The following is a 62,927-nucleotide window of genomic DNA, read 5'->3' as shown; positions in this document are numbered from 1 at the left end:
GCATTTTTATCATAACCGATTACATGGACACTATGATCTAGCTTATCAAATTTTAATTAAATGCTTTTTTATCATAACTGATTATAACCAATTGCCAAACGGACCGTCCAAGTTCATACTCCCTCTATCTTTTATTTTTGTCCATTTGACTTTTCACGGTTTTCAAGACGCGTCTTTAAACGTATTTATCTCCAATTTTATATGCGTAAAAATTATAAAAATTTGATATTAATAAACTATACAATGAGACGATTATAACAAGATTCTACATAAATAAATTATCACTTATAAATTAACGACAATTCATGATCAAAGTTTTAAAATTAAGGGACGGAGGGATTACATGAAGGGATGAACCTTTCGTATGGTTGGTGTAATTACGAGCGAGCAGCCAAAGGAGAATAGTCAACCTTTCTTAACCCAACATAAACGCAATTATTTATTTATTTATTTTAATTTCAATCCTAAACAATTAATTAAAGGGGAAAAAAAAACAAAAAAGAAGCTATCTTTTCATTGTCAACCTGTGAACATCAATCCAGTTAATAACTGACGCGTGTAGAACAAATTTACGGCTCTCATTCCCAATTTTTCTTTTTTTAGGAAACAAACACGTCCCTTTCATTTCTCCCCTTCTTTTTATTTTTTTAATTTAGATTTTTTCGTAAAAGAAAATAAATTTAATAAGTTTGAGGGTCCCACACATTACTAACCCCTGTTTCCCACTAGTTCCAATTAAATGGCAGTTTCGTAATATTCGAGAAACCAGAAGGGTGAAATTGTAAATTTCAGCAAGATTATTAATGGAAACCGTTTGATTGGTACCCACGTCAGATGGGCCTATGCCGGTTCGGTCTTATCCCCACACGCTATGTTCCCTACGCGCTTCTATTCATCGTCTGAATTATTATTTTAAAATTTGTTGATTAATTTTAATCAACCCATAATACCTTGCTTACTCCTTAAAAGCTCCAATGCCACTATGACTAATGCTATATATCGATATCTTCCAAATTAGGTCAAGATTTTGAGGAGTATCGAGAATGGTGCTTTTGCTATAACTTACACATTGAGTTATGTTTACACCTTGTGAAGTTAGTGTGTATTTGAAATATTTAATGAATTGTATTATGTGTCAGTGCATGAGAGGTACATATGAGCAATGTATGCGGATTGAGAATTACTAAGAGTTGTTGTGATGAAACTATAAAGTAATTGAATGAGTTAAGGAGTTTAAGGTTGATCTATGGTCAAACAAGGTTGTACTTTCATTGTTGAACCTTTAATTGTACTTTTGTGAGATCTACTGCATCAAAGAAGATGAAAATTCAATAAACCTTGTGTGCTTGAGGAGCTGCCCCTCTTGTTGTATGATGATTACATACTATCTCTATTTCATATTATTTGCAACAAATGTGTATTATTTGTGAAACGTAAAATATTACTTTGTTGCAAATAGTATGAAACGAAGGTAGTATTATAGTGTTATTTGAGCTTGTAAGTCAACCAAACTCTCATACTCCTTGATAGCCAAAACTGTAAGGTAAAGGGGCTAGCTGTTGGTAAAAAATTGATTGTCCAAAATAGAATAAGATAGACGTGAGAATATTAATTTAAAAGAAACCCTCAAATTAAAAAGAATACAATTTTCTTTTGAAAAATAGAGTTATTTTTAATCGCGTAATCACACATGATCTCTAAACCACATGAGTATATTCTTAAAATGATTTCAATCTAACAGAGGTTGTAGTTGTAGGCTGTAGCCCCCTCAATATATATATGCAGCTCAGCAAGTGTGTTATGGGCTAAGCATAATAGCGTTGCCCGAGTATTATTGATGTCAATGATGTGTGCACGGTGAGTAATGTACAAATAACCTAGTACTCCCTCCGTTTTTTTTTTTTAATAGGCTAGAGTTGATTGCACGGACTTTTAGCTGGTTTAATAAAATATGATGTTAGTGGGGTAGATAAAGTTATTATTTTATTAAAAAGTAAAGTGGTGTGAGAGGATGTGAGGACCATTGGAGGAGTGAGAAATGATAAAGTAAAAAAGAGTGGGGACATTAGTGGGTAAAGATATATTATTAAATTGCAAGAGATTCCCAAAAGTGGAACTCTAGCTTATTGAAAAAAAAAAACGGACGAAAATAATAACTCTAGTTTATAAAAAAAAATAAAGGGAGTATTATTAAGGTATTGATTATATTATTCGTTAACCATAATAAAGTTGTTACGAGACTATGAATATCAATTTTATGTGTTCCCATGTTTGATCATAAAAACTTATGGTATTGGAAATATAGAATAACAAGCCTTCTGGCCCGTGCAATGCACGGGTTATTTATATATACAATATAAACTTTTATTTTATAATATGTTTTTATTGGAAAATGAATACTTTATAAAGGAGAAGGGGTGAAAATTGAATGTAATTATAGAAGGTATTAAGTTGAGGGAAAATGAACCAAACAATATTCATATACGTATTTAATTAAAACGAGTTTATTTATTTATTTATTTATTTTAATGTGAGAAAGGAGATTGTTGGAACAATGTGTTTTGGTGTGTGAATTTTGTGGAAAACAAAAAGTCCCACATTGGAGGGAAAGGGAGGTTTGTCCTCCTTTATAATATAGAGTATGGAGAATTTGGGTGTGGCCCTTGGGCTACCCACATTTTGTGGAGAGAGAGGACTTACCTACCAAGCCCACCTATCACACACACACGCGCGCCGAACCGAATCGGGTTGGGTCGGGTCGAGTTTATTAACTAAACGGTTTTGACTAATTATCTCCGTAACGTTTTTTTTTTTCCGGATTTTGTGTTAATTGAAATTTGACTGTTTTAATTTATTCCGTTTTCTGGCTTAATGGGGCGTTAATTTTGCTTACCGTTTTGAAAAATTCAGTTTTTGGCCGTTGTGCTGGCTTAATGGTGCGTTAATGACTGGACCGTTATGCTGCAATTTTTGCCTATAAAAGGCCTCTTTGTTCTCGGTTTTCATACACAACAAAAATCACAAATTTTCTAATCTCTCTTCCTCTAAAAATTCGAGCAGTTTCATTGCATTTTTTGGTGTTTTCGTTGCCCGGTGGTTCTGTGCAAATCCACCGGTACTTCCTTATTTTGAGAGGCTGTTTTATCCTGGGGGACATCCGGTTGCGTACGAGCTGCTTGCACACCTTTGAGGCAGTACCGTGAATGTTCTAAAGAAAGCGACATAGTCCGCGACTCAGTCTCATTCCCGGTAACATTGTTCTTACTATTTTGTTTCTGCGGTTCAGTTTATAACAGAGATTAAAAAAAAAAAGGTAAATGAGGTGACATGTGACATTGGTGAAAAATAAAATTTACATGTGGCATCATGGGGATGATGGTTTGTGTTTTTAAATACTAAGTATAAATAGAAGTATAAATATAGATAGATATAAATTATATTATTCCTTCCATTTCGTATTAATTTCAATGGCAGGGTATACAAAAGGATAACAATCAAAGTGAAGAATTGTAATTCAAAATAAAAATTATGATTATGTAAAATTATACTTATAATCAAAATTGGAAAAAAAAAAAGTGAAAGTAACAATTGTAAACATCGTTGAATTTATTTTGAAAGTTACACTAACCTACTAAATTGCAATTTAAGAGATTTACTGTAACTTGATGGATGATCAACCTATCGATACGAGTAGTACCATGATAATTAAGTACACCATGAAATATACATACATCAATACACTATATTACTAAAGTAAAAGACATTGTCTTTCATAAAATTTCCCTTAACTCTCGCTTTTCGATAAGACTTAATGACATCATTTTCTTATGTATATGAGTATATGAATCAGAGTAATATATAACTTGTGAGTTGAAAAATGACATGATTTCCAAACCACACCCCCCCCCCCCATAAAATTTGTAATTACTATCTCGATCAAATTAAACCTCATGTTCAAATGCCCTTAATATTATTCCTAAGTTGTCATTAATTATTTCATATAACAAGTGCATACGGTAATTTAACACATTTAGTATATGTTCATATATATATATATATTGATGGGTCATATATTTATTATATGGATCTTATAATACTCTAATTAGAGCACAAATTTCAATGTTTTGATTGAATTAATTTTTAGTAAGTTCAATTTAAATCATCTTAATTCATTATTCCACTTCAGTCTAGTTCGCTCAAAAGTAACAATGTCACATATATCCGCTGCCTTTTATTTTAAGCATTACTTTTAAAATTGCGGACTAAAGACAATTTTTGGAGTAGAGAGAGACAAGAGAAAAAATAAAAAGGGCTCATGTGGTATGAGAAATAGAGAGATTTTATTGATTAAAGAGGAAAGTGATGTATCCAAATTGAAACATGCATATATAGAAAGTGATGTATTTAATAAAAGACGAAGGAAGTAAAAGTCAGCTCCCTTTCTATTCATATGGTCAAAATAATAAACCATATTTTATGTTTTATACTTCCTCTATTTTTTAGTTGCATCATTTTTATTTTCACGGACTCAGTAATGTTTGGAGTAGAGAGAGGTAGAGAGAAAAAAAACTTAATGAGGCCCGTGTGGTAGAAGAGAAATAAAGAAAATTTATTAGTTAAAAAGGAAATTGATACAACTAATTTAAAACCACTTTTTTTTTTTTTTTTTTTTTTTTTTTTTTTTTAAGAAAAGTGATCCAGTTAAAAAAAATGGAGAAAATATTCTTTGAAAAAATCTTAATAGGTTTATTTTATTTTAAGAGGAGTATGAATTATATATTTATTTAAAAAAAAACTTAACATAAAAAAAAAAAAAAAACTGATACCTTTAATTGATTTGCAAATCAAGAAGACAAGCACACAAATCCTAATTTAATCCAAACCTTTGTTCCCTTCCTTATAAAATACTCCAAAACGATGTGATTGATGACACACCCTCACCAATTAAAAATTCAATCCAACCCCAACTCCCTCACCCTCCCAAAACACTGAACGGCACGCGCCTAAGAAAAGCGCGTAACCAAACCTAATCCAAGTTGCCTTTGAGCTATTGCCTCGCAAATTCCCCTTTACGCCACCATCACCCTTCCTCTTTACCCTTCTATATATTCTCTCTCCTCCTTACTTCTTCCCCTCACATTTAAACCCTATCATTTCTCTCTCCTCTTTCGTGTACAGTTATCTTCTTCTGTAATTCCGCTGTTAAAATTCATCAAACCCAACAAACAAATTTCTAGATCCATCAGATTTTCCAATTTTTCCAATTTCTTGAGAAGATTTTTACCAGTATTTTCCGATGGAAGTAGCAACCCTTCAGCCGTATGATTGCCTGAAAAGACACCATAACCACCGCCGTCAACTCATTTCTCCGGCGGTTAAACCTAACTCTAACCCTAACCCTAGATCTAACCGTAGAAGACGCAACTCGCCTCCTCCTTCAGGTAAAGCCCAACAGGCCCGGCCCAGAAGCCCGCCCATTTTAGGTCAAATCCGGATCTTGAAACGGGGTGAAGAAATCAGCCTTCCCCTTCCTCAACCAGCAAAGAAATCTGAACCGGAGTCCCGGTCCTTTTCCGGTCCGGTTCTTGATGGGTTCTACGCCGGTTCAGCTTTTGTGACGTCACCTCCACCGAGTGAACTTCCATTGCCGGCGTTCTTTACGAGGAGAAACTGCGGTGAAGCTCACAACCAAGAGATCGCGTGTGAGTTAAGGAGAGTTTTGAAGCTTCAATGTTGAAAGAAGAAAAAATGGAGTAAAGGGTAAATCTGGTATTTCTTATGGCACAGAAGGTATAAGGGCGTGTTTGGTTTAAGGAAAGAAAAACGTAAAGGTTGGAAGTTTAGGGAAGAAGTTAATAATAATCTAAGTTTTAATTAATTAAATGGGTAAAGGTTTAGAAGAGAGGTTAAGCTTTTTTGCAGAAATAATCCGAGAAATTCCTCGTATTTTTTCCAGTAGGAAAATCGGATTTATTTGGGTGCAAAGGTTTAGCTTGTTTTTTTAGTACTCCGTAGTAAATAATGTTTTAGGGTCACTAGTTTTTTTTTTTTTTTTTTTTTTTTTTTATTATGTAATTTGGGTGTTTAATCTTTAGCATAATCTTTTACATATAGTTTTGTGGGATATGATTATATGTATAGGTTTTGGGGTCCAAGAATCATACAGAGTATGTGGGTAGTTCAATTTGTTCCAAGTTATCGTCTTTAATTTTTATGGGTTGTAATATTTAGCTATAATCAAGGTATATTTGTACCTCATGTAAGTCTGTTTTATTTTCAATCAAGAAAAGAGTACTTTTGCTATGTTATCTACTCGGACTAATCTGGATTCAAGTTGGGTCTTTTAAAAGACTCAAATTTTTTAGTTTCTATTAATTTCCTTATATAAAGATTGAGCAGAAAGATTAAGGTGGGTGGTTGTAGTTGTTTGTTGGGTTAATTATTTTTCATATAAGTTGTGGCTTAAATTTGACTTGATAACAGTTCATCTGATATTGATTTTGATTTTCTTTTAATTTTTGTTTTTGTTCTTTGCTTTATTTCCTTTTAACTTTTCAATATCAATTGTTTCTAACCTTTAACTCAAAAAAAATCTTGCTAAAGATTAAAACTTGTAGTCATTGTTTTTATGATTATTTATGAAGCGTGTTAAATTGGTTCTAATTTTAAGTTTGAACTTTGTACCACTACGAGTAATTTTGTAAGTTTTAAAATTGGCTCTTTAATTATATTTAAGGGACTAGTTTGTTACTTTGGTGGTATGGACAATATTGAATTTATTTCTTCCTACATTCATCTTTTCGTTAGAATAATCTCACGTTTGAGTACGTCTTCTTCATGCCATTTCTTTAGGTCGAATTTTGGAATTATCATAAAAATCAAAATTGATCCCATCCATTTAGGAACTAAGCTTCAATTGGAGTATTTATTCATTTTTTCCATTTTTAATTAAAAATATAGCATCAATTGATTTTCGATTATGATTTACTTCATATTTGACTAAAATTAAAAATGAGAGGGAGTAAAAATCTAATCTTTAAAGCAGAGGTGTAATAAATTGGATGGATAAGGATGTAGGTTATCAAACTCATAGAAATTTCACAATTGTCAAAAACAAGATGATATTTCCTTTGGAGGAAGGGCAAGGTAAGCCAAATTAATAGCCGTTGCATAAGCTTGTGACTATTTCCTTGTACCGTATCTAGGGGTGGTTATTGGGCGGGTCGGTGCGGGTCATTAGCGGGGCGGGTCGGTTGCGGGTCATGATGAATATTTAGCGAGTCAGGGTCGGGTCAGGGTCAATGCGGGTCAGGGTCGGGTCAGGGTCGAGGTAAAAGTAAAACGGGCCATTAACGGGCCATTAACTTCTACTAATCTTTAAATAGCATACTAATCTTTAAATGGTATACTAATCTTTAAATAGTATACTTGTGCTCAGACAAAGATATATGCAGGATCAAAGTCTCATAAAAATCTTTCACATCAAAATAAAACCAGAAGTAGAGCCTGTGTAGAGAAAACCAGCACGCCAAAATAAGTTCACCAAGAGTACTAACCCTGTTACATCAATTGTAATATACTAGTTTCTAGATTTACGAAATACTACTAGAATGGTCTAGTTCATTGCCAACATTTTAGCAAATGTTCTCAGATACCACAAAAGAATGAAGCAGCAGTAGGAATGAAACAAGCTCTTTGGCTCTGAGTGCTTCATGAACTCAGAACAGCCTCCAGCAACAGCAGCAGCTACAAAGCACCTCCCAGCCACACCAACACAAGCAACTACAGAACCAAAAAGCCAGCAGCACACAGAAACAAGACCTGCAGCCCCCAGCAGAAAAAAAAAAAAAAAAAAAAACAGAAGTCAGACATAAGTTGCACCCAGCAAGGACAGAAACAGCCACTACCAAGCAAATCTTTACTACTTTAATGTAATGTGACTAAAAAACAGAACTATTAGTAGAGAAATGAACAAGAGAATATTACCCAGAAGAAAATCCAATTTGAATTGATTTTCGATCACATCATATAACCTAAACCGGATCTTCAATCAGATATTAAAATTGAATAACAGATTAAGAGAGAGAAAATGATGTTACCTGAGACTCTGAGTGCGCGGCTTCAATGGAGAACTCTGAGTGCGCTTCAATGGAGAACTCTGAGTGCGCTTTAATGGAGAACTATGAAGTTGCGCTTCAATGGAGAACTCTGAAGTTGCGCTTCAATGGAGAACTCTGAGTGCTTTAATGGAAAACTCTGAAGTTGCGCTTCAATGGAGAACTCTGAGTGGCTTCAATGGAGGAGAGAGAAAATGGAGGAGAGAGAAAATGGAAGAGAGGTAGTAGCTGACTGCTGACCCTTACAATTATTATTGGGCTCTTTAGTTTAATTATTAAATTATTGGGCTATAAAATAAAACCCTATAAAAACCCTATAAAATAAGACCCTATAAAAGCCCTGTTCATTAAAAAATTAAAGGGTCAAAACCCTTTAGTATTAGGCCCGACCCTTTTGCCATTGGATAGCCCTACCCAATAACCAGGCCTAACCGTATCTAACAAGATGGGAGAAGAGTTGAGCAGCTGGTCAGAATTTAATGTTCAATCTTGTGGATGGAAAGGAAACTATTAAGGACCTAGATCTTTCATGATGCTCATTGCACAATTGGATATATTGTACGCACACAATACACGGATACAACCGGTTTTACTAATTGGTACGAAATATATAAATTGTTATGGAGTAGCAATATTGTAAGTTTTATGTTAGATGAATTAAACTTCTCTTGAATTTTATTTTTTGGAACATATTTTTATCATTTGAACACCACCACCCATGAACATCAATGAAGCTTACATAAATACACAATGTTCAATTTTTATCATGAAAATTGCCTAAAAACGGACTCTCTTGCACTGTTATTAAGAAGGCGAGAAGGTAACCATCTATAGATTGACTTGTTGCATATGGATTGAAGATCAATGGAGCTTACACATTGTATACTACTCGTCGACACAAGCCAATATTAGTTCAAGAACGTGTGCCCATTTGGCCTAGCGGCTTATTGGCAAAGCATATAGGTCTAAGCAGACCTAAAAATTGTCTACGGAAGTTAACGGGAGCTCTCAATGCCATGAAATGATGGTTTTGCTCATAAAACAGAAAGTGTTATGGTGGTCAATAATGATGCAAACAAAGTTTGACTAATACTACAAGTCTACAATTCATAATATACAGTGGGCTATAGACTTAATTAAGGGCTTTTATGAAAGTTATATCAAGCCCAACCACTCCTTTGAGGTACTCCATTAAGATGTTGCCATAAACTTTTTTGACAAATGCTGTAGTATTATTAAACGCTGTAGGCCATGAACTTTGATCTATCAGTAATTAGTAATTGTATTAATATTAAGACACCTTATCACCGAGTAGAATAAGGCACCTTGGAAGTGGAAGAAAGAGTTAAAGGAGTGCCCCGATTAGAGATTATAAAATACGACACTTACCACTAAGTACTACGGAGTACTCGGTAGTATAGTTTTAACTATAAACACTTATTTCTTAGGTAGATAGATGTGAGAATGTTACTCATAATCTATCCAATATGCTGTTGGTAACCTTGGTATATTGGACGAATGACGGAGTCAAACAGACAAATTGTTAGTTTTATTTATTTATTTCTAATATTCACATCCAATAAATGTTTTTCACATACTGAAATGAATAATACTCGTACAAGTATGAGTTATATACGTGTCAAATTTCCCTATGTTTTGATAGACAAGTTATCAATATAATGCACCTACAACGTTTTCTCAAAAAAAAATATACGTGTCAAATTTAATGGGCTATTGGGCCAATTTCAAGGCCTTTTATGAAACAATTCAACCCCAAGTACAAGTACAAACTTTATTCAACGCAGTCCAATAAGGAGTGTGGGCCATTACTAAAAAAATACCTAAAAGGAAAAACTAAGGTCCAAAAAACTAAGGTTATAAAAGACGGTCCACAGCAGCCACCACTTTGGAAGTATGTCATTGTCTTCTGGATTCTGTGAATTGAAGACGTAAAACATACCCCAAAAAAAGAAACAAAGCATTTTTTTCAAATTGAATGATATTTCTGTGGGTGCTACTCCACTAATTTTTGCCTTTTTTCTGTACGTGTTGATACTTATAACCCTTGAACCACTTTTTATCACTTCTTCTATGTTCTGTTGGATCTAAAAATATAAGTAAAATAAATTCCATTTTTGAAGCTAGTTTTATACTCCGATATTTGGTAAAAAAACTTTTGTAACTTTAATTCCTGTTGTTTTAATTTATTTATATTCTTAAGGTTGCTTTAAGTGATACTTGTACTAAATAATTTAGGGATGTAATACGTATTTGTTTTTGTTTGTTTGTCTACTTTACTACTAATAAGTAGTAAAACGCTAGTTGACCACAAATAAACTATGTCTTCTTGGATTTGTCTCAATATTAGATTTACAATATAATTTCTAATCATATGCAACAAAAATATTGTTATATATTCAGAGATATTAGCTATATATGCATTGAGAAAAAAAAAAAAAAAAAAAAAAGTCAAATACAATATAAAGGAACGAGTGTAAAAACACAATAACATAAGAATTAAGTCAAACACTTTTTGCCTTTCAAGACCTCTCCCAATTTTATTTCGATTTATTATATAGTCCTTGGCCGGGACTATGTTTATTTTTGCTTGTAATTAAAAGTATTTGATTACAGATTTTCTAAAAAAAAAAAGGTATTTGATTAGAGCTAGCTAGTAAATTGTTTTTAGGCCATTAAAATATGTATAAGCTTGACTCGTGTGGTATGAGTCAAACCCCCTTCCCCTTAAAAAAAAGAAGAAAATGAAAAGAAATTACAACTATACAATTACTTGTTATTACCATATTAGCCATTTGTTGGTCAATGAATAATTTTGGAGATAGGCATATTCTCCCTCCGTCTCTAAAAGAATGATCTTTTTAGGCATTTCTCATTGGTATTAAGAAACTTGAGTGAGAAATACAAGTGTATGGCGAAGCTAATAAAAGTACATTGAAAAGGTAAATTTACATGGGATTTGTAAAAAAGTAGAGCGAAAATAATAAAAGTACATGAAAAAATCAAAATTATTGCAAATTGGAGGATATTTTAATGCAAATGAATTGAACATTTTGGAACTAAAATTTGACCAAAAGGATCGTTTTTTTAGGGACGGAGAGAGTACATTCATACATTGGAAATGCTTCATTATAGAGATCTAAGAGTTATGGATAATATAAACTCAAGTTACTAAAAGTGTTTGGAAATACATGCAAATCCTTCAATTCATTAATGGAGTTTCATTAATTATGTACCTCAATACAATTATCTGACCAAGCCATAATAAACTCCTTACCACAATAAGTATATATGGCATCAAACCTCATCACTCAAAATCAAGTTCTATAATTTCCTACCAAAATGGAAGCATATATATAAATTGAGCACATAAAGAATATATGGCAGAAGATGGCGGAACTGAGGGAGGGAGCAAGAGAAAGGTGGACTAATCGGGAAAGAGAACACTTAGAATTGAATTTTCGTTCCCTTTATTTATACTTCCTCCGTTTCATAATGTTAGTCCCATATATTATTTTAGATGTTTCAAAAAAATCTACCCATATTGAATATATTCTGTTTCGAGTGTTTTTGGTCCCTCGGGAGAGTTACAAGACGAAGTATGAACGTCTGACTTCCGTGCCTACAAAACCACGAAACTCCGGTTGGGTGGAGTTCCGCCTCTAACGATCAAGTTAGTATGATTTACGGATGGGTAATGATTAGGGGATTTTTATCCACCAATCACCGTCTGACAAGTGGACCAATCAGGTTCCGCCACGTGTCCTTCACGAAGGCCAATAGGAGCCTGCCACGTGTCAATCACAGATACGTCCTCTACGGATCAATTGAGACACGCCACGTGTCCACCCATGCCAAATGGGAAAACCGGCCAACAAGGCCCAATCCTGTCTAGAGGCCCGGTCAGCCCTAGGTTTACCCTAAACCTAGAGAGTGGCACGCTTCTCAAGGCTATAAATACTTAATTAATCCTCATTAATTAGGCAGTGAAGAAAAGATCAAGAAATCAAGAGAAGAACAGAAACATTACGGAACACTAATAACCGGCTAATCTCGCTAACGACGCAGATTACCAACCTTAAACACTCTCACCTAGAGAGATCTTATTACTTTAATTTCCGTATTAATTACTCCTTAATCAGGTACTAACTTGACCGTCGGAGGCGGAGCTCTCAGGAGTCTCCGTTATTTTGCAGGTACAGGCGTCCGGTTCCAGTCTCGGAATTGTAACTCTCCCGCAGGACATCAGAAAACCCCGAAACATTTGGCGCCGTCTGTGGGGAGAGTACTTCAGAGATGGCATCCAAGTCTGTACCGACTCCTGAAGAGAGGCGTCCCCTAGACGACCCTCAAGTTCAGTCGGACCATGATACCGAAAGTGAATTTGAAGTGGAAACTCATACAGCTCCAGACGGGACCCTAAGGGCCCGACGTACCCGTCATACCGAAAGGAGGGAACGGGAGCATCTTCAAACAGGAAGCGAGCCAGCAGGCGCACCGCCTGCTCGGCAACAGCCGACTGATGGGTCTGCTCCCATCACAAGGAACGAACTCATGACCTTCATGAGGGACTTCAAGGGAGAGATTCAAGAGTTGATCAACAAAAAGCCGCCTGCTTCAGTCAAAGAGCAGTCGGCCAAAAAACCTTCCACTTCACTGAAGAGGAAGCCAGTTCAAGGGCGAGAGGCGACTCCTCATCCTAAATCCAAGAAGCGGGAGCCACCTGCTCTTGATTTCACAAAACTCCGTTATCCTACGGGAAATAGGAAACCGGTTCGTCATATTCAGGCGGACAGGTCAAAGCAAACGTTCACAGATGCTCGGCTACTGCTAGAGCAGAAGAAGAGTGACCGACTGTCAGAGTCGGCTTCTACTTCAAATTTTCAAGACAGTTTGCGAAATGCCTCGATGAGGCATACTCAGTCGTACCATGAGAGTCAGTCAGGCGGCACCTCCCGTCAGTCCGGCTTTCATAGTGCCCAGGCGGTACCAAACTTACCATTTGTGCCGCAACAACAGTACTTTATGCAGCCACCTCCATTTGGTGGACCTGCAGCAAAAAACGTCCAACCTATGGACTGGCAGCTACGGCTGCTTAGACTTGGTGAACAGCCGTCGGCCTTCTCCAAGGAAATTACTGAAGCCGCTCAGCCGGCCAAAGTAAAAAATGTACTAGTAGGCGCCTATGATGGCACTACTAACCCAGAAGACCATCTGATGGCATTCACCAACCTGATGTACCTTCAAGGGTTGGATGATCCCACTTGGTGCAAGTGTTTCCCAGCGACTCTCAAGGGAATTGCACAGCAATGGTTCGGCAACCTGCCGACTGGTTGTGTAAACAGCTTCAGGACGCTTGCTTACTTATTTGCCTCCAACTTCGCCATGAACATCCCTGCGAAGAAAACGACCCTTGATTTGGGAACAATTCAGCAGGGCGAGAAGGAGGGGCTTCGTTCTTACATCAGGCGGTTCAACCTGATGAGAATACAGATTCAAGGGTTACCGGATGAGGTAGCTTATACTGACTTTTTTAGAGGTCTCAAAGATGGGTCTACCTTCAAATTTGATTTAGTTCGAAAAAGGGTGGCGACTCTTCAAGAGGCCTTGATTGAAGCAGAAGCCTATATACAGGCGACTGATCTGTGTACGATAAAACAGTCGGACGGGAAAAGGTTCGACAAAAGAGAAGGACGACAGAAACAGTCGTCTAACAAAGATGAGAAAAGAAAAGAGGTCTGGGTGGCTGATTCCTCTAAACAGCCGGCCCAGAAAAAGAAAAAAGAATTCAAACCATACTCCCCAAAGTATGTGTTTAACAAGGATAACCAGTTTATCCTAAAAGAAATAAAGGGACGGTTCTCAATTGAGAAGCCGGTCCCCATGAAGGGTTCTGCAAACAACCGGAACCAAGACAAAATCTGTGCTTATCATGATGACGTTGGTCATCACACCAATGACTGCATCAGTCTCATGCGATACCTAGACCGCTTGGCTGAGCAAGGTGATCTTGACACTTATGTCAAGAAATCTACGGGGAACACTTCCTCAAAAAAGCAGTCGGCCAAAAAGAATCAACAGGCCGACAGTTCCGATACAGATGATGCAGTCGTCTACACCATTGCAGGCGGCTTCTCAGGAGGCGGCCCCACTATTAGGGGCAACAAAGATAATATAAGGCGGTTAGATGTAAATTCCATTCACCAAGAACGGCCGTCCAAATATACATTTCCTGAGATTGTCATCACTGAAGAGGATCTAGGAGGGGTAAGGGGACCGCATGACGACCCTCTCGTTATTGAATGTAAAGTGGCCAACCAGAGAGTTGGCCGAATCCTCATAGATACCGGGAGCTCCTCAGATCTCATCAGCAGCAAATGTCTGTCAAAACTGAAATATCAGACGGACTGCATACATCCGGCCTCCCACCCTTTAATAGGGTTTGGAGGAGGAGTCGTCCACCCACTGGGACGAGTAGATTTACCCATTCGCCTGGGCGAAAAAGGGGAAGGACGACACATGGTAGTCCGGTTCCTAGTAGTAGAGGAACTCTCGGCCTACAACATGATTCTGGGTCGACCAACCCTGAATAATTCCAAGGCTGTTATAATCCCGTCTCTTATGCTGCTTAAGTTTGAGAGGGATAATGGAACAGTCGGCTCCCTAAGGGGAGATCAGAGGATGGCCCGAGAGTGCTATCTCTCGGATGTCAAGCCCACTGGGTCAAGTGGAGAAAAAACAGACCTTGACAATGTCAAGGAGAGTGCGCCTGTTCAAGAAACAGGCGACAAAAAGAGAAAGGCGTCCCAGACAGAGTCCGCAAGAAAAGCAAGAAAATAGCAATCATTGGCAGAGGAGCGGCCGGATGAGTTCCGCCCTCAGCCGGCTGGTGAGCATGCGGACCTGATCTTAGACGACTCACGTCCTGACCGAACAGTCAAAGTTGGGACGACTGCTCTGAGAAACCTTGGTGACGACTTTCACAATCTATTGAAAGAATACAAGGACATCTTTGCATTTGAAGTCCATGAAATGCCAGGCATTAGTCCTGATCTGGCAGTACATAAACTCGTTGTGGATCCGAAAAAGAAGCCGGTACGGCAAAAGAAGCGGAACCATGGCGAAGAAAGAAGTCAGGCGGCAGCCGCCGAAGTTAAAAAATTACTTGATGCAGGGTTCATTCGGCAATGTTACTTCCCAGACTGGGTTGCAAATGTGGTTCTTGTTAAAAAGCCGAATGGTACCTGGCGAATGTGTGTAGACTACACAGACTTAAACAAGGCGTGCCCCAAAGACAGTTACCCTCTGCCTAAAATTGATAATCTGGTCGACTCAACAGCCGGCCATGCCTTGATGAGTTTTATGGACGCCTATTCTGGTTTCCATCAAATTCCCTTATGGAAGAAAGATCAGGAGAAGACGGCCTTCGTCACTGATCAGGGGTTATACTGTTATACGGTCATGCCGTTTGGTCTTAAGAATGCCCCGGCTACCTTCCAACGAATGATAAACACTGTGTTTTTTGATCAGATTGGGAGAAACGTCGAGGCATATATTGATGATATGATTGTCAAGACTAAACTTCAGAAAGATCATCTGACGGACCTCCGAGAAACTTTCGCCACACTCAGGCGGCACCATGTCATGCTCAATCCCAAGAAATGTGTATTTGGAGTTGAGTCTGGGAAATTTCTCGGATTCCTTATCAATCAGAGAGGAATAGAGGCGAACCCTGAGAAGGTGCAGGCGGTCATTGACATGCAGTCGCCTCGTACCATCCGAGAGGTTCAAAAGTTAACAGGTTGTCTGGCGGCCTTGGGGAGATTCCTAAGCCGATCAGGCGACAAATGCCTATACTTTTTCCAGGCAATTAAGAAAAAGGCAAGGTTTGAATGGGGGCCGGATGCTGAGGCCGCCTTCCAGAAATTAAAAGTTCACTTGCATTCCTTGCCGAGGCTGGTCAGCCCTTTGCCCAAAGAGGATCTCTACATGTACCTGGCCGTCTCTGATCATGCGTTAAGCGCTGTGCTCCTTGTTGAAAGGGACGGCTGTCAGCTCCCGGTCTACTTTGTCAGTCACGTACTGAAAAATGCCGAGTTGAGGTATCCCCTAGTGGAGAAATTTGGTCTTGCACTCTTCATGGCTGTTAAAAAATTGAAGCCCTACTTTTTGGCACATGCAGTCGTCGTGTATACTGACCAACCAATCAAGCGGCCCCTTACCATCATGGAGTCGTCAGGACGAATGATCAAATGGGCCATAGAAATACAGAGCCTCGAAGTTACTTTCGAGCCTAGAAAAGCAGTGAAGGGGCAAGCCTTTGCTGACTTTATTGTAGAGATGACTCGTCCTCCTGACTCTCAAGTTCCAGACCAAGTCTGGAAGGTATATGTGGACGGAAGCTCTACTTCAAATGGTTATGGAGCAGGCGTCGTATGTCAATCTCCAGAGGGCGACAGGTTCGAGTATGCTCTACGCTTCAGTTTTCAGGCTTCAAACAATGAGGCAGAATATGAAGCTTTACTAGCCGGGATCCACATGTGCAAGGCGGCAGGGGAAAGAAAAATAGACGCCTGTTCTGATTCACAATTGATAGTGAGTCAGTACAATGGCGAATACGAAGCAACCCATCCGGCCATGATCAAGTATTTACAGGCGGTCCGACAAGCAGTCGGCTCCCTTGAGGATTTCCATCTGATCCAAGTGCCGAGATCAGAAAACAACCAGGCAGATGCACTGTCAAAATTAGCATCATCCGCCTCCTCCGATACTCCTCGAACTGTTTTTTGGGAAGTAATGGAGAAGAGAAGCATCGAGGAAAACCCTATTGGAATCCTAGACAGAAGCTCAACCTGGATGGATTCAATCAGGGCATATCTGACAAACGGTACACTGCCGGATGATCCTCAACAGGCGGCAGCACTGAAAAAACGAGCCTCCTGTTTTGAAATGATACAGGGAGAACTTCACAAGAGGGGGTACCTTCAACCCTTCTTAAAGTGTGTTACTCCTGAAAAGGGACGAGAGATACTAGATGATCTTCACTCTGGTTTCTGTGCTTCCCATATAGGTGGTAGGATGCTTGCTCAAAGGGCAAGGCGGCAGGGCTACTTTTGGCCTACTTTGGAAGCAGATGCAATGGAGATGGTGAAAAAATGTGACAAGTGCCAAAGGTTTGGCAAATTAATTCACCGTCCGGCTACTGACCTCACTACCATTCACAGCCCACTACCGTTTGCTAAGTGGGGCATGGACATTCTGGGTCCATATACGCCTGCTACAGGCGGCAGAAGGTATATACTTGTTGCCGTTGACTACTTCACTAAATGGGTAGAGGCGGAGGCTGTAAAGGGAATCAAGACGAAAGATGTAATTTCATTCATTTGGAAAAACGTCATCACTCGGTTCGGGGTTCCCATGTCTATGGTTTTTGATAATGGTCCCCAATTTGAGACGCCTGTTCTCAAAAGCTGGTTGGGAGACCAAGGAATTGCACACTACTTTGCATCTGTCGGCCGTCCACAAGCAAACGGCCAGGTAGAAGCCTTTAATAAAATCATCTCAGACGGTCTCAAGAAAAAGATTGAACGAGCAGGCGGCCTATGGGCGGATGAACTACCACATGTTCTCTGGGCCATTAGGACGACTGAAAAAGGGGCGACTGGAGAAACTCCATTCCTCCTAACTTATGGTGCGGAAGCTGTTCTTCCAATAGAACACTACGAGCCGACTCTTCGAGTAATGCTGTATGACGAAGAGGCAAACTGGGAAGCCATGCGCCTGGCATTAGACTCACTTCCTGAAAAGAGGGGCAATGCTGTTTTGCGCCATGAGATCTATCGCCTGAGAATGACTAGATCATACAACAAAAAAGTACACAGGCGTCCACTCAAAGTAGGGGACTTTGTACTTAGAAAAATGGAAGCAGTTGGTAGGGCTAATGAGTCTGGCAAACTAACTCCCAACTGGGAAGGACCCTACCGAATCTATGAGGAAGTCAGGGACGGTACCTACCGTCTGGAAACACCAGACGGACAACCGTTGCCTCGAACTTGGAATGTAGATAACCTTAAAAAATATTTCTTCTGAAAGATGTAAAGTAAAGAGTTACTTAATAAAGTTTGCACTTACTATTCAATTTTTGTATTACGAGGGGCATGCCGTCTGTACCTTTACAGTCGGCTACTCTCCATTGAGTTTTTTCACTCTATCTTCAGAGGGGCATGCCGTCTGTACCTTTACAGTCGGCTACTCTCCATTTGAGTTTTTCACTCAATCTTCAGAGGGGCATGCCGTCTGTTCCTTTACAGTCGGCTACTCTCCATTGAGTTTTTTCACTCTATCTTCAGAGGGGCATGCCGTCTGTACCTTTACAGTCGGCTACTCTCCATTTGAGTTTTTCACTCAATCTTCAGAGGGGCATGCCGTCTGTTCCTTTACAGTCGGCTACTCTCCATTGAGTATTTTACTCACAATACTTAGCTAAAAAGATTAGGGCCTGGCCGACCCTGTGCCTAACAGGCGGCTACCCTTCTTTTACTTAGCACCTACGTTCACCAAGAACTTACCAAGGCCACCGGCCGAATGATCAGACCAGGCGCCAAGCCACCTGATCAAATCTACAAAACTAATACGACCTGTCCCAACATCATAGCAGGCGTCCGACGGCATCCCTCCGGATGAAATTCGTCGCAGAGAGCAGCTCCCTTTTGGGTGGAACATTGTTCTATAAACTAATTACACGGCACCTATACGACTGTCCCCAAGGGCAACCACGTAGCCGTTTTTGAGACAAGGATAACTCTATCACTAACCAAACCAGTGGTAGCAGTTGACATCTGAGTCAGATGACCGCCTGTATTACTTGGGATAAATGCAGGGGGTACCTATTGAGTTAATAGCCAACAAACATTGGCGAATCAAGGGGTCTAGCCGGCCTACGCCGCCTGGTACCTCTACTTCTCAATCTAGATTGTGACGAAGACTAAGTAACTCCTATGTTAACTTAATAGTCACTCAAACTTAGTATGGAGCCTAAAAGGTATGAGTCGTCCGCCTGTTTTTAATAAACAGGGGCTCTCAACCACTACTCTTGCTAGGTTAACAAATTACGAGTTAAAAGCCAACATTGGCAAAAAAGGGAAACAACCGATACCTGCCGCTTGTTATCCTACTTAATTCCTTGGCGACTAGGTAATACTATTTACTTGGTCAGACCGATTGAATAAATGGCCGACTGATCGTCTATCCTGGAAACAGACAACCAGTCGTCCAGGGGCCTAGGCGGCGTACTTACTATTTGTACCTGTCTGCAACGTTCGGCCATACACAACAGTCGGTCTAGTGAACAATGGGATATTAGATATGGAATACTTAGACAAAATTGAATCAAAACAAAAATTTGATTAAAAATAAGCCGGTCATTAAAGACCAGCAAAATATTCAAAACCCCGGCCCCCTGGCCGGGTAAATACAAAGCAAACGGCACGCAGGCCGTGGAAAAAATATACTTTAAGCTTAAGAAGGGGGCAGTTCAGTATTAGCAGCTGCCGCCTGGTCAGCACTCTTCTTGCTGGACTCGGCTTTAGCTGCACCCTCTTTTGATGCCTTACCCCCAAGTGGCACAAGCGCCACAACCGGCTCTTCCTCCTCCTCCAACGTACCTTCCAACGCCTCTTCTTCAGCAGCCGCCAGAATCTGTTGATTATATGTTTCCGAACACTGGCGGTACGTTATTTCCCATGAGGCAAAGTCGGCACTGGGGAACAGTCGGCCCCAGGTCATGCGCTGGATTTGAGCGGAGTCTTCCACCATCTCCCGGACGAGCTCTTTCTTCTCTTGCTCGGCCTTTTCCGAGAGCTCTTGGGTAAGACTCTTCTCTTGGCTCACCAGGCGTTCTTTTACGTTGGCCAAAGATTTCTCCATGGCTTCGTAAGAGTGCATTTTTTGGCGAAGAGGTTTCAGCTCGGCCTTAAGATTTGTGACGGTCGCCTCCAGCTCGTCATTCTTCTTTTGGGCCGCCTCTAACTGAGCCTGAACAGCGGCGGTAGCCTGCGCCTGATAATAAAGAAGATCAATGGTCAGTACTTCATTTTGGGCAATTTGAAACATTGCCTTATCACAGTTGGAGGCGGCCATAGCTTTTGCGGCCTTTACCTCTTTGTTTTTCCGAACAAAAAAGATAACAGGCGTCCTGGAACTCAAATACTCAAAAATATGCTAAGTATACCTCAGCAAGGACCCCTGAAATCCCATCAAGGTCAAGGGTGCCGGCACCCCTGACCGCCTCCCTTTCAGATGGAGGAACGACTTTGACCATGGACTTGGCTACCTCAACCAAGTCAAGCCCCTGAGGGCCGGCTGCATCAAGCGTAAGAAAAAAGCAAGTTAGACCTAGTCAAGAAGGAAGCAAGTGTGAAAGTTTTTACAAGTGATTGTCCATACTTCTAGGCGGCCCCGCCGGGGTTTTAGAAGAAGTGGCCGGCTGCTTCTCAGCCGCCACTGTTTTCCTGGAAGACCCAGGAGAACTTGCAACAGTCGTCCTCCGGGCCTTGGGGTCCGGCTGTTGCGAGGAAGAAGCTCTTGGAGTGCCAGACTGAAAACAAAAAGAGTTAGTATATGCATAAGACAACTCCTAAAAGAGGAAGAGTTTTCGAAGCCTACCAAGGGTGCCCCCTTGTTGGGGGAGTCGGCATAAGACTGTTGCATGAGAGAGGCCCGCAACATGGCCGCCGCAGTCTTGGATGTTGTTATTTTACTCATGGCGTCAGCTGCAAAAAAATAAACAGCAAAGTTAGTAAAGATCCCAAGTAAACAAGGCGTAAAAAAAAAAAAAAAAACAGAGTATTTGTCAGGCCGGCTACCTCTAGAGCACCGACTGCTGAGGCCACAGGCGGCCAAAAAGTACTCGTCATAGAGCCACTTGAAGCTCGGGACGCAGTTTAGGGGTACTTGCTCTCGTACCCCTGAAGTAGGGTTCACCCTAGTCTCTACTTTGAAGAGTCCTTTGTCTAGGATCTCTCTTTTAGCCTTTGGGGGAACAGGCGGCATGCTGCGGCCGCCTGCGAGAAGAGGCGGATCCCTATTCCACTTGTTAAAACGTTGGTTCAGCTCCGTGTCTGAACCCTCAATAATAAGGAAGGTGTTCCGCCAATCCTTCCATTTGTTCGCTTTACCTCTCGTCATGAGGTAACCCCTATGGCTTGTTAATTGATACCAGCCGGTACCTCCCGACTTAGGGGTCCGGCTGAGATAGTTCATGTGGGCGAAAGCCTCAAAGCTTGGCTCCACCCCGTACATTTCGCACCCGGCCACATAGCCGAGTACGTTTACCCAAGAGTTGGGGGCTAACTGCCATAACCCCAAATCATACCCATCTAAAATCCGCTGAACAGCCGGATGTAATGGGAAGCGCAGTCCAGCTTTGATGGCCGCCACATAGCAGCCAAAGCAGTCGTCATCTTAGCTGGTACCAGCCGGCCAGACGACAGTGTCTTCTGGATCCGGCACGAACAGTAAAAATTCCGGGCCCATTCTGTGGTTAGCAATAAAGCTCGCCACTTTGTCTTGCATGGTTGCGATCCGGCCCCGGGGTACCATGCAGTAGTAGGGGGCGTTTTCCTCTCTGTAAGAGGCGGACGGCTCCGCCCAATTGTCCCCCTTCTCAACTGCATGAGAAAGTCTCGCCTCTTGTAGGCGGCTATGTCTTTCTTCTGAGCTTGGAGAACTGTGGCCAGAAGAGCTGGACTCGGACTCGTCCTCTGACGAGTCCGAAGAGGACGACTCCTCCCCTCTCCCAGAGGGGCCCGCCTCCTCTCCCTTAGAAGGAGCAGGAGGAAAATTAGACATGTCCACGGTAAGATGGGAAGGGACCACCTTGGCCCCTCTCTCAGAACTGTCGGCTTGGCAGCCGCCTCGTTTCAATTCTACATCTGGCGCCTGGTCAGATGTTTCACTAAGGAGCACCCTTTGGGAGGAGCCGTCTGAGTTTGATATCATAGCAGTCTTTTTTGTTCTGGCCATCACGTTCTGCATAGACACAGATACAGTCGGACTTTGTATAAAGGGCAAAGATGGGTCCAGAAAAGGGCAGGCGGCACTCCTAGTCCTAGATTCAGCCGTCCCCGGTGACCGGCTGATCACTAACTTAGGTCGTGTCGTGTGCTTCCGTGGTGCCATTTCAAAAAATAAAAAGAAAATTAAGAGTAAGAGAACTGAGTTACCTGAACGAGTGACGGTTGATGAAGTTCTGGAAGTCCGGTGCAGTCGGCTTGTCAGAACAGGCGGTAGGCAGAAAAGGTCCGAAATGTCAGAGCAAGTTCAGGGGTCCGAATGTTCTCGCAAAGTTCTCAAATGTGAAAATGACCGAAGTCAGCACTTCCTTATATAGGCAAAGTGAGAAGGCGAAGGGTCGCTTCCAAATTCAAAATTTGGGCGGGAAAATCTCTCGGCCATTTGCAAGGTGACACCTGTAGCAGGCCGTCGCCTGTCACCGTGCGACATCTGTCACAGGCGACACGTGACCAGTCACGTGCCACCTGTGAGGGGCAAATGATTAGGGGATTTTTATCCACCAATCACCGTCTGACAAGTGGACCAATCAGGTTCCGCCACGTGTCCTTCACGAAGGCCAATAGGAGCCTGCCACGTGTCAATCACAGATACGTCCTCTACGGACCAATTGAGACACGCCACGTGTCCACCCATGCCAAATGGGAAAACCGGCCAACAAGGCCCAATCCTGTCTAGAGGCCCGGTCAGCCCTAGGTTTACCCTAAACCTAGAGAGTGGCACGCTTCTCAAGGCTATAAATACTTAATTAATCCTCATTAATTAGGCAGTGAAGAAAAGATCAAGAAATCAAGAGAAGAACAGAAACATTACGGAACACTAATAACCGGCTAATCTCGCTAACGACGCAGATTACCAACCTTAAACACTCTCACCTAGAGAGATCTTATTACTTTAATTTCCGTATTAATTACTCCTTAATCAGGTACTAACTTGACCGTCGGAGGCGGAGCTCTCAGGAGTCTCCGTTATTTTGCAGGTACAGGCGTCCGGTTCCAGTCTCGGAATTGTAACTCTCCCGCAGGACATCAGAAAACCCCGAAACAGGTAATGTGCGGAAAGTAAATAGGTATTTTTCCCTGATTCAGAGAGATTCCGCAATTAATATTGCTCGGGTTTTGTGTATGTATTTATGAATATCCAATAAATGAGGATAATTCCTCTATTTATAGCAGATGAGGATCTGCTCCCCCATTGGGGGTACAATGCCACGTGGCATCAATTGGTTGGACGCTCAGGGTGCTATAGGGGGTGACACGTGTCAAGCCCTCATTGGGCCACGTGTTTAGGGTAATTTTTACCCTAAACATATTCCGTTTTAACTTAGTTTTTATTTCCTATTTTATACATATTAAATTTTGATTGATTAAATTAATTGATTATTGATTGATGACATGACTCTAAGTAAGGAAATTTCTCCTTTGAATTATGCAATTATGGCTGATGCTTTCCAAAAAAAAAAAATCAAAAAAATTTAAATAAGTCAAACTAATTATGAACTGTTTTTGTACTTTAATGTTAGATTCCAAATATTCTTCTTTTTTTCTTTTATATGATTGATTCTATATGGGATTATCATATAGAAACGGAGAGAGTATATTTTATAGTCTAATTAAGAGTTTAAGAGTCAAAAGTCAAAATATTAAATTAATTCAAACATTAATTATACAAATCGGTGCATGATGTTATATGGTATTCGTACTCTTGAATAAATGCATTTCCAGTTTTATTTTTTCTTGTCTAGTTTGTTTTATTTTTTTTTTTGCATAATTTGAAATGCATATATTTGAGCAAGTGCAATAATGCTCGTATTATTTTCAATGTTTTGGCGTTACTACTTATTATATCACTGTTTTGAAATTTTGATCATTTCATAGTTATATTGATTTGGGTACCTAAGCTAATTCATGTTTAGCCCCCGGTATGATAATCAAACTACATTATTTATAAAAAAATTGTCCAAATGATATTGTATTAATTATGATTATGATTATCATATTCTTTTGGTTGGCTTGTACATGAATTATACGAAGTACTATATGATAACTTTAGGCGGTCGGACTTTTTATGCTTATCTTTGCATAAATGCATTTGATAAATGTGGAGCGGCAAATGCTTCGTATTAAAATTGTGATTTGTGACCCTTATTTAAGTATACTCTGTACTTTGTAATAAGGGGTTGGGGTGTTGCTTTTTGGATGGAAGATTGGTATAAGCTATGTTTAGTGAAAATTATCAAGCAATGGTCAAGTGATCAACAATTACGAATCTAACGTGTCATTAACAAAATGATTTATAGTATTTATGAGCACTATTAATAAATTTTAATACTTTAGGAAGATGACACAATTATTATGTACCTAATTAACATAAAACTAAATACTCCGTAATTGAGATACACCTCTCATATTTAGGTTTCATTGTTTCATCCAACTTGTTATTGATTAATTTTAGACAAAATAAGTTCAAATTAATTTTAACAAAATAAGTTTCAATAAAGGTCAATCAAAATAGGTTAGACAATTTTCATATGCACGCAAATAAGACTTATTTAAAAAAAATTAACTAGCCAAAATAGATTTAACTTTTTAAGTTTATACAACTCAATTAAGTTTAATTGAAACAAAATAAGTTAAATCAAATAAAGCCTTAGTTATATAAACTGCATTGTTCTCTTTGGGCTCATAATTTAAGTTCTTTTGCAACTTAGGTAACTACGAATAACTTATTGATCCGTATTATGTTGAGACGAGTAATACCTCGTGTCATTACACGTTTGATTGGTATTTGGGGAAAATAAGCTAAGCCTCCGACCTGAAGTTAATATATAGTTTGGCCATTCGAGTTTCAATTTCTATACTCCGTACCAGATTATGCAAGTATATTCGAGTTTTACTTGTTTTACATTTACAAGAAATGCAAGTCTATTTGAGTTTTACTTGTTTTGCATTTACAACAAATAATCCAAGTCCATTTGCATGAATTGCTTCACACTATTATCGTATAAGTCGGTTGCTAGGTGCCTTGGTTCATTATTTCACAAGAACAAAAAGAAAATTCATTAATTTCAAATTATAAATTTCTATAAAATTAATGCCATTAATTTACTCTTTCAATCTCTTAAAGTCCCCAGCTATAACTCCGTTTTATTGTATTTGCTGTTATAATACATCATCATGGGACCGTATTGTTTGACGCCCATTTGTTTCACGTTTAGTACACACAAGTCATAGCCAAAGACTATTCAACTTTTAGTCAAGATTCTTCAAGATTAAAAAGGGAAAATATTTATCATAGAGCTATAAACAATTAATCTTAATAATAATAACAATAAAGAAAAAATCTTACTCAAAAAAAGAAAAATTCTAAAGAGAAAGAAGGTGATAAAAACTGATGCAAACACACTTTCTTTTGTTGCATTTTACTGCTCTTTTTTGCTTTATAGCCTACTAAAGAATGAAAAAAAGGAATGAGTACGGGTTTTACAGGAAAAATATTAGACAAATCTGTTCTTTGTACTTTATACTATTTGCTTCACTTGAATTAGATTTAAATTAGTGTAAGGTTAATTAGGATCAGATTTTAAAAAAGTTTTCATTCGGTCATTTGAGTAGTTTTCCTTTTACCATACAATCGATTTATCATGTTTCATTTTAGGTTTTGAAATTTGAGGATATTTCAATAATACTAGTTATTTTTTTATTGGTTTGACCCCTTTAAGTGGTGTCATCCTTTTCAATCTTGGAGCGAAAGAAAGTAACATCTGTTTCTTATTATGTGCAATAAATAAATATTTCATATTTCGTATCTCACAAATAATAACCTTTGTAACATAATAAGAATCAAAAGTATTTAGATATGTAGTAATAAGATATAAAATTGGGCAAGAGGGAAAGAGTTGCATCCTAAAATGATCGATTGGTACTAGATGAATTGGTCCGTCAGACTTATATGTTGGTGCACATTTTTTTAACAGAAAATGTAAAGACACCACGGAACAATCAAATTTGGTATTAGGAGGAGGAAGATTTTTCTGGATGATTACATTGAATAATCAAATATGATTCATGTAGTCGATCCCACTTATGGGATTAACGCTTTGATTGATTGATTGATTGAATGTAAAGACACCCGTTTTTTAATTTTATAATGCTCTTATATTCGAATAGGATATTCATTAATTACCTAAGATATATGATTATAATATTAATGATATTTTTCGGATATCATAAATTCAATATAATAATAACTATTCATTATCCAAAACTTTTTGATTTAAAATAAATACCGAATCAGATATCCTAAATTATTAAATCTAGATTTTCAAATAATCTTACATACAACTTAGGTTACTTTGATACTATAACTAGTTTAAAAAACGTTATCCATGGTATAATTGGTATTAGGAGTAGTTGGCAAGTTAGGAAAGTTTAGAATTTAAACAAAGTACAGTGCATATAGTAGTGACTAGTGAGTTTAAGTTTGAAATGTGAAATGGAACCATATTTTTTGATATGATTATTATTTCTCAACAGTTTTGACAGGTCAGCCTTTGATGATGAATGCATCCAGCCCACGCCTAACATTTTCGTCTCCCTAATTGGGCCATTCCCACTATACGGCTATACCCCCAATACCCATACCCAAATCCAATCAAATTACCCGAACACCCGAAATCAAACCCTAAAACACTGAAAAAAAAGTAAACGGGAGAAAAATATAGAAATTGAAGAGAAACCAAAAAAAACCACTGGTTATAACTAATGTCACTTGCCACGTATATATCCCCAATGGACCCGACTTCTCATTGAACCCACATAAAGAGAGAGAAAGAGAGAGTCAGCCACTCTCAAACCTACTCACTCTCCTAATAAAATAAACATAAAATTATCGGTTTAGAATAAGGTAAGGATTGTATCTCTCAACTTTAACCTTGGGCTCGAGACTTTATACGTTGTTCAAGTTCCCTTACTAATCCACACAATTCCTAAATTATCTTTGCTCGTTAGCTTAGATTGGCTCGAGTTTGGTTGACTTGTGTAAGGTTTTAAAACGATAGGACACACTCTTTTTACCAGATACAAATAAAAAGAAATAAATTAATTTTCAAAAAAAAAAAAAAAAAGGAAAAACCCACGAATTTCCATAATATTCAGCCCTTCACCCAACATAATACAACACAACACTCATCCCATCTTTCCATCCATTCCCCCTCATTTTCGCTCTCCTTATTTTCCCATTTTCTCTCTCCTCATTTTCTTCTCTCTCTTTTCTCTCCCTCCTTTCCCTTTCGCTTTCTCTCTCCGCCACCATGAAAGACGAGTGGTTAAGAGCAGCAATAATCGACGACACCGTAGTAGCAGACCTTCTACTCCGTCTCAAAGAATCTCTAACCTCTTCTTCTTCTCAACCTTCTTCCTTCATCCTCAAGCCTCTTCCGCCGTCATGGGGACTCCGTCAACGCCGCTCCAAACCGCCGTCTTCCTCTTCTTCCGCCGACAAAAAGCGAGAAACTCGCCGGAGTCCGACAACTCCTCTTTCCTGGACTTGCACCGCGTCTCCCAGTGAAGGTTGCGACGAGTCTCTCTCCTCCCATACCAACCACCTTCATCCTCAGCCGTCCGATCGCTTCAGATCCAAGGTTAGTCACTCACTTAATTTTCATTTTCCCATTACTTTTTTTTTCTACTCCCCTTTTTCCACGCTGTCCGTCACTCTAATTCCGTTTTTTCCTAAAACATTCTTTTCAATTTTTCTCAACTGTATTTCCTTCCTTTTTTGAGATTTTTTTTTCGAAAATATAAATCCACATTTTTTTGTCCTTTTGAGGGATGGATTTACCAAAATACCCTTGTCAACATCCCGGATCTCCCTCTCCGACTACCCTTGACGTTTCAGCTGGAGAGGGACCCGGCGGAGGGAGAGTAGTGTAAAGACTAGATTACCCTTTCCAGATTTACGTAATTACATGTCACGTGAGTAGGAGCGTGTCTGTTTAATCTGAAGAAGCAGAAGACGAAGAAGGAGAAATAAAGAGTGTTGTCACGTTTATTCAGTTTTCTCGTCGCCACCACTTTCCCGGTCAGCTGTCATTCTTGTTTTCCGCTACTAAAATTTTTATTTTTCTTTTTTAGGAAAAATTAAAAAGAAAAAAACTTGTTTTCTTTAACTTACCTTTTTTTAATTTTAATTTAATTTAGGAGAAGTGGGTGGGGGTTGGATTTGTCGGAAGTACCCTTGAAAAAGGGTTTAAGAAGTTACAAGGACAATATTGTCAGAAAAAGAGACATTAGTCATTGGATGACTTACTTTTTACTTGTGTTTAGGAAACTTCCACCCAACGCCTCCTCTTTCTCTCTCCTCAAATGACATCTTTACCCTCACTAACTAACCTAAATGGCATTCTACTGGTTTTACCTTTAACAAGGGCATAAATGTCATTTAATTGGAATGGAGATATAGTTTGGGCGTGGGACCCAAGTAGATTGAACAATGGGAGAAAAAGAAAGAAGAGGGGGTTGTAACTTGTAAGTTGTTGGTGTGGCGTTAGGTCCGCGTTTGGTTTTTGGTTTTAAATGGTGTTTTTACTGGTTAGATAGATTGATGATGTGCTTACTTACTTTCTCTTTCTTCTTCAAACTTCCTTGGTTTTTTATTCTCTGTTCACGCGCCCATCTCTACTCCCATGCGCCTCTCTTCATTTTTCGTGTTTTTCGCAAGTCAAAACACCGCCTTATCATTATAAGACTACTTTTGCGAGTGACCTACCATAAATCTTATGGCTATAAGATGGACTTATTAGGTTCAAATGTGTCCACCTTCGTGACACGCTCTTATTTTTTATAGCTTCAAATTTTTTTAAATATTTTATTATTATTTACTTTTTTAAAAAATAAAAAAATAATAATGGGGTTCGTGGAGTGTAGTAGTGTGCAAGGAACCACTAGTACAATCCCACGCGTTAAGGGAGTGGAGAGGAAGAAGTCACGTGAGGTGGGGCCATGAATCTCACGTGATAGTAGTGCCACCGGTTGGAGTCGGTCACGTGGCTATAAGACAGCGGTTTTGTTATCAGCTTTGTTGGGCTGGCGGTTAACGGTTGCCGGGGACTAGTAGCAGCCTTCCACGTGGCTGCTGACATTTTTGAAGGTGTATGATACACTTTTGTTTTTAATCTAGTGTTTGACAGTTCTACTGATCTTATGGTGATCCTTAAATCCGAGCCGTCCATGACTCGAGGGGAATTGTTAGTGGGGTTTATGATGGTGATTGAGGGTTGGGATTATCTGGGGTCCCACTTTAAGAGGGTGTTAATATTTGGAAGATGGTGGTTTAAAGTTTCATGTGAGTGATGGGGGTCATGGGTGGGAATTAGTTGCTTATCCAATAATCTAGGACCCACTCATTTTAACAAATCATTTTCATTTTTATTTTCACAAAGCTTTTAAAATGTTGTTAGGTAGGCCAAAGTTAGAATCTTTTTAATCTATATTTAGATTTTGAAGTTAATTTGCGGGATTTTGAGTTGAAGTTATGTTGCAAATTACAAACTTTATTATTATTATTATTAATATGATTAGTTGTATGTTAAAAAATGTTATGAAATTTCCAAATTTGTGAACTTTAACATGTTTGATCTTTGAATGAACCTGCTTCCCTTTTAAATCACTTTTAAGTGGGGCCCTCATTCTAATGTCGGTTAATAATCATGTGGATCTAATGCTAAAACTAGCAATGCTGGTATAAGAGCTTGGAGTAATGTGGAATTGGTCTAATTGGAGTAATGACTAATGTTTTTTTTTTTTTTTTTTTTTTGACAGAAATGACTAATGTTATAATGTGGGCATTTTTTTTTTTTCTATTTTTTGTATCAAATGACAGTTGTAGCATTCTCAAGTTGGTCACCAAATCATTGTCTTAATTACTTGCTTAAATAGTTGTATGAGTTGTTTCTGTTTCAAATCTGATTTTGGATTCTTATTACGTGCATGAAATCTGACTTCTTCTTCATGATTGGTTGTTACAGATTTCGGCTTCCACTGAAACCCCGACCACCACCACGACCAGCAAAAGACCTAGGAGGAAGAAGGTACTGCATCTCTTATGGTCATTTAATGATGTTTATTCGTTGCACCCTCTGATGCACTACACAATTGTTTTCATTTTCTTATTGAAATGATTATTCTGTTTCATACGCTGTCATGATCTTATACGTGATTTTGTCAACTTTTGTTAGACATTTGCTGAACTTAAAGAGGAGGAAAGTTCACTGGTGAAGGAGCGGACATATTTGAAAAAGGTTTGAATTGTTGAACTTGGTCAGAGTCTTAGCTACCTTGTTCTTTTTTCTGGAAGCAAATTACTGATGATGTTTCTACATCTCTGAACAGGAGTTGGCTACATTACGCGTAACCTTGAAACAGGAAAGATCAATAAATGAGAATCTAAAGAGAATTAAGGTATGTTTTTATTTCCCCTGATGCGACCTCTTGTTTGTCTTTGACTTTAAAGTTCACCATGATCCTTTCCAGTGCGCTTTCTTCATTTTGTTTTATAGTCTGAACCCTGTACTCTATAAAACAATGCATAAAGATTGACACAAGCTGGTATACTGGTTAGAAAAGTCACTTTCCGGACTTAGTGGTTGCCTCACTATTTTGAAATTTCACTGCCCCATAAATCTTTCTAATATAAAAATGAAATGACCACTATTTGTTGGAATGGAGGTTTAGATACATTGAATTTTATTGTCAAATTCTGAAAGGATGTTGAGTCGGAAACTGAGTGAAGATTGATTCATCATGGCTTCAAGTGTTTCTGTGTTTAGAACTTCTGGACTGCTGATTGAACTATCCATATGCTTGTGAATGCTGATGCATATGTAACTTAACTATGGAATTGTTTCAAATGATAAGAATTGTTCTTTGTCATTATTGAAGTCTTCATTTGGTGTATAAGACATTAATTTTAAAATTTTGACTTGTTCTACAGCTTGACCTAAAAGTAGAATCCAGAATAAAATCAGAAGCAAATTCAGTTAATGAACATAATAACACAAACAATGGAATATCAGAAGCAGCCTCGTCAAGTGTATCAAGACAAAATAAAATTGAGGATGCTTCTGATTCATTATCACAGAAATGTGCAACGTCGCATGATTCCCTATTTATGCTACCTGATCTAAATATGGTGCCAGATGAGGATGCAGTTGTTGGAATGAGCTGATGAAACGAAGTTTCCGTTACCTCATTTCCAAAATTTGAAGCTAACTGTTTCTAAGGTTTATTTCTGGTTGGCGCTTTATTCAACTGTGCGATGACTTAAGAGCCCTCCATCAGACAGGTGTAATTACAGCAGGACTTAGGGATTTACTTGGTTATTTACTGCCCAGATGCTAATACAAATCCGGGCAATCTACGATAAGCTTAGTATTCATAGTTGTTAGATAATATACAGATACTCAAATGTTCGTTCTTTTTTCCTTTTCGGTCAGATTTTCTACCATCTTTGCTCGCTACTGCTCCAAAAATTCGTTGGGGTAAGCCCTTTCACTTCTTTGCATCTGGAACAAAATACGTTATTTAATGTATTCTGTGCCATATTCTTTCCTTAATTAGGTACTTATGACTTACGGGCAGTTGTACAATAGATGTTAGAATCTATCTAATTTCATGACATAATTTTATTTCTTCCTAAAGAAAATATACTGCTTTCTGCTGCATGATATTATCATCATCAGGAGCTGCCTGAGTACCCAATTTCGGATTCAATATATTCAGCTTTATAGACAGTTTCAGTCAGTACAATGAATTCTATATTATTTGCAAGATAATATAAACATGGTCTATTGGATTCTTTCTTTTGTTTTTTAGCTTATAAATTTGAATGGAAGATAAAATTTGGTTTGATTATTAAGTAACTCATCAAGTTCCGTAGGCTGTATCTGTATGGAATTTGTTTGTACATGGATACAAATCATACAGATAAAGATACGAAAAATGACAACTAAAAACTTGTTAATTCCTGGATAGCACTGGATGTCATTGGACATGAGTAATACAATTATTGAAACTCTGCCTTGGTGATGCGTTTGAGCTACTTAGATTCGGACTGGAGCATTTTTTTAAAAATGTTGTACTTCTATTGACATAATAACAATTAGACAACTAACAGAGGGTGAAGATGAATGACGCCCTTCTAAAAGTTAATTCAGCGTATTGGTAAATTTTGTACGCCTAACTGTAGATTCCTTTACGACTATATTGTTTTATTATCTATCATGTACTAATTGTGGCTGGATAGTGTGTGAAGGGGAAGATAGTATTAGTCAAAAGAGTTTCATAAAAATTTAAAGACCTACCTTTAAATTTTGTCTCTGTCTAGATAGGCATATTTGGTATGTTTATTGGTAATCATCAAACAAGAGATGCTGGTTGCACAAAGAAAAACATTTGAATCTCGTGAGTAAAAAGTTGACCATTAATTTTCATTCATATTTCACATTTATATTAATAAATCAATAATTTGAAGAATATGTCAAAATAACATTAAAAATAGTGTGGTCCAAATATGACTTTTGAAATGGTCTAGGTGGCGTGGAACAGCTGACCAATTGTCATGGTGTTCCCCACTTTGTGGAAGCTTTCATGCCATTAATTACATTTGGGCCTTTCTCCTATTGGGCTTATTGTTGGGAATGTTTTGGGCCTCAAATTGGGCCTGTTGTGTGTGTGTGAGCTGTATTCAACTATGGTATTAGTTGGAAAAGTTGAAATAAAAAATGGGTAATAAATCAGTTTTGACCCGTTTTTGAGTCCGACAGTTGAGCTACCACCGACTATTAAAAGTAGAAAGGAAAGGGTAAAGTAAAGAAGACAACATGAAAACATCCACAAACACTTGCATAAATCATTAAATAAATTTTAATAAATGTTTTATTTGTTGTTTGACTTGAAATCTTACCCTTCATTTCCCAAAATTCATTTCTAATTATGTCGGATCTCCCTTTTATATTCTACCTATAAAAAATAATGCAAGATGTGGCAAATTCGTTTTTAATTTTTTTTTTTTCCCTAGTATCTCAATTTTTATATTATTTTTCATGTACTCATATTGACTTTTAATAAACTTTTGGAACTTTTCATTGTTAATGATTATAAATAACAAAATAATTTTAATTAGGATTTAATTTGATGGAAGCATAGTCATGCCCAAAAAATCTTAATAAAGATTAAAAGAGTTGTGTTATTTTTTAATACGTCATGGATAAACTTTATATACACAGTCCTGTTAAAATATGACAAATAAGAATTATGATAAACTATTTTATATAGCTTGTAAGCTTAAGTATTGTTTGGTTGACAAATAAAAATATGGAAAGTTAAAATTCCTAGGAATTGACATTGTTTGGAATTGTTTGGTTGACAAATTCATGGGAAGTAGAAATTTCCATGAATTCCCACTTCCCACAAAATGGAGGAAGTAAATTACCCAAGGGGACCTAGGTAAGTGGAACTTCCTATTCCTTGGCTAACCAAACACTTTTTAGAATTTCCTAAGAAGTTCAATTTCATGGGAAATCAAATTTTTAAAGAATTTGCAATTCCTACATTCAACCAAACTAGCACATAGTAAATAAGAGACTAGTATTCCTCAAAAGAAAAGACTAGTATTTGGGACGGAGATAGTATTTGGGACGGAGAAAGTAACCGCTTAACATTAGCTTTCACGGTAGAGAAAGTACAAACATTTACCAACTTAGATCCCCACAAAGAATAGCAGTATTTAAAAGATTATAGATCTGGAGTCAACTAGACATTGCTTGAGTCTAAAGTTTAAAAAACGGAAACAAATCCACTCTCTAAGCATATTTTTGCAAGTAGGTATGTAATGGCTGATAAAGATGCATTATTTATAAGGGGGCGGGAATCATGATTGATTTTGTATATCATGTCAGGTAAGCTGTTCACCCTCTCGGAATCATGAATTTGTCTATAACCTATACTTTTTATTTCCTGAAACAATAAAATAAACTTATCCCTCTTATACCTGTACTTTCACAAAACCAAAGGTAAAAAAAAAAGACGCAAATGTTTCAGAATTATTCACAGGTCCACAGGACAGCGCTTACGGCTAAAATCGAGCCCGGGCTCTCGGCTTCAGCTTCCTTGCAAGACCTGAGAGGTTTACCTTAAAAAAAGAGAGAGAGAGCAAATTCAAGATTTCTGGATTTGAATGGAAATAGAGGGTAGAAGATACAGAAAATGCAAGCTTATAAAAGAATAGAATAAAGGCAAAAGAAAAAGACCTTCAAAATTCAAAAATCAATTGTTCCATTCAGTATGTAAAGAATCAATGATGAGTAGTGTTGATAGCTTTAACAACAGAGGTATCTTGAAGAGTTTAATAATCTAACCCCCAACTAATCCTGATGACGAGGGGAACAAAAGAACAATATTATATAAATGTATAACGAAAACAGCCAAGATAAGGGGGACATTCAAGTTTGAGTCACCAACCATCATGACTGTCTGATGCTCTCTTCAACAAGTTCAATACAGTGGTACAAAACAAGCTCAAGAGGGTTTAATCCACACATTATGTCCATTGCAAGTTGCTTGTCACCCTTTTTGGTTTCTGCATTTATGCTCATCACCAAAGTTCTTAGAGGCAAGAGCCACTTGTTGTACACCTCCTCTAATTTGTTTCTAGACACAACTCCTGTGAAGTTCGTCTTCCCTGTATCAGCGGTCAATATTCTGGCATCAAAATTCTTGAAACAGCATCCATAGTCTCTCATACAGATACAGAAACAAATTATGCAAAAAAATTTATGGGTCTGGAAAATTTAAGGGATACTGAGATGTTAATATAACTTTTTACTACTATGAGATGCCATCACAAGCTCATTTTTTGTTGGAGGAATGGGGAGTCAAAGATAGGGATCTATTTTACTATTTCTGGACACGGAATAGGGGAAAAAGAACAGAAAAGAATAGGATGGATCCATTTTCCATCCCCTTTTAATCAACGTATCCTTACACTATTATAAAGAATTTTAAGGAAATGGAAGCATAATCCTTTTCATCCTTTTCTCCACTCATCACCCTTCCCCTTCTTTCCATCCCCTCCCCTTTCCACCATGAACGCTAACCAAACACGTTATAAGTGATGCAGTAAGTCAAGCTAAGCTTGGTGAGAGCAAAGTAATAATTGTGGCATCTGAGTGCTTTATAGGCTATGAAAAGCTGTGCAGCAGGCTAAGAAAGAAGTACATCGTTGCTGTTAGGAACTTAGGGCAAAGCCATACTGGTGCCTTGTTGGGTTCTGGTATCGCACATGTCCTCGAATAACAGTGACAGGTCCCTGCATAAGTGATATCAAACTTATCGGCAGCCTGGCTCAATCCAAGGTTCAGAAAGGGATTCCATATCATATCCAGTTATTGCAGGTTTCTGGCCGGGCATAAATAAGAATAAAACGCTTGATTGAGGGGATAACATCAAATCCTGGGTCAATCATAATACCTCTTAGCCCTGAAGCACTTGAAAAACTATAGCCCACGAGTAAATAAAGTTTTGCCTTGGAATCTGCATGTAGCCTCCTAGTAACTGCCATTGCATTAACTGGTCATATGGGCTCTTGGCATCCAAGGTAGCCCTCAGAGACTACTCTAACATAATAACATGTGGCAAGATCTGCATCCTTATGTGAGTAACAGCACTAATGAACAACAGACCAGGTATACCCATGTTATCCTAAATTCTGACAATCTGACCAAACACTAGTTCTTTAGACTTTAGAGAATGCAGGAGCTAACTACTCAGATTCACAAAATTAGGGCAAAAAAAGTTAAAAATCAATCCTACTTGATGATAAGATATCTCGCAAAAATTACACCAAAACTTGACAACCATGAGTAAAGGATAGCTTCCAGCCAAACAGTACTAAGGCCTGGTGAGTGGTGGGCCTGCAAATGATCCCTAAGCACTCAAGACCCTTTAGTTGACAGTTTTTTTACCTTAGTCCAACAGCACTTCATACCCTATGCAAACCCGGCATGGGTACGAGCAAATGGCAGACTGCTGGCACTTCTCAGGCACAAGCCAACGTTGTCCCTTATCCACAACAATGATTATAAGCGTTGTAGGTATTGGTTTGGTGAAGAGGGTAGCAAGCCCAAACATGTAAAATATTTGTTGACATAGGTTGCTGAGGATATAGAAATTCTAGAGCTGTATCGAGACTCATCAATCATCATTCCTAGTCCAAGATATTCACATGGCCAAGAGTCAAATTGGCTCTGGCAGATCAATAAATTTTCCCATCTTGTCTATGATCGGCAAGTTTAGGTTTAATAGATCACCTTCCCCATGAGCTGACAGAATCCCAAAATGACACAGGAAAACTCTAGGATCGGTGCAACCAAGCAGAATCACTCAGAACCCTCAAAATCCACTGTGTCAAGCTCACTCTCCTATAATAAGAAAAGGTTCATAGTTGTAAATAAGGTTCACTAGATTCTAGCTGTAAATTCTCACCCTCGCAGTGTAGCAGACCATGCGAATCAGAGGAATCATACTGTTGAGAGCATCTCAAGGCACATATGTGTAGTCTTTGCCTCAATCATGGCAACAGAGTCTTGATCTTAAAATAAAACATTGCAGCACAAACTCCTATGATTTGGAATTGACCATGTGCTGTATTTATGGATACTTTTTCATAGTTATTTATGGATTTTCCTTAGTTCAGCAATGCCAATTGCTTCCCAGATCCAAAGACTATACTTTGGTCATTAAAATCATGAAATCAAGGAAATTTTCACCATCTTACTTGACTTTAATGGTTCTAAGACACTCCATGATCATGAGTTATACTCCAACATTTGTCCAGCGTGTGTCGAGACCTGGGACAAAGGGGTTACAACATCTAATTAACCTTAAATCTGAATCTGTTGACCTCCATTTCAGTGAATGTTTGTGATATAAGGCAAATCTCACCATACATGCAATTTTTTGTAAACATCACTCTAAGGGCCAGGGTGACCTATATATCTCACATCTAAAACATGCCAAGATTATCATAATTAAGGTCACTTGACAGCAGTGAGCCTGTGAGTTACACGCATTGGTTCAGTCATAGTGTCATACTGCAGGTGAGAGATAGTAGTAACACAGAAGAATGAAGTCAATTCATATGTACAGATACAAAGCAAGCCACTCATAGAGACAAATTGATTTAAGTATAAACAATATGCTCACCTGTTTTCTCTGCTATTAGAACATATCTATACAGGTTAAGAGCTGAAAGAACCTGCAATTTACGAATTAAATTAATGACAACAAAGTGGAATCAGAAGATATATAGGAACATGCAGTCTGCCCATTCATCCCAAGACATCATAAGAGGAACAGAATAAGAGTACCAGGATCAGAAACAATATAAAATAAGCAAGAAGCCATTTAAAAAACATACAAGTTAAGGAATGTAATACCGCATCACTTTGCTGAGGGAGGGAAGGTGGTCCTCCATTGGGGGGTCTCAAAATAAATTCTACCAATTCAAGTATGCTAGCATTCCAAAAAGTGCAGCTAGAAGACACTTTCTCTTCTCGCAGTTTAAGATAATCATTTCGAAGATTCTCCCTAACGCAATCTAAAAGTATTGCCACCTGCAAAAAGTACCAATTGGCTAGATGAGTGATGCAGAGTCCACTGTGTCTGGGATTATAGATCAATGTAACTACAGAAATGAGGAGATAAAGTCTAACCATGGATGAAGAGGTGCTAGATTTAACCAAGACCTGCATTATGTCTAGCCTTAAAGAAGCTGGATTATCAGCAAGAACCTGTCAATTGATCAGATCCCAGGAGAATGACAAAATAATGAATATTCTTAAGTACTTCGTATATAACAAAAGACTTAGCACCACGATGTTTTAATATATAATATGAGATACAATCTATAAGATGAAAGACACAATATATAATAATTCAACATCTTTAGCTTAAGGAAAAAACAAACAAAGATATGCAGCAAACAGGGCAATAAGGTGCATCAAGCCACCAGCCTTATAAACAGCAAGCTCTTCAAGTGCAAGAATTCTTTGTCATCAGAAATAGCAGAGCACACAACAATAAACAAGGTACAAAAAGAGTGGGGAGGAAAACTGGGACATTTGGCACGCAATTTTTTTTTTTTAATTCCAAATTTAGTAGTTGCTAACATTTTACTCATCTCTGAGTGAGATATGGAGTTCTATTGATAGGGTACTTAGCATATGGCTCACTCAAGAAACCATAGACCAAAAGATTTCACTTGGGAGCCCCTAACCATGTGATTGGGGTTCATATCCCAACCTCTGAGTGGTGGAGGGGCACTGTCACTGCACGGACTTGGGTCCATGACATCCCAGCACTTTTAATGGAGGGCTAGCAAAGGAGTAAGGTTTTGGTAACAGCCTTCTATATATTAAATAAAAAGAAAGTATTTTGAACAGAGCATTCTAGGGCTTCATTTTTATAGAGTAGTTTAGAACTGAACTTCATAAGAAAGCCTCTAGTCTGCTATGGCACATCACGCAACCACATGTCATGAATGAACATAACAATATTTCCACAAACCTACTATGAGTTTGTTATACTTGAATGCTTGATTATGTGAAAACCTCATGCGAACAAGGAATGAAAAGACACAGGATTCCAGAGAGATCTCACCCTTTTTAAGGTAGCAAAAGCCATCTTTCTTAACTCAGCATCTGGAGCATACATGATGACTGACAGAATAGCCTGAATATTTTCTAACATCAGCAAGAGATCAGAGGAAATGATTCATGATTTATGTTGGGACATGGCAGGAGAATACCTGCAGAGTAGAAATAAGGCTGGGTGTAAAGGATGAGCATATCATGTCTTCGTTCACAACTTGTTCACTGTTTTCTGTGATGACCAGCAAGAAGTCTGCCGCATGTTTCTTTAAGACCCAAGGCAGCTCACCTAAAGAGAATATGTACTTCATCATGCCTATAGTTGACCATCTTCTACTTTGGGAGGTCCTAAGATCATTCTTAAGAAGACTGACATCCTGCCCAGCTGCCTGAGGGACTTCATCAGATATATGCCCCCAAATCACTGGATCAAAAGACGAGAAAGAAGTGTAACAATGAAACAGGACAGTACTTAAGAAGATAGTACAGTAGAATAATCATGGACAAATACTCACCTGAAAGCACTGCTCCATGATTGACATAGCAAAAGCAATCCATATAATCATCCGTTTCATCTGGACATCATAGATGGGAAGAGAAAAGGAATCACCACCACAGATGCCAAGATAAATGGAAAGTTGACAAGGAAGAAGGCAGACTAAGTTGATAGCTCACCACCACGTATAAGATTGATAAGTGGATCAACTCCAAGGCCACATACAAGATCCGCATATGATAAACCACAATACGGAAAGAAGCTTGATAATGTTTGAACAAAGGAAAGACAAGACGAAATTTCATCCCCCGCGCTGATTGAAACAACAGTCTGCAGGACATGTAATAAACAAGCATTACATGACATGGTAAAGCCTGCTAAAGTGAAGGAAACAAAATGGAGATGAAAGCCAAAAATAAATGTTAATTAACAATGAAGTTAAGGCTTTTAAGCAATGGGTTCTCAAAAATAGGTAAGAGACGGAATTAATATCTCCTTTAATGAATTGAAGATATTACAGAAACATAAAATTAGGAGATGAGTACCAACCATGATTTGTAAAACATACAAGCTGAGTAAACCACGAAGTTGTCCATTTGCTCCATCCTCCTGTTGGTCAAGAATTAATCAAATTGATGAGCCAGAAAGAGATTGGACCGAGAAAGTATGATTAATTTCACATGTCATAGATTAACAGACCAATTTTTTACATGCTTCTAGCATGGAATTGGCAATGCTAATAGCTCCTTCAAACAAATCCTTGAAGCCTATATCTCTATCATCCAAATCGAAAGACGCAGCCTTCACAACATTAAGGATAATGGGAAGAGCAACTTTAATTTGTTCAGCCTGACGTCTACGTATGGAGAGAAATGCTGGGGAAAAAAAAAATTCATTATTCTTCCAGCCCAATGAAGAATATTTGGACATTCAAACTATTCACACTTGTAGATTGAAATTGAATTATAATTAAAGTCAAAATCTACAATTAGAAGAAAAATGTTGCATCAAGGTAAACAACACTCCTTTTTTCCTTTGAAAAAGTGTGTGCTCAAGGCATACAGTAGGCACCTTTAGAGACCCCGCATAGAAGAGCAGAAACATAACCAGATGCATCAGTTGTTTTCCCATAGGAATCCAATGCCTGCTCCAATGATATCAAGTTGTCAGAAATGTAAAATCAATACGAAACAATAGCACAGTAGAATTATTAACACGTCCATCATCAACAAGATGTGGCCAACAATCATTCTAATCCTCCAATAAAGCATGAGATAAATAGATGATTAAGCACACAAGTATTTCGATGCAATCTGAAGCAGACCATAGCCATGCCAATAACAGTTCTGAAAAGCAACAGCACAGCATATGAAACTGAAAGTTAGTTTTTGAAGAAGAAAGAGCTACTCTGGCATAGACACTAAATTATGGACTGTTCTTCAGCCGTACAGCTTCAGAGTCAGAGCTAACAGGCTATGAACTACATGATTTCTATTGTTACTTAGGTAAATATAAATAAATAATTTTGTGATTTATAAATTCTTAAAAACGTTGACAGTGATTTTACCAAGAAAAAAAAAAAGTGACTGATAGATCCCAAAAGAAATTTCTTTGCCATCAATAGACAAACATAGCAAGCTGAAAGTCAGGAAAGTAAAGAAATCAATACAAGTAATACACAGGGAGCCAATCAAATGCCTTTTCAAGTATTTTGAGACTTTAGCCTTGCTGTAATTACAGAAATAACGATGCTTGGTACCACAGTGCCCCTTTCTCATGAAAAATTTGTGTATTCCTACAATCCTCTAAGCTTGGCACTCTCAGTTTTTGTTTCTTTGCTCCTTATCTTGACTCTTGAGAGCACATTTCCCTCTAGATTTACAGAAATTCCAATCGTTTCTAGGCAACTTTGTGTTATCACCACTTTGACTCCCCTCCCAACCCTGCCACCGAAGAGAAAGGTAAGTGAAGAAGGGAAAAAAGGAATAGGACAAATGGACGAGTGAGGACATCAGGCAATTTGCTTAACTTCAATAAACATAGTCCTAACATTATGCTCATGTTTCCAGACTCCCTACTAACCCCTTTTCAATCCATTTACAAGTATTATGCTATAGACATCAAAAAGGGGTTCAATTATACGAAGTATGCAATAACACTGTGTGCTAGACTGCTAGTTCACAAACATTTGCTAAATCAGTTAATAACACGTAAGAAATAATATGGCAGAAAACAAGCCTTAAGAATTTGATAGCTTACGAACTGAATCATACAAAAGCGCGCGGGGGGTTGGGGGGGGGGGGGGGGGCTTCCAATGCATGTTTATGGAAAATTTAACACCAAAATAAGCACACAGGTTTGAAAGTATATACCTCAGAGAACACTGAAATCATGTCGCGTGGGCTACATTTTGTTGTGAAGTGATCAATAACACTTTCAACAATTTCACGGCACCTCTGGGACACTCCTGCAAACTTGGCAATAGCCTTGGGCATCTCAAATGAAAGTGCATCAACAATAGCCTGTTAAAAACCAACTTGTTAAAGGTATCCTCACTAGACGGAGCCGGGCAAGGCTACTTAGTACTTACATAGTTACATCCAACCCCCCTTACCCCGTCAATGGCAAGAGCTAGATTAAAGGCATAGGGATGATGTTGTTGATGTAGAATGGTAGATGATCCATAACATGTATAGCAACGCTCTCAAACGTGTATTTAAAAGGGTTGTTTCAGTAACAACAATAATCAAACAACTCAATTAAACAGCTCATAACACATCCAAAACATAAAAGTAATTTCTTCAACTAAACCTCAACAATACCCTTATCCTAATTTCTGCTAAATAGGTTCTTCAACCTTCAATGTAACACATGCCCACAAAACCCTATTCACAAAAATTCACAATCAAACCTCCAAACCCCAGATTTTGTAGAGAGATAAAGAGAATAGTACCTGATCAAGAGAAGGATTTGAGAGGAAAGAATGAATATGCGTAAGAACAACGATTGAATTGTTTCGATTTTCTTCATCATCAGGATCTGAAATAGCAGCATCAGAAATTGAGCTGAGAAACTCAACAATCCCAGAAATTACTTGTTCCGATTGACGAATATCACCATCTTCTTCTGCCTACAACAAAAAATCAATAAAGGGTACATGTAAAAACAGCTAAATGGGTGTTTAAACTTTCTGATCAAAAAGTGCTGTTATTACTTGATCAAATGCGAAAAGGGATGAGAGTGAAAACCTTGGAGCAGGAGTCAAGGGATTGTTGGAGGCGAAGAATCAAGGATTGCGAAGAAGGAGAAGCTGTAGATGTTTCTTCTGATGGTGCTGACATTGTTGAAGCTTTGTGCTGAGTTTTAGCGCGATTCTATTGCTGCTCAATGTTGGGATTTTGGAGTAAAATTTCCAGTGAATTCGCGGGAAGATGACATAGACCTTTTTTTGGGTTAGACACACACTATAAGTAGAGGTGTGAATTCTGGATGTCAGGTCGGGTTCAGTAAAAGTCAAGTTGGGTCGGATTGGGTCTAATTTTAAACTTGAATTATGCTAAATTATTGTATTTATGCGAGTTAAAATCTAAAATGAATATTTTTTGGGTCGAGTAGGTTTTGATACCTCTAACTATAAATGCTAGTAAATGCTAATTTGCACATGATTAATAGCAAAATTGTCAAAAAAAATCGTGGATTTTTTATTGGAGTTTGTAAGCAAGTATCTTAATATAGGATAATGAAAAATATTAATAATATAATGAAAAATATTAGTAATGGTGTCTTGGTTGACTTTGCTTTTCACTGGCTAGTCGGCTACCATTGTAAACTTGTGCTTTTAGCCTACTCTTATGAACTGATTTTTCAAATTCCCTTTCTCTGTTTGGTTGACACAATAAAATGGGGGAAGTGAAAATTAATGAGAATTTATAATGTGGATAGTTGTTTGGTTGACACAACAAAACAAAAATGAGGGAAGTTGGAATTCATGGGGATTTCTACTTCCCACAAAACATAGGAAGTAAATTACCAAGGTCCCCTTGTTCAATAAAAATTCATGGGAATTTCAACATCCCATTGTTACAACTAAACAACTTAAAGAAATTCCTATGAATTTCATTTGGGAAATAACTTCCCATAAAATACAACTTCCTACAGAAATTTATTTCTCGTGTTAAACGAGGGCTTATACTTTTCATCCTTACCCTACTTTTCATCTTTTTTTTTTTATTTATTTTTATTTATTTTTTATTTGTTGCTTTGTATTTTTTTTAAATTCTTCTTTTGTTATCCTATGATTATATAATTAACATGTGAAACATGTTTTCTTAATCATTATATTATGTTAACATTTGAAACAATTCTTCTTAATAACTTTAGCAAATTGCTTATCTTATTGTTATTTTTAATTTTTCCATTACACAAGATCTATTTTGATACCTAAAATATCAATGAGTGTCTTAAATAGCCAAATATGATTCAATAATTACATGATAATTGATCATTATTTTGAAGCACTTTATGCAATTGGCCTAACACTTTAATATTAAGAAGTTCCATTGACATTATTCTCTAAGTTTATATTAGTCAAACACTCAGACCTCAAATGCATGCAAATTAGAACAAAAATGGTTAGATGTAGATCTACATATGTAACTAATGACGTTTTAGTAATTTTTTATTTTTTTTATTTTTTTTTTCATCATAGTAAAAGCATACATATTGATCCAAAGCGCATAATATTAGTCCCCCAGCCACTTTTTTTTTTATTTTTTTTATTTTTTATTTTTAACCATGATCTCACTTCATGTAAGGATTTTTTGGATCAAATGATGTAAAAAACAAGGGATAAAAGAGGTATAACACCTCAACACGAACATTATTAATTATAAAGGCACATAGACAATTGTAAATAAAGAGGTTAAACATCGTTATAAAACACACTTAATATTAATAAAATGGATAATGCTAAAAAAAATAATAAATTGATATGTAGTACTGATAACAAAGCATTAATCACACCATGATTTTATCATAAAATATTAGTCATAGTAAATGTTTATATGTAACCCATTCTCATAAATGTGATTTGTCATTTTACAGAGCTATCAATTCGAATATTCAGATAGGTTCGATAAAGTCGGGTCAAGTCAGGTCAGGTCTACTTTAAATTTAAGTATATATATAATTTTTTTTTTTAAAAGAGTCATGCTATTTGTTATGCTCAAACTAATCGATATCTGAATTAACTTTTTTTGGGTCAAGTTAGTCGGGTAAGTTGTTGACGGACTTGACAACTCTAATTTTACTCGTTAAACCGGGTGTTACTTTCACCAACTGTGTATTTTTATTAGAGTATTGCATTTTACTATTCCCTTTAGCCCTCCTTCAGGAACGTTTTTCCAGTTTGAGCTCTAAACGTAAACTATTGACAAAAATGGTAGCGTGGCAAAACTATTTACCAAACTAAGCTTCCAGGGTAAATCGCTGTCTCGGACAGCGTTTTACCCCTGGTTTTTTTTTTAAAAAAAATTCAACTGGTAAACGCTGTCCCAGACAGCGTTTTACCTTCTGTATTTTTTTAAATTCAGTAGGGCATAAAACGCTGTCTCGGACAGCGTTTTATCCTTGGGTTTTTTTTAAAAAAAAAAACCAACTACAACTATTTTATATGTTCAACATAAAGCGCTGTCTCAGACAGCGCTTTTTTGCTGGAAACAGCAACCAGCATCCAGGCAGAAAACAAGCTTCAGCAAACAGCTTGCATGCTGCAGTCCTCCAACAGCCACCACAACAGCCAGCTCCACAGCCCTACCGTCCATCGTATCTGTTCACATGCAATTTAACAAATCCCAACAGAGTTAACGCATTAGCAATTAACCAAAATGTTAACGATCAAATGTTCCAAATGTTATTAAATCAAAATGTTCCAAATGTTATTAAATCAAAATTTTCTATTACAAAATAATTCCTCCATCTACGATTACAACGAATTTCAGTTAACAGTCATGGGTCCTCTGAGGGTCTCGATGGACACGTTGCCCGGTTATGGCCCTGAACGTGACAACGACTACATTTGCTCGCGGGCCGGTTAGTCTCATCCATTTCATTACGTATGCGCTTTGACCTTGGTCGCCCTATTCCACGCAACATGCTCCCGTCGGGAATGATTCTGGGACCGTTATAGGGCGTCCAGGTTGTCTCGCAAGGGATTGGCCAGAATTGCGGCGCGTATGTGCTCGTGTATGCCTCCGATTGCAGCACCGGGTCAACCCACGGCCGCTCTGATAGTGAGTACGTTGCACATACGGCTAGAACGTGAGAACATGGGAGGTGAAATATCGTAGGTTTGTTGCAGGTACACGTTCTTAACTGAAAGTTAACAGTATGTTTATGGCCTCCTTTACTACCAAGTCGGTCTCCCCTTTCTGTTGTAACTTGGTAAATATGCAATCGACGGTTATACGCATCCACTCTGTGATATCTGGCTTTTGCGGTGTTCTTCTCTAGAATGGCAGTGACCTTGGGGGGGTATGCAAGTCCCTGTTCAAATCTTGCCTCAGAAGACTCCCTTCTCAAAGTGAAATATTTGTTAACTCTATGAAAAGTTAACTCGACTAGGGACATGATCGGTAGAAACCGTGCTCCCTTCAACACGTTGTTGAATGTCTCAGAGAAGTTAGTAGTGCAAATCCCGTATCTACGTCCAGCGTCGTGAAAGAGGGACCACATGGTGAACGGAATTTGAACAATGTACTCCATTGCCTTGTTACACGCCTCACTAATGAAACACAGATCGCCGTGTAGTTTTCTTTCCTGCCTTTGGTACGCCGTAGCCTTGAACATATCTCTCATGTCGTTTCGTCGCACGTGAGTCTTCAAGTTAGAAGCTATGTGGCGAACACAAAATCTGTGATAGGCTCGCGGCTCGGTAAATCCAACGTTCGGATCAGTCATTGCTGCAATGATCCCAGGATGTCGGTCAGATATAACACAAAGGCCATCTCGTTGAGTGACATGAACCCGAATGCAACCCAGGAACCAAGACCAGCTGGAGGTGTTTTCCCCCTCAACCAACGCAAATGCTAGAGGAAATACTTGGAAGTTTGCATCAACACTTGTAGCAACCAACAGTGTTCCTTTGTACTTCCCGTACAAGTGCGTCCCATCGATACAGATAACTGACATACAATGTTTAAAACCGTCGATACAAGGGCCAAACGCCCAAAACACTCTTTCAAACACTTCCATGTTGCTGTAGTAAACACCGTCAACCAACGCTTTGTACTTCCACACAACACACGTTCCCGGGTTTGACTGTTGGAGGGCTTGCATGAAGTGCGGAAGTCTGCCGTAAGAACTCTCCCAATCACCGTAAATATCAGCTATTGCTTTCCCCTTTGCATACCATGCCCTCCGGTACGGGACATCGAAATGAAATTGCTTGGAGATGAGTTCTTGTATGAATTCAACTTTCAAAGACGGATCTTTCCGAACAAAGGACTTCACAAAATCTGATATTAACGACGAATCCAAATGCGGGTGATCAGTGGACAATACTTCCGTGACACAGTTCTCCCGGTGCGGGCCTTTGTATGTGACTAGGGCGAAGCCACGCGAGTGCTTACTAGATTTGGTACCCCGTAGCATCCAACCACATTTTTTCTTGCACCGCAAATGAAGCACACTCTCATTCGATGTAATTGTGGTGTAGAACTGATTCCTCTGTATGGAATACATCTTCACCATTTCTTGGAGCACTTTCTTACTTTCGAACCACATCCCCTTCTCAAATTCCCCCCCCGGAACAAACGACGTATGACTACCCGATTCGGCCCAATCCTGATCAACTTCGTAGTTCTCGTTCACCTGACTGAACCAAGGAATGGGAGTTCTAACCAGGGGCTCGCCCACTTCCATCCGAGCAGGTTCTACATCCATGTTCTGAAGTCCATCTTCCTCCTCTCCGCTATCGGCCTCATCATTTGTGTACACATCATACACAGAAAGTTCGTTATTCACAATATCTTCGTGCAGCATTCGACTGAAAGATCCCATCCCATATTCAGTTGATGGAATGTCGTGTGACGGCACTTGAAAGGGCTCTGTGTTGTACCCAGAAATACGTGTAGATTGTTGTTCTGGCCGAGTACTTTGTTGGGTACATATAGACACCGTTTCCACATATATTTCAGTGGGAACACCCTTCATTGCAACAACGTTCCTTAGAGCTGTCACATGCTTATTCGTAGAAACCGGTAACACTTGAACCCCATTGCCGGTCTCAAACCTCATTTTAATGTGTACGTCAACGGTCATCGGGTCTGAACCAATACTACTATGAACCTCATTCATCAAATCATTCATAGTCATGTTCGGTTCTAGTGTTAGTGGTTCCATATTTCCCCCACTATACTCGACCCGGGGTCCATCAAACAGAATTTCTCCTCCCCACCGGCATAACAAAACTACATTTTGTGACGCCATATTCTACATAACCAAAACACATTTTAGGATTATCGAAATCTAGAGCGAGGTAAATTATCAACATTTTCATTAATAATTAGCAACAATTACATGCAATTGACATGAATTAACAACAAGTAAGAGCAATTACATACAATTCACAATAATTAACCACAATAACTATGCAATTACACTAAATTCAGTTTAGGGCTAACCACGAAATTGAGTGAGTGAGTGTGAGAGGGAGGAGGGCAGCAGCAAGGTGGCGGCAGCAGCGGTGGCGCAAGGGTGGGCGGCGGCGGCAATGCGGGTGTTTGAGTACGGTCGTGGTTTAGTGTGAGAGGGAGGAGGGAAAGCGTTAAGGTTGAGGTTGAGTTCTTGCGCATTCTGCTGAAGTGAACATGCTGATATATGGCCATGAAACGCTGTCCCGGACAGCGTTTCATTTAAAAAAAAAACAGGGCATAAAACGCTGTCTCGGACAGCGTTTTACCCATTGAATTTTTTTTTTAAAAAAACCCAAGGATAAAACGCTGTCCGAGACAGCGTTTTATGCCCTACTGAATTTAAAAAAATACAGAAGGTAAAACGCTGTCTGGGACAGCGTTTACCAGTTGAATTTTTTTTAAAAAAAAAAACCAGGGGTAAAACGCTGTCCGAGACAGCGATTTACCCTGGAAGCTTAGTTTGGTAAATAGTTTTGCCACGCTACCATTTTTGTCAATAGTTTACGTTTAGAGCTCAAATTGGAAAAACGTTCCTCCTTCAGTCCTTCCCAACAATTCGACAACATTCATTTTGCAGAAAACATACCAAAAACACAAAACCATTTCCGATCCACCTTCAAACACTTAATTCTCTCTCCTACAATCTCAATCTTCAACCTTCAACCTTCAAATTCCCCCAAAAATGGAACCAGATGTAAGCATTGAATCAATGTGCACGATCCGAATAGCAGTGCTTCCAATCGGCCAAATCTCACCATCCCTTTTCAGAGAATACGCTTCTCTGCTAACCCTTCACTCAAAAATCGATCTTTCATCAATCAGTTCATTCTACACTGAACACCAGAAATCCCCCTTTACCCATCAACCTTGGGATTCTGGGTGTCTTCGTTTTAAGTTCATTCTTGGTGGGTCCCCTCCTAGCCCTTGGGAAGATTTTCAATCCAATCGTAAAATCCTTTCTGTAATTGGGATCTTTCATTGCCCTTCTTCCCTTGATCTTGATTCAGTCAATGATCAGTTTAACATTGTTTGTAAGGGGTATAACTCTTCTTTGTCTCAGAAGTGCTTTGGGTTTTGCCCTAGTGATGAGCAGGTATTTAATCTATTTATCCTTCAATGTGATTCTTAATGTAATTATCATGTAGAGAGCTGCTAAGGTAATGACGTAAACGGGATTTGATCCGAGGTCTCGAGTGTTGCCCCTAAACATTTTATCTAATTAAGCTAGTTGACATTGACTGTCATTTTGTGGGTGATTTGGATAAAAATGTCATATGTATGTGGGATGAGGAGTTGATAATGTGGTATACCTGTAATTATTATGTGATTTCTGCATTTGGGAAATTGTTGATTTTATGGTTACTTTGGATTTGGATATGAACCTTATTTCAATCGAATGTCCTAATATGTATAGGACCAGGTAATATTACTATAATTGTTAATGTAATTTCCCATTTAGTTGTTGATTTTTATGGTAAGTTAGATTTTGTGTTCATGTTGGCAGATCTTATGTTTAATGAAATGCATCATTTCATATAGTTGCCTTATATGTTCACCTGGGTTTATATGTTATTTGATCAATATATCTGCTTGCTAGATTGTGCGCAGTTTGTTAAGCTGGATCATAGGCATGAATTGGGTTCAAATTGGACTTCTTTTTCGGTAAACCGGGATTTTGTGTTTTAAGCAATTCTAAGCCTTAGTACTCTTAACAGGGTTGAGACTATGAGTTATTGAGCTGCAAGTCTGTAACATTGCTCTGTCTGTTTCAAAAATCCTTATGCTTTTAGTATTGATTATTAGTATTACAAATGGACTTGGACTATTATTTGTTATTTAGTGTTCCAAATATCTTACAAGTTTATCCATGATCTTGTGTATGAGGCAGGGTTTGATATGTTTGAGAATTTTTTATCCACACATTCCTATTGGTTTTCTTAGTTCTCTAGAATACTGTAGGAAATGTTAAAGATGAACGGGGGATTGGGGTTGGGGAGGGGGGATAATTGGCAATGTGCCCTTTGCTAAACAAAATATTGGCAATTTGGCATAAACAGTATAATTCAATGCAGTGGCATTGGCCTATCCTGATTGCTGATGTTTTGAAATGTGATTCTTATGTTGCTGATAGATTTGCGATGATGTTTGATAAGATTAATTTGGGGCACACTGACTCATAATAGATGAATGCAAGGCTGTTTGTCTTAATTGTTCTTTTACTCCATCCCAAATTAAGTCATTTTGAGGTTTACACATACATTTAAGAATTTGTTGATTGTTACATTGGAATTTTAAAATTTACATGAATATTACATAGAGCCAATAGAGGATTTGGAGTAATCATTGAGATTGTACCGTGACAAGGATAGTGGGAGGCAAATAAATTTGGTCAGAATGGCAGCCATTCTAAGATGTAGGGCGTTTGACTTCGAATATAAATATCTAATATTTTCATCAATCATTTGGCTCAAAATTTAACTATACCACCATCAAGATGCGTGTGAAGGGGCTTTAGCCTAGAGTAATAGGATGGTGCCATGGTGGGGGTTTCATTGTTAGTTTGTTACACATGTGGGATTGCGTTTGTCTCTTTTAGCATTTTTGTCAATAGCAAAGAGGCTATTCTTGTTAGACCTTGATTCTATACTCTATTACCTACTATTAGTTAACTTTTAATAGGAATAGGGATATTGATTCAATGATTATAAGCTGAAACATTGTCTACCATAGTTGTAATATTGTCTACTGTGGTCTCTTTTAATTTTGTGGAATTGGACAACATTTGGTTGTTTGTATATTATGTTTCGGAGGACAGAGTTTGAGCCTTGCATTAGATAACAGTGATCTTGAATTTCTTATAAGATTGAATTTTAGTTTTTATATCTGTTCACGTAGAGGCGGAATCTAGAATGTTATCATTTTAATAGGTTCAGTTAGTTTATTCGCCATGTACTTATGTTTGATACACCTGCTTTGTTGGTTCAATATTTAAGCTTTCTGGATTACATGGACATTTGTAGTGTAGAGTCTGCTTGTGCCTTGAAGTTGTATTTGTTATACAAGTTTCAGTGTTTCCCTAAACTCCAAAAATTACCAGATTTGAACCTTTGATTCGGGGGCATAAATACATTTAGTAGCTCTGTACATTTTAAAGGTGTTACTGTGGAATTTTCTGAATGGAGACAAAAGCTATGAGGGGTTATGCATTTGTCAACTGGACTTGCTACAGATTTAAAGTGTGCAACTAGCTGTCCTGTTTTCCTATTTAATTCCATGTGTCCTGCTTCCTTTGCTTCCTTCTTTTAGTCCTCTTTACTTGTGGATGCTTGGTTTAATGGGGCCTATATCTTCTCTTGCAGCTTAAAGATGGCAATAGAAGACAGGACAATTTGAACTTGTTTCCTCCTGCCGATAGACAGACTCTGGAGATGCATATGCACACAATGATGCAGGATATCGCCGCTTCATTGTTGATGGAATTCGAGAAATGGGTCCTCAAAGCGGAATCTGCTGGGACAATTGTCAAGACACCTCTGGATTCACAAGCCAGTCTCAGCTCAGAGGAGGTTTATGGTTTAGGTGTTTACATGGATTTAGATTTTAATTTTTCCTGCTCTGTAGCCTGGTTGCCCCTTCCCAGTGATTGTATCTGACTTGTGTGATGGAAGCAGGTGATCAAGGCAAAAAAGCGGAGACTTGGCCGTGCACAAAAAACCATAGGAGATTACTGTCTTTTAGCTGGTTCACCTGTTGATGCCAATGCCCACTACAATACTGCTTTAGAACTTGCCAGATTGACAGGGGACTTTTTCTGGTATGCTGGGGCGCTTGAAGGCAGTGTTTGTGCATTAATGGTAATCGTTGGGCCCACTAGCTGTCTCATTATATGTCAATTATATAATATTATACGGAGTATTATTTTAGTCTGTTTTGAGTATATGTCTTTAGCAAAAGTATATTTCAAGATGTATGTCTTTTATCCCTTATATAGTAGAGAACTTTATTACAATCAGGCTTCCTTGGAATCCAAGTGAGTACTAACTCCATCGTCTGTTCTAATGAGAATGGAACTGACTTGAAATCACTTAAATCGTACATGTTTATCATCAAGTAGATGGATTATCACTTTATCAGCCTGTAGTTTGTATCTGGGGAGTATCTTTTTTTCTCCTAGTTAATTTCTGTGCATAGTCTCCCTTTCTGTTTGAAGAAAGGGATTATAGTTCTTCGTAAATTGGTTACGTCTGTGACAAGGTTATCATTTAGTTTGTATAAATCTAAGCTGGTATAATCTATAATTACTGTTGCCCGTCTTATTTTTCTGTGATCCAGCTTTTGATTGTTCGATTTTTCTTCCTTTTTTTTCCTTTTTTTTTTTTTTTTTTTTTTTTTTTTTTTTTGTGAATAGATGGATTGTATAGGCCAGAGGGATCCAGTTTTGGAAGATGAGGTGAAGTACCGGTATAACAGTGTTATTGTACACTATAGGAAGTCATTCATACAGGACAATTCACAGAGGTACAGTCTACTCTATACTTGCTTTGTTTGTATGTTATGATTGTAATCTATAAGGATAGTTGGAACCTAATCACCCATAAGTGGGCTTTTAATCAGATGCTCATCATTTTCGGTGGAAATCAATCAAATTATCTAAAATTACCCTTAACACTTAGTTTGCATACAGAACATCACTTTGTCATTGTTTCTGCTGGTAAAACATCAAATATGTGTGTGAAATTATGCTAATTATTGATAGCCATTTCTCCAATTGCTCCTATATTTTCCCCTAGCAAAGAAGCAATTAAAATGGGTTGAACTTGGAAAAAAGGGGAGAGGGATGTTGATACTTTTGGGGAAACATAAAGTAAATTAATCTAAAAGTTAATTGACAGAGGTTTTCTAAAGATTTTTAATGTGAACGCAATTTGGTACTAAAGAATGTGTTTTATGTAATATCTGCACTGATGAGGGCAGTTTTTTTATTCTCACTTTGGGTTATTTCTTGCGAATAATCCTATCTTTAAGTCATTTAGAAATTTGGCCACTTTGCAATAGATTTTGGATGTGAGCATGGGAGGCTATTGGGAGTTTTAGACAAATATCATTTTAATTAGTCAAAATCTAGTCAAACTGGAGATCTAATCAGACTTGAACAATAATTCAGCTGACAGAATTCATAACTTTTTTTTAGGTGAAGAGAACATAGCCTCAATTCACTTGAATTTTATTTATTTGGTATGATTAGAATTGGTCTTTTTGTGATCTATGATCTAATTTGAATGTATTTTTTCTGATTGAATATGATCCAAACTTATTACTTAGTCCATGATCTAATCATATTAGATTAGATCAGACTAAAAATATTTGGATGTTTAGAATAATTACAATGAAATGAATCTAACAAGATCTAACTTGATGATGTATTTCCTTGTATATTAGCGTAAAAATATGGTCAAAGACCAAACAAGACATGATCATACCAAACCATTAAAATCCAAAACATAGAAAACCAGACCTACACAACAATTTATTCTAGGTGAGAACATTATGCTAGTATGTGATGGAACAAAGTATTAACTTTTATGCCATTTTCAATTTAACTTTCTTAAGCAAAAGGCTTAGTTTACAAAAGGCTGTGTCGCGAAGCACAAAGGGTCCTTGGAAGGCTTGCACATCCGTGCACCTATTGTAGCCTTGTAGGTTGCTGCACCTGTTTTTCAAAGAAGCAATTAGGCCTGCAGTTCAGTGCCCCCTCAGGCACTTTTTATAAGCTAAGAGTCTAAGACTGAGGGTGGGGGAAGTTGAATTCAACTTTTTTTAAAAAAAAAAAAATGGTTTTGGTTACAAGGAGAATAGATGGAATATTCATTCCAATATTTGAGCTCACAAGAATGATTGATGGCAAAATTCCCACAAGGGTTCATATTATTTATTAGAGTTCATAGTTTCAAAAAAATTGTTTGTACTCTATTCTCACACATTTCAGCCTTGATGTATAACCTTTGAAAATGAAAAAACCCCTTTGATGTGTTAGCCTGACCATACAGTCTCCTTACTTTCTTGCAGAGTTTCACCTGTAAGCTTTGAACTTGAGGCTACTTTGAGGCTGGCCCGATTCCTTTGCAGGTGATTACTTTATGGGATATTTTTTCCTTATTATCTTGCTTACCTTCTTGATATAATTTGTTTGTGAAAATTCCGAATGGTCTGAGGTTGAAAAATCAGATTAGTGAGTTAATATTCTCCATTTTATTTGTCGTTGCAATAATGGAATCTAGAAGTATGCAATAGTGCCAGTGATGTCGTTTGTTCCTTTTGATGACTATATTAAACAAAGTTTATCTCAGTAGTTGGGATGCTACCTGCAGTTTTTAGAGTATTACTAGACGGACACAATTTTTTATATCTTAAAGTTAATTTCAATTACTCTGCTCTAAATATTGATTCTGTTGTTATAGAGTATGTATAATTATAGTGTTTTTACTTTTTAGTATAGTTGCCATGGATGGTTACCCGCTACATCTTGGCCTTGTGAGCTAGTAGTATAGAAGTTAAATTATACTCCGTAATGTATTTCGAGCCATTGAGGGCTGTACCTGAAATGGTTGAAGCTGTTGGTCTAAATATTTTCTATTCTACACAACTGGTTGATCTTTTTATACTTGATTTTCCTTACCTGATGATTGTTTGGATTATATAGTCTAAGATTGGAAGTTGTATTCTGCTCCTTCCCTCACGAGTTTCTCATCTTGGTCCTTGCAAATTATTTCATTTTGTCAGGAGGGAACAAGCTAAAGACGTAGTAGAACTACTGACAAATGCAGCGGATGGAGCAAAATCATTGATTGATGCCACTGATCGATTAGTACTATATGTTGAGATAGCTCGACTTTATGCAAGGCTTGGGTATGAGAGAAAAGCTGCCTTCTTCTCAAGGCTGGTAGCACAGCTGTATCTGCAACAGGATAATAGATTTGCTGCTATAAGTGCCTTGCAAGTGTTGGCTATATCAACAAAAGCTTATCGTGTTGAAAGCAAAGCATCTCGAGCCAGAGATTCGCTTCCTGTGAGTAATTAATGGCATATATTAAAGTTTGATCTTTGCAAAGCTTGTTCTGAGACTAGTATCTTGTATTGAAACTATTGTTTTGGAAACGAAGAATAAATCTCTTATTCAGTTATTTGCACGTTCCTCTGTATGATCAGAATGTTGATCAACACTTCCAAATTGTCTTCTTGCTCTCAAATGGGAGAGAATGTACTGTAAGTGTGCATTCACAGTAAGGAGTACAAGAAGACAATTATGGATTGCAGGTAAGCATGGCTTCATATTATCATATATGTTGAAAGAGTTAATGAGGGAATAAACTGAATTCAGTTGCTGCTTATTTTCCAGTTCTACTTAGGTGATTGACTGATTGCTTTTAGTTTGAATGTAATATTTTATTCTGATTGAGTCATGTGACATCTCATGACAGAATGTTTTTAATGAAAATCATCCCATGTAACTCGAACAATCTGTATACATGGAGGAGAAGAAATTATGTGGCTGTATTTTCTCGGAGATTTTTTTACATTATGAAAATGTGGCAATTTCTGTCTTCTACCCACTTGGCACTGTTGCCAATTATGTAATTTTTTTTGTTCTCTCCTGTTTGAATGAATTCCTAGTTTTCTACACCCATTGTTCCAAGAGAACAATGTCAAATGAACTTGAAATGTGATAAGCTGCAATTACTGCTCAGGCCTATTAAATTCTTTGCATATTGTAGCATTGTTCAATGCCTCTAGTGAGACTCATGGCTAGGATATGTTTAACAGAGGGGGGGGGGGGGTTAATTTAGAATTATGTACTCTATAGACCCTTGTTCGAATAGGCAATTTACTGCATATACTCCACAATGGATAAGAAGTAAGGGACTGTGCTTAGTGAGGACTTTTGTTTCAGTTTGCTCTTTGTTGGAATTTAAAGCTGATTATTTTCCTTCTAAAAAGATAATATTTCTGATATTGTTTAATTTTTGAATTGTGTACCTATTATCACTGATTTCATGTGCCTATTGGACTTAGACCTCTAATTCTCATTCAAACTGATTGAGCTGGGAGCAGCACTCTGTATTTTAGCGATATTCTTGTAATATCCTATAAAGGTGAATAACTTTATAGTCTTGCGATAAATTAGATGGCAAATTTGTTTCATTACTGACATCAGAGGAGCCCTTCAGCCCCTTCCTAAAAAATAACCCGTACATAATGCATCTTGTATTTTCAGTGAGTCTCTATTCATTGCCCATGTAGATTGCCTTTAGGCTAGAAGCTGCAGAACTTTGTTTAGTACTGTTCTTGTGACTTTGTTAAGGAAAATATCTTCTTTTTTTTTTTGCTGCCTTGTAACTCTTTTTTTTTTTTTTTTTTTTTCTTTTGCTTTCATTTCTGTAAGAACTTGAGCTGTTAAAATTGTCCTTTACTTTCTTTCAACTGTCTACCCTTTGTTGATGATAGGAAAATGGATCAAGTCCTGTGGATGGTGGAAAGATGAATCTCAATTCTATAGTTTCACTATTCGAGTCCCAGTGGAGCACTCTACAGATGGTTGTACTTAGAGAAATTCTTCAATCTGCTGTGCGAGCTGGTGATCCTCTTGCTGCATGGAGTGCAGCTGCGCGACTGTTGAGAAGTTACTACCCTCTTATTACACCAGCTGGTCAAGATGGTCTTGCAACTGCTCTAACCAACTCAGCAGCTAGGCTTCCTTCAGGGACGCGCTCTGCTGACCCTGCTTTGCCTTTCATTAGGTAAATTCTGGCCACAAGTGTCTTTTCATTTTGTTTATGCATGGCAGAATTGGCATCTTCAGATTCCTGTGAAACTTGATAATTAGCCCAGCCTGCAGAAGTGGTGCTATATGTGTTCTTAATCTGCCAAGTGATTTCAGTATCGATGCCATACTCTAAAATTAGGAAAATAAACCTTGACACCAATGGGGATGTTACTACAAGATTATCATTATATATGTATTCTGAATCAATCTGTGTGATAACGTGTAGTTTCTTGTTCTTTTGTGAAATATTGAGTTGTTTTATAAATAGTAACTACAACTGTGGCAATCTCAGAAACCCATCACATTATTTAAAATTTCTATACTTATTTTTTCCGCATTCTTTATTTGCTTCATGTTTTAGCTGTTGAAGGACTGTTAAATATTTAGTCAACTTAAGTTTCTCTATAGCTTTTTATGCTATTGTTACATTGTATGCTTTCTTTATCTCTATGCTAATTTCCACAAAATTGTTCAATTACTTTTGCATCACCTGCCCCCATGTTTCAGTTGCAGAACCTTTATTGAACACATATCTAGCGTCTTACGTAGGAATAGGCTACATGTTTTAGCTTAAGTTGGACGTGTTGATAATTGTTGTTCTCATTTATCTCGATGCTCTCAATCTACCTGTAAGGTGGAGGTTGGTGAAGAACTATTGCTCCTAAATCCGGTGTAAAGTTGAAGTGATCAATCAATGTAATGATAGTAATCTAAAAGCTATTTTGAATGCACTAATGCACTTTTGCAATGACAGCTTGCACTTTTGCTACCTATCTATATCTATCAGGTATAAGTTTGGTTTATGTGTATGTGTTTGTTTGGATGCAGATTACATTCTTTTCCAATCAGTCCATCTCAGATGGATATTGTGAAGCGCACTTCTGGAAGAGAAGATTGGTGGGCGGGTGCTGCTCCTTCAGGACCTTTTATTTACACCCCATTTAGCAAAGGGGACACTAATATTAACAGTAAGCAAGAGCTGATTTGGGTTGTTGGTGAACCAGTTCAGGTGCTTGTTGAATTGGCCAACCCATGTGGTTTTGATTTGGTTGTCGATAGTATATATCTCTCAGTTCCTACTGGAAACTTTGATGCTTTCCCCATCAGTGTGACTCTATCCTCTAATTCATCCAAAGTTATTGCATTATCTGGAATTCCTACATCTGTGGGACCCATAACAGTTCCGGGATGCATTGTTCACTGCTTTGGAGTTATCACTGAACATCTTTTTAGAGACGTTGATAACCTGCTGCTTGGTGCAGCACAAGGGCTTGTTTTGTCTGATCCTTTCCGTAGCAGTGGCTCCCCAACTTTAAGAAATGTATCAGTCCCAAATGTTTCCGTGGTTTCTTCTCTGCCATTGCTTGTCTCGCATGTTGTAGGTGGTGATGGTGCTGTCATTCTATATGAAGGTGAAATTCGTGATGTATGTATAAGCCTGGCCAATGCAGGAACAGTTCCAGTTGAGCAAGCCCATATATCATTGTCTGGGAAAAACCAAGATGCTGTCATTTCACTTGCATATGAAAATTTGAAATCTGCCCTTCCACTTAAACCAGGTGCAGAGATCACTTTACCAGTGACGATCAGAGCCTGGCAGCATACCACTGTGGATTTTGATACTGCTGCAGGGAGGTCTGGGGGTTTGGGACGACAATCAAAAGATGGGACCAGCCCGATGTTGATGATTCATTATGCAGGTATGTATTTAGTCATGAGACATTGAGATTGGCATGAGTTTTGTCTGCCTTTCTATTCTAAACTCAAGACTAGTTACCACTTGGCACTAAATTCTTCCAGTATAATCTAATTATGTCCTCGTATGTAATTCTGTAAAGAAATAGCTATGAATTCATAGGCTAACTATTGCTGTAAACAAAAATAAAAAAATATAAAGGAGTTGTTCTTCCCTTTCTTTCCTTCTTATCTCCTCTGCATCATTTTGTTCTCCCTTTTGATCCAGAATAAAAAGATTCTTCACATTCACGATCAATAATTTTTTATTTTTTTTTTTCACTTCTCTCTCCTATTCTCTCTTTCCTACATAAGTTATTTGATAATGTTTAACAAACAACTTGGGTGTTTGATTAGGTCTCAGAATAATATTGAATTTTTGTTTATAAACAATTTGCACATTTTTCAATGTTGCTTGATCAATGATTGAACTTGCTCACCCTATTAACCAAGTTTCTTGTTGATTTTCTAATGAACAACTTCTGTTTAGCTCCAGCCAACCCCCCTCCCCCTTTTTATAAATTATTTTAGCCAATGAAAACCTTCATGAACGACTTATGGTTCATGAAGATTGTTGCTTTAGCTTGTAGGTTTTTTTTTTTTTTTTTTTTTTTTTTTTTTTTTTTTTTTTTTTAGTGGAGACAAAATTCTGCTCTGCATGCTTCCTATTGCTTTACTATTCGTCTTGGTGTTCATGGTTCTGCTCATGTCTGCATTGTACGAGTATGATTGTATTGCTGCACATTCACATGCCTTGTCATGAATCTCCTTTAAATTACCCATCTTAGTTTTTTCCTAGTATTTGAAAAATAATTGGAACACCAGCCACAAGCTGTTATTCATTCCCCTCCTTTCCTCCTTTCATGTTAATGTTATAAAGATCCGATAGATTTATTAATCTATTTTACAAATGAATCTCTTTGCCAGGGCCCTTGGGATGTGACATGGAGTTTGCAGCAGACAATTCCCTTGTACCTCCTGGAAGACGCTTAGTTGTGCCATTGAATGTCTGTGTTTCACAGGGATTATTTTTTGTGAAGGCTCGTATGTTGTCAATGGAGATTCCTGCTCATGTTGGCAAAAACCTTCCTAAACCATCTATAGCAGACAATGATACTGAGCTATCTTCAGGTTCTAACAGAATTGAAAGATTGGTGAAAAAGGATCCATATAGGGGCACTTGGGGATTGCGTTTCCTTGAACTTGAGTTGTCTAATCCTACTGATGTTGTATTTGATATTAGCGTTTCTGTTCTGCTCGAAAATTCTAGTAACGAGGATAGTTCTACCGACCAAGAACCTGCTGAGTTTGGCTATCCAAAAACCACCATTGACAGGGATTCCTCTGCTAGAGTGCTGATACCACTGGAACATTTTAAGTTACCAGTTCTTGATGCTTCCTTTTTTATAAAGGAGCGTTTGGTTGATAGAACTTCTAGTGGTAGAAATTCAAGCTTTTCAGAGAAGAGTGCTAAAGCCGAGCTAAATGCTTGTATAAAGAACTTGATATCAAGGATTAAAGTCCGATGGGAATCTGGAAGGAACAACACTGGAGAACTGAATATCAAGGATGCAATGCGAGCGGCCCTTCAATCATCTGTTATGGATGTGCTGCTCCCTGATCCCTTGACTTTTGCCTTCTGGCTTGCTCGGGGTGGTTTAGGAGATGATCTACAGAGTTCTGCAACAGAGAGCTCAGTGTTAGCACATGACATGACTCCTATGGAAGTTCTGGTTCGTAATAATACCAAGGAATTGATCAAGATGAATCTCAGCATTACATGCAGAGACGTAGCTGGAGAGAACTGTCTTGAGGGTCCCAACGCTACTGTATTGTGGGCTGGTAAGTAGAACTTTGGAGCATTTCTTCTCATATAATTTTCTTTTTATGGTGGTGATTTTTGAGAGCAAAGAAGTACTAGCACAATCTTATTTGGTGAATTTGTCATTAACTGTTACGGAAAATAAATCATGCTAGTTTTCTATTTCAACTTTACATTGAACTGGATGTGTTGTTTGCTGAAAAGTGTTGTTTGCTGAAAAAAGACCACTGTTAATTGTCTACTTAAAGATAGAAGCTTGTTGTATATGGTCTGGTGTAAGTTTGTAAACATGCATTTCGTACTAAAGAAATGCTAAACACAAGGGGTGAGTTTATGCCAGTTAGCCCTGTTAGGCTGATTACTGATTCTTATCATATATCTGCTTTTGTTTAGGTGTTCTCTCTGGAATCACTTTGGAAGTACCTCCGCTTCAGGAAATTAAGCACCAATTCTCATTGTATTTCCTCGTACCTGGTGAATACACTTTAGTTGCTGCCTCGGTGATCAATGATGCTAACGAGATCCTTAGGGCACGTGCAAGAAGCGATTCACCCACCGAACCAATCTTCTGTCGAGGACCTCCTGTTCACATCAATGTTTGTGGGGCAGCATGATTGGTGGTTTGCTGAAATTGAATGCCAGTAATTAGGCAGAGATTAGAAGGTTACTTTATACATTGGAGTTGAATACAAATCCGGCTTTTTGGTCCATCTGTGTCCCTGCTGCTGAAATCATTTGAGTTTGTACCCCTTCTGCATAATTTTGCTGCTCTAGGGGTCATTGAGTTGGAACTTTTGGTGATCAGCATTATGGGCATATGGCTAGGTGTGAAGGCCTATTAGGTTGTATACATGTATCATTTTGATTCGAATTCTGGGTTTTTTGGGTAGTTCCTTTTAGAATTCTCTGGGGAAGTGAGGAATTCTGGGGTAGTTCCTTTTAGAATTCATGGAGCGTTACCAAATTTTTGGAAAAATTGATTGAGCATTTATTTAATTGAAATGTTTCATTGTTAGACTGCAACAATATTTGAAAAAATTATCAAAATTCAGGTACTTGTTACTTGAAGATGATAATTAATCATGTATTAGTTCATGGCAAATATAAGACCACCTAGTGTGCAATCTGTGCATGACTATCCGACTATTCAAAACAGGTGCTCAATTTAGTAGTTTAAGCCATATTTTTAAGAAAATCTAGTGTTTTTCATTTGTGCACACGTTAAATAACACTACAAAAAGAAAAACGCGGTTGTCACAGAAACCTAACATACTTCGTATACTCATTACTTCTGTATTCAACACTTATTGTCATCCCCATAGAATGTCTCAGCACTTAATGACTTCTCCAACTTACAGAAAGTACAAAAAAACACCGTATGAAAGCTTCTCTAATGTCATTCTCAGTTAGTTATTTGAAAATTGTCCAAGGTGAGGTAAGGATTAAACTTCATGATGGATCCAAAATATTAAAATGACCAAACTATAAATAATAAAAAAAAAATGCGTCAGCCGTGAGTTGAACCCGGGTCTATTGCTTGTAAGGCAATTATCCTAAGCGTTGTACTACTGGACGCAATTTTTTTTTCTTTATTTTTAAACAAACTGACGCAATTTCTTGTTGATTATTATATAATTTAAAATAATTGAAAATAAAGTGTCAAATAATCAATTTTTTTTTTTAAAAAAAAAAAAAAAAAATTCAAGCCCAAATTCATGTATTGGGTCCCTTATTGGGCTAATAGGACAACAATCAGTTGTAATTTGCCCAATGGTAAAGCCCGATTTTAATTTTTGTAACATCAAATCAATAAACAATGAAATATTCTCCCATGCCATACAAAGTGAAAATTAGATAATACACCCGGGTGCACCATGCTCATGGTGCACCCGGGTAAACAAAAAAAGGCGGAAAGAACATATAGTGTTTGATAAAGAACATACCTATGTTTGACAAAGAACATACCTTTAATATGTTTTTTGAGTGTGATCAGTGTGTTCTTTGAGTAAAATTATATGTTCTTTATATTATAACTTATGTTATTTAACATATGTTGATAAACATATTTTTTTTTGGGTTTAATAATACAAAGTATGTTCTTTGAATTTGGCGTGTATGTTCTTTAAGGTCGTAGTGACTCCCAAATTCTATTTTTTATTATCATATGTCATATTGAAATTACTTTTATTATCGTATATTCTTTGAGTTTGATTAGTGTGTTATTTAGGTATTAACTATATGTACTTTACAATATAAATTATATTCTTTTAACATATGGTATTTTGAAATTTGATATTGAAATCTTAAATTATTTTTAATTGAAAATAATGTTAGAGTAAAAAAAAAAACTAAATTATTATGGGAAGTTGAATTTTTTTTGGAGAGATAGAAAACTATTTTTTGGGGAAATGATATCTTTGGTAAGGATTTTTTAAGAGGTGATCAATATTG

The 62,927-nt window shown here is 37.8% G+C and overlaps 4 protein-coding genes across 9 annotated transcripts; 3 read left to right on the top strand and 1 right to left on the bottom strand.

The window, feature by feature from the left end:
• Window positions 1-5,296: 5,296 nt before the first annotated feature.
• On the top strand, window positions 5,297-5,737 carry LOC110704766. Its single transcript, XM_021882580.1, has one exon. It carries the CDS (start codon window positions 5,297-5,299, stop codon window positions 5,735-5,737), a length of 441 nt encoding a protein of 146 aa, XP_021738272.1.
• Window positions 5,738-27,330: 21,593 nt separating this feature from the next.
• Window positions 27,331-31,975, top strand: LOC110705717. The gene is made up of 5 exons (XM_021883635.1): window positions 27,331-27,846; window positions 30,232-30,294; window positions 30,442-30,504; window positions 30,596-30,664; window positions 31,197-31,975. Exons 1-5 carry the CDS (start codon window positions 27,517-27,519, stop codon window positions 31,428-31,430), a joined length of 759 nt encoding a protein of 252 aa, XP_021739327.1. The 5' UTR covers window positions 27,331-27,516; the 3' UTR covers window positions 31,431-31,975.
• A 2,031-nt stretch (window positions 31,976-34,006) lies between these two features.
• LOC110705688 (aberrant root formation protein 4-like) lies at window positions 34,007-42,832 on the bottom strand. Of its 6 annotated transcripts, XR_002508118.1 has the most exons (16): window positions 42,655-42,832; window positions 42,360-42,536; window positions 41,779-41,928; window positions 40,478-40,550; window positions 40,106-40,281; window positions 39,956-40,015; window positions 39,586-39,736; window positions 39,426-39,485; window positions 39,069-39,334; window positions 38,921-38,992; window positions 37,975-38,052; window positions 37,699-37,875; window positions 37,466-37,517; window positions 34,724-34,943; window positions 34,513-34,632; window positions 34,007-34,394 (listed from the first exon to the last, which is right to left on the bottom strand). XR_002508118.1 is itself a non-coding variant. In XM_021883604.1 (15 exons), exons 1-14 carry the CDS (start codon window positions 42,745-42,747, stop codon window positions 34,726-34,728), a joined length of 1,803 nt encoding a protein of 600 aa, XP_021739296.1. In that variant the 5' UTR covers window positions 42,748-42,832; the 3' UTR covers window positions 34,303-34,394; window positions 34,724-34,725. The 6 variants fall into 6 exon arrangements, 4 of the variants coding, with proteins under 4 accessions (XP_021739303.1, XP_021739296.1, XP_021739317.1 ...); XR_002508117.1 differs by having other exon boundaries at window positions 34,513-34,943; XM_021883604.1 differs by lacking the exon at window positions 34,513-34,632 and having other exon boundaries at window positions 34,303-34,394.
• A 5,949-nt stretch (window positions 42,833-48,781) lies between these two features.
• Window positions 48,782-61,627, top strand: LOC110705678 (trafficking protein particle complex II-specific subunit 120 homolog). Its single transcript, XM_021883584.1, has 10 exons — window positions 48,782-49,192; window positions 51,459-51,665; window positions 51,771-51,953; window positions 52,508-52,617; window positions 54,166-54,225; window positions 54,880-55,165; window positions 56,602-56,894; window positions 57,749-58,620; window positions 59,582-60,496; window positions 60,870-61,627. The coding sequence occupies exons 1-10, from the start codon at window positions 48,782-48,784 to the stop codon at window positions 61,088-61,090; spliced, it is 3,558 nt and encodes a 1,185-aa protein (XP_021739276.1). The 3' UTR covers window positions 61,091-61,627.
• Window positions 61,628-62,927: the final 1,300 nt, after the last annotated feature.

This window comes from Chenopodium quinoa, unplaced genomic scaffold, assembly GCF_001683475.1.
Source record: "Chenopodium quinoa cultivar QQ74 unplaced genomic scaffold, ASM168347v1, whole genome shotgun sequence".
In the NCBI taxonomy this organism is placed as follows: Eukaryota; Viridiplantae; Streptophyta; class Magnoliopsida; order Caryophyllales; family Amaranthaceae; genus Chenopodium; species Chenopodium quinoa.
The sequence above is the reverse complement of the archived record's forward strand: the minus strand, read 5'-3'. Positions and strand labels throughout refer to the sequence as shown.

What these genes read in the sequence shown, in the direction of transcription:
- LOC110705678 (XM_021883584.1), top strand. Translation starts at nt 48,782, where the DNA reads ATGGAACCAGATGTAAGCATTGAATCAATGTGCACGATCCGAATAGCA. An exon ending in ATACAGGACAATTCACAGAG is followed by an intron (nt 52,618 to 54,165) that starts GTACAGTCTACT and finishes ACTTTCTTGCAG; the next exon opens with AGTTTCACCTGTAAGCTTTG. An exon ending in CTGGCCCGATTCCTTTGCAG is followed by an intron (nt 54,226 to 54,879) that starts GTGATTACTTTA and finishes TCATTTTGTCAG; the next exon opens with GAGGGAACAAGCTAAAGACG.
- LOC110705688 (XM_021883604.1), bottom strand. Translation starts at nt 42,747, where the DNA reads ATGTCAGCACCATCAGAAGAAACATCTACAGCTTCTCCTTCTTCGCAA. An exon ending in TGATTTCAGTGTTCTCTGAG is followed by an intron (nt 40,551 to 41,778) that starts GTATATACTTTC and finishes TCATTGGAGCAG; the next exon opens with GCATTGGATTCCTATGGGAA. An exon ending in TATCAATCTTATACGTGGTG is followed by an intron (nt 39,486 to 39,585) that starts GTGAGCTATCAA and finishes TATGATGTCCAG; the next exon opens with ATGAAACGGATGATTATATG.
- LOC110705717 (XM_021883635.1), top strand. Translation starts at nt 27,517, where the DNA reads ATGAAAGACGAGTGGTTAAGAGCAGCAATAATCGACGACACCGTAGTA. An exon ending in AAAGACCTAGGAGGAAGAAG is followed by an intron (nt 30,295 to 30,441) that starts GTACTGCATCTC and finishes AACTTTTGTTAG; the next exon opens with ACATTTGCTGAACTTAAAGA. An exon ending in AGAATCTAAAGAGAATTAAG is followed by an intron (nt 30,665 to 31,196) that starts GTATGTTTTTAT and finishes CTTGTTCTACAG; the next exon opens with CTTGACCTAAAAGTAGAATC.
- LOC110704766 (XM_021882580.1), top strand. Translation starts at nt 5,297, where the DNA reads ATGGAAGTAGCAACCCTTCAGCCGTATGATTGCCTGAAAAGACACCAT.